Source organism: Pelmatolapia mariae, linkage group LG18, assembly GCF_036321145.2.
Source record: "Pelmatolapia mariae isolate MD_Pm_ZW linkage group LG18, Pm_UMD_F_2, whole genome shotgun sequence".
In the NCBI taxonomy this organism is placed as follows: domain Eukaryota; kingdom Metazoa; phylum Chordata; class Actinopteri; order Cichliformes; family Cichlidae; genus Pelmatolapia; species Pelmatolapia mariae.
The window spans coordinates 27543642-27615730 of NC_086243.1; the positions used below are offsets into that span (position 1 = coordinate 27543642).

Here is a 72089-nt window from a genome sequence, read left to right on the forward strand (position 1 = left end):
TGATTCATCTGTTTTAGAAAGTATTCTGTATATTTTGGAAAGTAATTTTGGGGTTTTAAGAGTAAGAAATTGAACCACACTTGATGGTGTTTGTAGTTCAACTTGACCAGGTTTAAATTTCTTTTTTACTATGGATTTAATTTGTTGATATTCTAAAAATCTTTTCTTGTTGAGCCCATATTGTGTAACTAATCTGTCAAATGGAATAAATTGTGTTCCTTCTAATATCTGGAAAGTTTATCATATTATTGTTTTGTAATATGTCAGGGTTGTTCCAGATAGGTGTACGTTTGCATGGGATTAATGAAGACTCTGTCAATTTTAGAAACTCCCACCGTGCTGTCAGAGAAGAGCTGATGTTGACGCTTTTGAAGCATTCATGTCGTTGGATGTTTGAGCTGATAAATGGTAGGTCTGAAATCTCTAGATTATTGCAAAGTGCTTGTTCTACATCTAGCCAAGGTTCGTCTAAGAAGGTATGTTTTAGCCATCCTGAGATAAATTGAAGCCTGTTGGCTAAGAAGTACTGCTGAAAGTTAGGTAGTTCTAATCCTCCTTTATCCTTGGTCTTTTGTAGTGTTTTTAAGCTTATACGTGGGGGTTTATCTTTCCAAAGGCATTTGGACATATATGAATCTAGAGATCTGAACCAATCTTGTGGCGATTTAGTTGGGGTCATTGAGAATAAATAATTTATTTTTGGTAAGACCATCATTTTTAAAGCGGCAACCCTTCCCATGAGTGATATGGGTAGACATTTCCATCTAGCCAGATCGCCTTCTACTTTCTTTAAAAGTGGGATATGGTTTAATTTAGTTAGATCTGCAAGCTTGGGAGAAACATTAATACCTAAATATTTTATATTTCCCGATTGCAGTGGTGTAGAAGAATTATGGAAGGAGCAATTAATCGGAAGGACTGTAGATTTTGACCAGTTAATTGAGTAAGCTGATATTCTTGCAAAAGAGTTTATCAATGCAATTACCCCAGAGAGATTGGTTTGTGAGTTTTGGAGAAAAAATAACACATCATCCGCATAAAGGCTGATTTTATGTTCCACGTTCTTCCATTTTATGCCCTTAATTACTGAATTCTGTCTAATTGCTGCTGCTAGTGGTTCAATAAAAATTGCAAACAGTGAAGGGGAGAGTGGGCATCCCTGCCTGGTGCCCCTCAGGAGACAGAAGCTGGAGGATGTCTGGTCATTTGTTTTGACACAAGCTGTTGGGGAATTGTATAATATTTTTAAACAGTTAATGAAAGAGGTTCCAAAACCAAATTTGTGTAAAGTTGCAAATAGAAATTTCCAGTTAACTCTGTCAAACGCTTTTTCTGCATCTAAAGAAAATATTGTAGTTTCAATGTTTTTACTGTATGAGTAGTCTATCAAATTAAGTAATCTACGTGTATTTGTTGATGAGTGCCTACCTTTTATGAAACTAGTTTGGTCAGGATGAATTAAGAGGGGAGTTATTTTCTCTAATCTCTTTGAGAGAGCTTTGCAGATTGTTTTAAGGTCTACATTTATAAGGGATATTGGACAATAGCTTGAGGGATATACAGGGTCTTTGCCTGGATTTAGCAGGAGATTAATGTTTGCAGAATTCATATTTGGTGGAAGTCTGCCCTTTTCTTTGATTTCCAACAACGTTCTGTAAAAAATTGGTGCTAGAATCGTCCAGAATTCTTTGTAGAATTCTACAGGGAAGCCGTCTGGACCTGGAGCCTTATTATTGGGCATAAGGCCCAATAATAAATTGGGGCAATGCAACAGTAAACCATTAAACAGGACTAGCTACATTGTCTCTTAGTTTTGTTTTGTTTTTTCTTCTCACATTAATTATATTAACTTATAAATAATATACATATATATTAACTTTTACACCTAACATTAAGGAGTTAATCTGTAGGTCAGGCCATATCAATTATTAATTATATATATAATCAGTTAAATGTTTAAATGGCATTGAAGACTACACAATCTGAGAAATTATGATATACCGCCATATTTATGAAATGTAACGGTCTTTTCCAGTTCTGTTTGGTTCTGTTTTACTAATATTAAGCACAGGCGTACAGATGAGTTTGTCCAGTAAAGAGGCTTTTGCACCTCTCAAATGGCTGAAGTCATGACAGATAGCATCTTTAACATGGTCAGCAGCTGGGAACATCATCTTAAATATGAGCAAGCCTCACTCCAGAGCATGTCCACTGCAATAGTAAATTAATCTGTAAACTTTAGAGACATGTTATTTTTGACTGAAAATAAAATATGTTTGATTTAATTTGAAGCTTTATTTGAACTTATAGACAGAAACCAGATTTAGTTTATTATCCTTACATGATTGTAGATTACTTTTGTTTAAAATACTAACAGCACTTTAATTTGTATTACTTAGGATTTTTATTTATTTAATTTTTAGTCTCATGGTCCTACTGAGTAATGTTAAAATACATTTGATTATTTTGAATACGTCATATGTGTCCTGGGTCATTATTTTAATTTTCTGTGGGATGAGACAACAGGGTGATAGTCACAGGTGAGCAGAATTGAGCAGGTGAGGAACTGGAGCCTAGAACAGGATGTTTGCCCACAGGAAGTGGAGAGTGAAATAATCGTTGACAGACGTGCAAAATAGTCCTACAATAGTCTAATAATGTATCAGAAGTGTGCTTGTCTCAGAAAGGAAACTGTGTAAAGTTTAAACTTTGAACAGTGTAGCTGTCGCAGTAAAATGTGTTTATTTGGGGTCACGTGACGTCAATGGCGGCGTAGCTGTGTTTCTCACCCGCTCCCGCAGCTTGGAATTTGTTTAGGCCTTTATATGTCTTACTTGGTTAAAGTCTCTGTTTATTTCGACTTTTAAACTGCGTACGATGCCAAGCACCCAGAAGAAGCTCAACCTCGGGTCAAAACCGGGCAAATCCGGAGAAAATCACCCTCCGCTCAGCGATCATGCTGCAGCGGTAATGGCGGAGGCCCAGTCGTCCCCATTCCTCGGCCAAATGGACGTCGACAAATTGGTGGAGAGGATATCGGCGGAGGTGCTGAGGGCTGTGGAGGCCTCCTTTGAGAAGAAGATTGACCCGGTTCTGAAAAGACTGGAAACATGCACAGCTAATATCTCTGCATTGGATGTTAAAATGAAGGAGGCAGAGAAACGCATATCAACGCAGGAAGATATTACTGCGGGATATGGCGCCAAGATTTCCGAAGTGGAGCTTAAGCTGGAGGCCGCTTTGGATAAGATTGATGACTTGGAGAACAGGAGCAGACGGTGTAACATACGTGTTATTGGGCTACCCGAAGGCAGTGAAGGTACCAACCCTGTGTCTTTTTTCAAAACGTGGTTACCGGAGTTGGTGGCTGTGTGTTTCAAGGGCGGCGCTGTTAAAATTGATCACTGCCACCGGGTGCTTGCACACCTCCCTACCAATGCCCAGCGGCCCCGCGCCGTCATTATAAAGCTCCACAACTTCCAGGATAAAGCACGGATCACGCAAGCGGCCAGGAAGAAGCGGTCCTTATTTCATAACAGTATTCCCATTATGATATTCGAGGACTTCTCCGCCGCTGTTCTGAAGAAACGCCAGGGATTCTACCACGTCAAACAACGCCTCAGGGAGATGGGTATCCCCTTCGCCATGATGTACCCGGCTGTCCTTAGGATCAAGATTGATGGCCAGGAGAAATCTTTTAGAACCCCAGAAGCAGTCTCAGCTTACCTGGATAACGTACCTCAAGGGGCGGGACCGCGCTCATCCTCAGTGGCTCCAGCGGACTGTTGATCTGTGCTCCTATCCCATACGTGAGGCATTCGCCAATCCCTCATCTCCTCCTTTCTTTTTACTTATTTTTTTCTGTTTATTATTGTTGTTATTTTTTTCTGTTTGTTTTCTTTTTTTTCTTTTCGGGTCTGCGCGGAGATAATACCCTTATACATATAGACTATTTTATTTAGCCATTTATAATCCGAATCCTTGTTTTAGCTGCGGGCGGGCAGCTATTTCATGTTACTGATTAAGAAAAGACTCGTACTCTGGTCCGGCATCTTTCTATGTCCAAGTTGGAAAGTTTGCTTGCGCCCCCTGCTGGGCGTTGGAGACCTTTGTCTGACCTCCATACTTACTGGTTTCTTGACGGTTCTGTTTCTTGTAAATAGTTTTTTGTTAATTGTTAGCAAAGCAGGACGTTTGTTTTTCTATGTGTATTTTACTTGCCACTGGTGTTGTAGAGCAGTGTTTGGGAGCCCTACATATCAGCTATGCTTTGGTCACCTGAGGTTGGTTCCATGCTTAATTCAAATATTGTATGATAAGTGATAATTCAGTTCTAAATGTTTGTTCCTGGAATGTAGGAGGTATACATAACCCTATTAAACGGAAAAAAATATTGAGTTTTCTTAAGAGGGAGAATGTCCATGTTGCCTTGTTGCAAGAAACTCACCTGTCTCCTCAGGAGCATCTAAAACTGAAACGTGATTGGGTTGGTCAAGTTTTTAGTTCCTCTTTTACGAGTAAGAGCCGCGGTGCAGCCATTTTAATACATAAACACCTACCGCTGACAGTTGACCAAACAATTTGTGATAAGTCTGGTAGATATGTTTCCTTAAAGGGCACCCTAGGTGGTCAGTCAGTGTCATTTCTGAATATTTACTTTCCACCAGTACAGTCTAACGACTTTACCTGGCAGACTCTTCACCCCAACGATAAAGAATTTACTTTTTTTTTCTGGTGTTCATAGAACAAGTAGTAGAATCGATCTCGTTTTCACCCCCAAACGAGCACTAGGAAACATTTTGAGATGTACAATAGGCGATATTATTATATCAGATCATGCGCCGGTTTTTGTTCAGCTAAGTGATCTAAATCCTGTCCCTCGGTCTCATAACTGGAGATTTAACAATTTTTTGATTCACGACCCAAAATTCGAAATATTTTTAAATGATCAGCTTGAACATTTTTTAAAGGTCAATGCAACCCCTGAAGTTTCTCCAGGCCTGCTTTGGGACACCCTGAAGGCTTACACCCGTGGGCTGATTATATCATATTCAGCAGGCCTGAAGCGGAAAAATCAGATGGAACAACGGAAATTAGAACTGGAATTGCACGAACTGCAAGCTAAACATAATGAATCACCTTCAGAGCAATTAAGGAATGAAATTCAGGTGGTTAAAACAGCTTTGGAGGCACTACTGACGAGAAAGGCTAAGAAATCTCTTTTCTTCATGAGGCAGAGGTTATATGAGTTTGCTAATAAACCTAACCGCTATCTGGCCAATCTTCTTCATAATAAGGGTGCTGGTTGTAATATCCCATGTGTTAGAGACTCATCTGGTTTACCTAAATATGACAATTTAATTATTAATGATACTTTTAAAACTTTTTATAAGCAGCTATATACCTCCCAGTTTAAATCAACATACGAACAAGGTATGCACCACTTCTTCTTAGGACTAAATTTACCTAAAGTTACTGAAATCCAAAGGGATGATTTATGTAAACCTATCACGCAAAGCGAAATTTTGAAAGTTATTCAGATGCTTCCAAATAACAAAGCCCCGGGTCCGGACGGGTTCACGGGGGAATTTTTTAAGAAATTCAGTAAGATTCTAACTTCCCCACTGTATAAGATGCTTCTGTCCTCTTTTGAGGCAGGCACTCTCCCCCCCTCCTTAATGGAGGCTAATATTTCGCTAATTTTGAAGAAGGGGAAACCTGATGAATGCGCTTCCTATCTGTTTTAAATCTTGATTTGAAGATACTTGCTAAGGTTCTAGCTATACGTCTTGAGCCAATACTACCTTAGATCGTTAAGAATGATCAAACTGGTTTTATACGGGGGCGGTATTCCACACATAGCGTGAGGCACCTACTTAACATTATTCAGCACTCATCTTTGTTTAACCCTGAGGCTCTAGTCATCTCACTTGATGCTGAAAAGGCCTTTGACCGTCTGGAATGGCCGTTTCTTCTTTTCACACTTCAAGAATTTGGTTTAGGTGACAACTTTGTTAAATGGATCCAGATCCTTTATACTTCTCCTCTTTCGGCAGTGATTACCAATGGTTATAAGTTGGGCAATTTCAGTATTGAACGTGGCAGTTGGCAGGGCTGTCCGCTGAGCCCTTTGTTATTCGCCCTAGCTATGGAACCCCTTGCCACAGCCATTTGGAAGGATGCAGCTATTGAAGGACTCTGTTTGAACAATTCTCAACATAAGATTTCACTTTATGCAGATGACGTTTTAATTTTTCTAAATTCTCCTGCTCACTCAATTCCTAGATTAGTTTCGTTAATCTCCCAATACGGCTCCTTCTCGGGCTACAAGATCAATTTTTCTAAAAGTGAGGCTATGCCCCTCTCTGTTCTAAATGAGGTTGATCCAAACATTTCTCAGCCTTTTCGTTGGTCTCCCTCCGGTTTCACTTATTTAGGAGTAAAGATTTCACCGAATCTAAAAGAAATGTATTGTCTGAACTACACCCCTCTAATTCAGACCATCAATCGCGATTTGGATAGGTGGTGCAGCCTCCCTCTGTCTCTCTTAGGTCGTATTCATCTGGTCAAGATGAATATCCTCCCTCGCCTCTTGTATTTATTCCAGATGTTACCGCTTGCTCTGTCCAAAAAAATTTTGTCAAAATTAAATGGTTCAATTATCTCTTTTATATGGCGTAAGAAAAGACCTAGATTGAGATACAGTTTTCTGTGTTTGCCTGTTCAGAAAGGCGGTCTTGCCGCTCCCTCCTTCCCACAATACCTCTTGGCTGCACAGTTTAAATTTCTTACAGAATGGTTTATGGACGATCCAGATTCCATTTACCTCAGCGCTGAGTCCACTTCTTTAAAGGGCATTCCGTTGCGGAACCTGTTATATATTTCCTCAGGTAAAGCCACAGTTCTAACACAAGATAATATGGTGTTAAAGAATATGCTCACTATTTGGTGCAAAGTCAGGTGCCTGGAAGGATATTATAATTGTTTCTCCCTCCTTACTCCTATTCATGAAAACCCTGACTTTTTACCTGGTCTTCGGGCTGGTTTTGCGGACTGGTCTCAAAAAGGGATTAATACAGTGGGTGATCTTGTTCATGAGAACTCTCTTCTTACTTTTAATCAACTGAAAAGCAAGTTTGGTCTGACCAATAAGGATTTTTTGAAGTACTTTCAGGTAAAGCACTATATTACTTCTAAATTGAAGGATTTTAATGGAGGGTTTGGTCTTTCTCCTATAGAATCACTCATGGTAAAAACTACCCAACTAAAATGTATCACTAAAAAGATTTATAACATTCTCTCTGATCTTAGAATGGATAACTCTAACAAAATCAAGGGCCAATGGGAATCAGACGTAGGCGCTATAGATGCTGAAGCTTGGGATGAGTTGTGTTGTCGTCCTTTTAAAGCCTTGGCATCTAATTCTATTTGGGAAAGGCAGTTTAAACTTATAAATAGGCTTTATATTACACCTGAGAAGAGGCACATGATGTTTCCAGCTTTGCCTAATCTCTGTAGCAAATGTCAGTCTGCTGTTGGTTCCTTTTTTCATTGTCTGTGGAGTTGTCCTGTTATTCTACAGTTTTGGAGATCACTCATAGATAAGCTATGTACTATATTTAATTGCCGACTGCATTTGGGTCCAAGGACTTGCTTGTTAGGACTAAATGATGAGCTACCTGTCGGCTTTCGCAGCAAAGATCTCCTTCACATACTGCTACACTACGCTCGAAAGTACATTATGGTACTGTGGATTTCTGATAAGGCTCCATCTGTCAACCTGTGGCTACAGTCTGTGATATGTACTGTGCCAATGGAAGCCTTCTCCACAGCACTTAAGGACAAACCTTTCCTTTTTTATCGCACATGGGACCCTTTTTTGGCCCATCTGGACACTCCTTCTGCTCATAGGTTAAAATCGGGCTTACGGGATTTAGCCTGGCAACAAAGGGACGATTGTTAACCTTTTTTCATTGTTTGTTACTATTGCTGTTGGGTTTTTCTTTCTACCTCCCACGTCCTGCTATACATGTAGATGCATCTTTGTCCTGTGTATGTATATGTTGGTGACTGCTGTTTTCCTGCTTTGCAATTAAAAGTTCAATAAAAAAAAAGTGTTTATTTGTTCTCAATTTGTGTGATGTTCAAAATTGGGTATTTAATCTAATTCCAATGTTGTATTGTTGCCACCTTCTGGTGGACTTGAGTATTGCGCTTTGAGGTGCTCACGCTTTGGACATACATTAAATTAAGGCGCACATGTCACCAGAGACTGAAGACTCAAACCAGAAAACAAGCCAACTTGTGGATAAGGAGCAAAAATGGGTAATATGGACTGCAAATGCTCTTGAATGTTTGGTAGAAAGGTGCTTGTTTGTGCATTTAATTTGTTTGTACTTTTTTAATATTTGGGTTGTAATTTTATTTTGCTGACACAATATCTGTGTTTTCATTGCTTATTCCACTGTAGTTTTCCATGGTGTTTGCTGGTCAAGAAGATATTTATTATTATATAATAAATATATAATCCTTATTATAAGGATTATAAGGATTTATTATATAAAAAGACTAGTGATCTGGCTCTCAAACTATAGCTCCCAATAACTGCATCAACAGAGATACTCAAACTACTCAAAACAACAAATTTTATGTTCACATTAAATTGTAAAACTTGATACATAGTAGAGCGTATTAACGCAGCTCTGCTACATCTGTAAATGATTTCCGGCACAGGTTCTTAAAACAGTCCAATCACATATGCTAATAGTTTTGAAAGTGCGTAAAAAAATACAGAGAAATCATTAAAATCTCAAATTAAAATCTAGTTTATTTTTGAAGAACTCTGACTTTTCATTTTGTAAGCTGATGGTTTCTGTACTTTTTCATATTCAAAGGTCGGATATTATGGATATTATTATTAAAGTTCATTGCTTGAGGTTTTCTTTTAAATCTTCACATATCCTTCTTTTTTCATGACTCTTTTTATCTTGATCCCCAGTTCGACATTCCCATAGCATAACAGCACTATTTTTGTCATGATCCTGTGTCGGTGACCCAGTGTTTTGTAGCTGTTTTATTTGTTTCTTGATTATTTGTTATTCAGGGTTGTCATTTGTAATGTTTTGGTTTCTGTCCTAGTATTTCTAGTTCTCAGGTTTTGTATTCTGTTCTGTGTCTCTGTGCCTGACCTGGTCCCAAGTCTGTGTGTTCCCTCCCTGTTGCAATGTCTGATGTCTTAGTGTTAAGCTCGTATCGGTGCCTACCTGTTGTATTTCCTGATTTACTTTGATATTCCCTGTCCTGTGTGTAGTGTATCTTGCTTGCCCTTGTCATCGTCAGCTCTGATTTCTCCCAGCTGTGTCTCCCTCCTGCCTCCCATTCCCTGATTGCTCCTGTGTGTTTTTAAGCCCTGTGCTTTCTTCTGGTTGTTACTGGTTGTCAGCAAGGTCATCCTGTGCTTCTCCCTGCATGTCATCCTGTGAGTTATGGTTTCAAATTTGTTAGATATTACCGGTTTAGGTTTTTTCTTCGTTTCTTTCCTTCCCATCTCTGCTCAGTCTGTGTATTCATCATGTGTAAATAAAACTCACTCATCGTATCTGAGCCAGTGCCTGCATTTGGGTCTCTCTCTCTCCACTTCACACCACTGCTGCCGCAGCCGTGACAATTATTACTTTAGGGCTGGTGTTCTTTGGGTTGTATGCCTCATCTTTCTCCAAACATAAGCAGTATCTCAAGAGCTTAGGTTTTGTCTCGCATGTGCTTCCTGCATTATTTTTCTCCAGGTGTCTTTAGCATACTTCAATCTGTCTCATCCACAGAAGTGACATTTCTTTTCTTTGTTTGTTTGCTTGTTTGGTTGCTTTTAGTTTCTTGTTTGCATTTTTTTCTAAGCTCATTTCCATTGCCTAGCGTGGTGTTTTCGACAGGGGAATGGAGACGGAACTTGGTTTTTAGTGGAACGTGTATTCAGCAGTAGTTAGCCATCCATTACATACCACAATACTTTCTCTCTTCCTCTCATCATTCTATCTCTATCAGTCACAGAGCCCCCTACTGGTAACTGAGTATATGTTCATATTCAGTCCCCCTGTAAAGCAACCCTTCACCATCTTAGCAGTGTATGTAAACATAACATCTCTCCTCATTCTCACAGAATTCTACTACCTCAGTATTAACTTACTTAGCATGGTAACATCAACTATTTGCACATAACATTATCAGTAGTAGATTTTGCAACCAGACAGCATTTTTAATAATGCTTGCTGAACCATATTTCACTTATAACACTTCTGGGTATTTGAACTATACATGTGAACTTAAAATACCCATCTTGCCATGGTGCCTAAATCGTCCTTTATAATGAATACTTGTACAGTTAAGGTTACTGTAGTAACTTAACCTTAAGTCACGAAAAACTTCACAAAATAAATCATAGTAAATCAATCATCTATTATACTTGGACCTCAGAACTAGCAGTATGGAACTTTACCATCCAACAGCTCAAGCGTGTTATTTTCCCACTTTTTTTTTTAAAACTTATTTAATTACATAATCCTTGGTCCAAGCTGGTAACTGTCTCGGTCTGTTAGGAACAGAAGGTCTTTTAGGAGTTTCTCTTGTGTTGTTTTCAACCTCTTTACCAGCATGCAATGGCTCAGCATTCTCTGCTCGGCAGAGTGAGAGACAGGCTGCATTCCATCTCTTTCCATCACTCAAGATGAAGGTGCTCAGTCCAGTGTGTTGCTGCACTGACAGTGGATCAGTGAACTCTCTCTCTCCCTTCCCCACACGGAAAGATTTACGTATCCGCACCCTGTCACCGACCACAAGCTTCGCCCCCTTCCTAGCATCAGTGAAGCATTTACTCCTGTGCTGCTGGTGAGAGACTCTGGCCCTGATTTGGTCATACTGTCCTGTGTCTTTGGGAAATGGCAGGACATTTAGCTTTGTTCTCATTGGTCTCCCTCTGAGAAGCTGAAACGGAGCTGCTCCAGTTGTTGCATGAGCTGTAGCACGGTAATTCTGTAGCATCTCCGTTACGGCGGGTTTCCATGGCTTCTGGGACACCTGTGCAGCTTGAACACAGTCATTCAGTACTCTGTTGAATCTTTCAACACACCCGTTCGCTTGAGGGTGGTACACACTTGTTCTAATGTGCTTGATGCCCCTTTCCTTCAGGAAATCAGCAAAGGCAGATGAAGTGAATTGTGGTCCATTATCCGTCGCAAGCTCACAAGGGTTTCCCTCCCGTGCAAAGACTGAAGATAAGAACCTAATAACAGTGTCTGTAGTAGCTGATGAAGTAAGGGCTACTTCTGTCCATTTGCTGAAGTAATTGACCAGTGTGATAGCAAACCTGCAGTCCTGTGGTCCACGGTCAAAGGGTCCAACAATGTCAACGGCCACATGCTGAAAGGGACCATCTGGAAACTGAACCGGCTGTAGGGGAGCAGGAGCAGTTTTGGCCATTTTGTCACACGCTTGACAGACTGAGCATGATGACAGAATTGCATGGACTTGAGTATCCATGGATGGCCACCAATAAAGCTCTCTGAGTCGCTGCTTTGTGCGAACTATACCCTGGTGGCCTTCGTGTGCGAGGCGTATCACCTTTTCTCGCAGGGACCTTGGGACCACCAGACGTGTCCCCCGGAAGACTAACAGTGATTCCACAGCAAGTTCATGTCGCACCAGGAAATACAGCTGCATCTCAGCTGGGAGAGACCTTTTCACCTTAGGCCAGCCTGAGTGGATAACCTGTCACAGCAGAGAAAGGTCAGGGCAGTCCTCACATTCAGCTTTAAAATCCGTCAACGGTGTCGCTGTCAAAAGAGGAGAAACTTCAGCTATCTCCAGGAGAAGGTCTTTTTCAGCATCAATGTCAGTGCTGGAGTACGTCAGGGGAACCCGTGAGAGGCAGTCTGCCATGACATTCTGAACACCAGGACGGTACTGCACATCGTACTGAAAACACATCAACCTTGCAGACCATCGTGCGATTCTCATGACCGCTCTGTTCATACCTTTGGTGCTGAGAAGGGTAGTAAGAGCTTGGTGGTCAGTACGAAGCGTGAATCTGCGGCCCATACATATGTACGCCATCTTTCCACCGCCCAGACACAGGCTAACGCCTCCTTTTCTGTGGTGGAGTACTTTCTTTCTGCAGGAGACAGAGTTCGAGAGGCGAACGCCACAACCTGCTCCACTTGATCTGGATGCAACTGTGTCAACACAGCTCATAGCCCGTGGTCTGATGCATCTGTGGTGATAAAAGCAGGTAAGTCAGGGTCATAGACGGCAAGAGCAGGACTTTTCAGAAGGAGTTTTTTCAGGTTACTGAAGCTCTCATGTGCTGCCTCGTTCCACTGGAGTTCAACCTTCATGTCTGTTTTCAGCAACTGTCGCAGTGGCTCCACCAGTGTAGCATAATCTGGAATAAATTTACTGAACCAGGATGTCAAACCCAGGAACGAGCGCAATGCAGCCATATCCTTTGGAGCAGGGGCCTCAGCAATAGCAGTAAGGTGATGTTGGCTTGGACGTAGGCCTTCCTTTGAGATTACATGGCCCAGGAATGTAATATGTGACTGGCAGAAGGAACTTTTCCCAGTGTTAATCTGCAGGCCGACGTCTCTGAGACATTGGAGAACAGCTTGCAGGCGTGTATCATGCACCTCCTTTGATGTTCCATAGACGATGATGTCATTCAAGTATTTGCGAACACCAGGCAGATCTTTCAGGACCGTTTACATCATTTTCTGGAAAGCCGACGGTGCTGATGCTAGGCCAAATGGAACACGTGTGAACTGGAACAGTCCCTCATGAGTGATGAAAGCAGTCAGCTTGCGGCTCTCCGGATGCAAAGGTAATTGGTGGTATGCTGAGCTCAGGTCAATCTGGCTGTAGTGAGTGGCACCCGCCAACTCAGAAAACAGATCCTCCGTATGAGGAAGAGGATGGCAGTCTGCGATGATACTCTTAATGGGTTCACGAAGGTCAACACGCAGTCTCAACTCCCTTTTGCACTTCCGTGCCACGACCAGAGGACTCACCCACTCAGCTGCATCGATCCTTTCAATTATGCCTGCTTTGAGCAAGCGAGAGAGTTCCACTGATTCCTCTGTACGTACACTTAAGGCAGGCGTCTTAGCTTTTGACGTACAGGCTGCACATTGTTGTTTACCTGTACTTTATGGATGAACCCTTTAACACATCCAAGTTGAGCTGGTGGAATAGGATCAACATTGTATACAGCAGACTTCCGGTTAGTAGAATCAGGCTCATCCGCAGTTTCATCCTGAATGCGGTCCACTTTGCCTCCGACGATGCAGACGTTCAGTGCTCTAATGAGGTCGAGGCCTAATAGCGGGGAACCAGCTTTGACAATGTGGAAGGAAGCAGGAACTTTTTCATTTTGTGCATGCAGCGCAACTGATGCGGGCAGACAACCCATCACAGCTAACTCATCTTTAGCATAAGTAACTAGCTTGACTTTAGGTCCCACCAGTGAATAGTCTGCAAAATACTGTCTGTAGATAGTTTCTGGCAAAATAGACACAGAAGCTCCAGTGTCTACTATCAGCTCTACCGTCTGAGAACCACCTTGTACAGTTTCAATGTCGACAGTGCAGGTAAGCTTATCTTGAATAGCTGCCATCATTTTAGCATCTTGCACGCACAGTACTGCCAATTCTGGAACCACTACTTCTCTCACTTCACTGACTGACGACTTACATACCTTGGCAAAATGTCCCTTTTTCCCCGCAGTTGTTGCATTTTGAAGAAGCAGCTGGACGGTTTTTATCATTAGCTTGTGAGAACCACACCTAATTCAATTCAATTCAATTTTATTTATGTAGCACCAAATCACAACAAAAGTCGCCTCAAGGGGCTTCATAGGTACAGAGAAAAACCCAACAATCATATGACCCCCTATGAGCAAGCACTTTGGTGACAGTGGGAAGGGAAAACTCCCTTTTAACAGGAAGAAACCTCCGGCAGAACCAGGCTCAGGGAGGGGCGGCCATCTACTGCGACCGGTTGGGGTGAGAGAAGGAAAACAGGATGAAAGACATGCTGTGGAAGAGAGACAGAGGTTAATAACAGATATGATTCAATGCAATATTAACACATAGTGAGTGAGAAGGTGACTGGAAAGGAAAAACTCAATGCATCATGGGTATTCCCAGCAGCCTACGTCTATTGCAGCATAACTAAGGGAGGATTCAGGGTCACCTGATCCAGCCCTAACTATATGCTTTAGCAAAAAGGAAAGTTTTAAGCCTAATCTTGAAAGTAGAGATAGTGTCTGTCTCCCGAATCCAAACTGGAAGCTGGTTCCACAGAAGAGGGGCCTGAAAACTGAAGACTCTCCCTCCCATTCTACTTTTAAATACTCTAGGAACAACAAGTAGGCCTGCAGAGCGAGAGCGAAGTGCTCTAATAGGGTGATATGGTACTACAAGGTCATTAAGATAAGATGGGGCCTGATTATTTAAGACCTTGTATGTGAGGAGCAGGATTTTGAATTCAATTCTGGATTTAACAGGAAGCCAATGAAGGGAAGCCAAAACAGCAGAAATATGCTCTCTCTTCTAGTCCCTGTCAGTACTCTTGCTGCAGCATTTTGGATCAGCTGAAGGCTTTTCAGCTACAGCTACTTTGGCTATAAATTAGGTAGTGAGTACACAGAAAGTGTGCTTCGGATGAAGCACGTGAAGATTATACTATGAAAAAGAATGTATTTAAAAGTTTTTAATTAAATTGCTAAGCAGATAAGCTACTCAGAAACACCACTGTGTTTGAGCAGGAACAGGAAGTGATGACACCTGAAGCACTTCTGCTGCTGCTGCTTTGAACCTCCCCGTTTGCGCTGGTCTGGAGTGCAGCCTTTAGCAGGGCGAGGTCCTCTCTTCTGGTGAGAGTGAGAATTTGCCGCGTCGACTGTCTGAACTGGCGTGGTCGGAAACGAGCCGGGTGTGGAGAGTAGAATAGCGTTTTTGACTGCTGCTTCCACCTGGCCGGCAATAGTTAGAGCCTTATCCAGTGTGAGATCGTCCTTCAGTAACAGTTTGTCTTTCACAGCGCTGAGATGAGCGTTGGAGATTAACTGATCTCTTATCATTTCACTTTCCATTTGTCCAAAGTTGCAAGATGAAGCTAACGCTCTCAGAGCCACCACATACTGAGAAACAGTCTCATCCGCTCGTTAAATACGCTGTCTGAATGTATGACGGCATGCCACGACATTCACTTTCGGAACAAAGTGCTTCTCCAGTGCGCTCATGGCGTCAGCATATGTATCATCTTGCTCCGGTAACGTGTAGAATAACCGCTGTCCCTCCGGGCCCAAGCAGTGTAGCAAAACAGCACGTTTCCTAGCATCCGGCCATGCGTCTCCCGTGGTATTGATTACTAGCACGTAATTGTTGAATATTTTCCGCCATGTAGTAAATGGAATCGGCGGCTCACCCACATGTGGAAGAAAAGATGGTGGACTCGGAACTGATGCACTCATCCTCGTCGCCAATTTGTGGTGTTTTCGACAGAAGAACGGAGACGGAGCTTGGTTTATAGTGGAACGTGTATTCAACAGTAGTTAGCCATCCATTACATACCACAATACTTTCTCTCTTCCTCTCATCATTCTATCTCTATCAGTCACAGAGCCCCCTACTGGTAACTGAGTATATGTTCATATTCAGTCCCCCTGTAAAGCAACCCTTCACCATCTTAGCAGTGTATGTAAACATAACACCTAGGTTACCCTGTTATAATTTATCTATTAGATTCCGCTTGTGTCTTCATCCCCTGTGTTTAAGTCTCCCACACCCTTCATGTGTTTCAGTAATGTAGTTGTCTCCCGTCTCCTCCTCCTGATTACATGTTTTCCCCGTGTGACCCATTCCTTCTGTAATGTGTGTTTCCCCCCCAGCCATCATGTTTTGTTTGTGCTTTCTTATGTCCATGTCTCATCTCCAGTCCCCTTTTCCCCTCTTTCTTTTTACAGTGTGCGTGCTCCCCATCTGTCAATCATGTTCACGTCTGTCTAGGTTTCCTGTGTTATTTTGACAGTCGCCTGTTTTCCATGTACAGTATGTTTAGTTTTGCTTTCCTTGTGGCATCAGGTTAGTTTGTATCAGCTGTGTTCCCATATGTTTCCTCTTCCCCTTGTCACCTCGTGGCGTCTGCTTTTCCCTCATGGCTCTCCTGTGTCCTCCCAGTATTTCCAAGGCCTCTCTAATGTTCCGCGTTTTGTCTTATTTGCTTAGTTTTCCAAGTTCAGGTGATCCTCTGTTTGGTTTGTGTATGCTTCTCCTATTGTGGTGTATCTGCCTTAATAATGGCACACTTTTAGTTATTTCCCGTTACAGTCTTTTATGGTCTGCATTTGGGTCCTCACATAAAAGATTCCACACGATCTGCCTCTGCATATGTTTGCCAGTATTTCTAGGGTCTTTAGACGCATCTCTCACTAGTTTTCCAGAGTTTTTTAAATCTTTTGCTGCCTACCTCTGTCAGGCTTGTTTGGTACTGTTTGGCTCTGGCTGAGTTTCTGAAAACATCTCATATTGAAACTTGGAAATGATGTGACTGATTGTGGACTTTTGGAGGACCAGGAAACGCTTGACCCGTTTCAATCCAGGGGGTCCATGTGGACATTATGGAGGACTATGAATACCTTGGAGTACACATAGACAATAAACTTGTCATGGTCTGTATATGCAATATGCAGGCTCACAGAGGCGGAAACTTAAATTCAAAGAACCTTAGCTTTATTGCTGGTGTGGCAGGATGAATGTTATGTCTTGGTTCAACCCACTTTCGGCCTGGCGCATTAGGGGGGCGCTAGTATAAATAGTGGCCATTTGAGCATTCCTGGATCGCTTACCTGTGATCTCCTTTTTGGTCACCTGACTTCCCTTGGTGTTGCAGAGATCATCTGCGGATTACCCTTCTGAAGCCTCCATCGTGGCTGGTAGGTGTTTACTCAGTGTAGTGTGTACATTACTTTACTTGGTGGTAAACCGATATTGTTTTTAGGTCGTAGCTGTAGAAGCCTCCTATGAGCCACTCCGTTCATGATTCGTGACGCTGTTTACTCGGAAGTGTGGGCCTTAGTGAGCGACCAGTAGCCTTACCGAAAGGTCGCTACAGCTTTTTTTTTACACTACGCTAACTGAAGTGCTGCTGCTTTGCTTTTACCGTCTGTTCCTGTTGCGAGGGTTCTTTTTCCTGCTGCTGCCATCCTTTTAAAGTGGATGTCAGCGTGGACAGTGGCCATATGCATGCCGGCTACGGGAGTCGGCTGGCGTGCACATTGATTGACTGGATGATTAACTTATAGTCGGGCAGACGGCAAGTTGGAGCAATACGGCGATTCCGTCTGCTCCAGATTTTAAAGTTTTATTTAGGTTGTATGTTTGTTTTGCTGTTTTGATTTTGTAGTTTGGGTTTTTGTTACGCCACTGGTGGGAGGCTCTTTTTCTAGCTGCGGACCACCAGTGTGGTCCTGCAGTTGGGTTATCCCCCAGTGCTGCATATTAGTTTTGTTGTAATATGTTATAATTTTCTTTTTTTTTCTTTTATTCAGATGCGGAGGGCCTGACGTGGAGGAGAATGGGGGTGCCTTGGTGGCGGGATCTTTTGAGTGTTACACACCTGTCTTTTTTTAGTTTATTAGTGTGAGTGGGTGATAGTCTGCTGCACCGTATGGGTGAGTTTTCTTTTCTGTTTTTTTTGAGTTGGTGCGTGGTATCCCGGCCCCTCCACTGGTAAGCCTCGGCTCTAAATGTTCTTTTTTTTAGAATGTTTGTATATTGATATTTATGATTGTGCTTTTATATGCTGTTTTAAATAATTATTAATAAATTGTTAAACTGTTTTATCATTGAACCTTGTCTCTGTACTGAGTATAATGAACCTAAGTGCCTTTTTGGTGATTAGTGTTACTTCTAGTATTCTCTGGGTGAAATTCCCAGGGTGGTGTTGTCTTTTAAACTGTGAAGAGTATTTTACTTTATCCTCACCTCGTGCTGCCACACTGGCAAAAATCAAAACAGAAACTAAACTGGAAAACTAGAAAACAGAACTTGGAACAGAACACACAGGCTAGTATGAGGGACAACGCGAGAACGAACGGGAACACACACAGACACTAAATACAGGTGGAGAACAGGGCAGAGGGCAAACACCTGGGAAACACAGCTGACACTAATAACAAAGGCGAGGTGAGGAGGAAGCAAAACAGAATACATTGACCTTCAAAGTAAAACAGGAAACAGACTGGCACAGAACTGAACCCATACTAACACTAGAAATCACAAACCACAATTAAATCATAAAATAATAATAACAATACACAAAACACTGGGTCACCGACCCAGGACGGTGACAAAACTGGACTGAGTTAAAAACACCACTGCACACTACAGGAAGGGCCAGAGTCGTCTCTATTATCTTAGGCGGCTGAGGTCTTTAAACATCTGTCGGACAGTGCGCAGGATTTTCTTTGCGTCTGTTATGGCCAGTGCTATCCTCTATGCTGCTGGATGCTGGGGTGGCAAGTTGAGGGTCGCATATGCCAACAGACTCGATAAACTGATCCGCAAGGCTGTAATTTTGTGGAAACAGCGCTGGACTCCTTTAGGGTGGTGTCTGAGAGGCGGATGTTGTCCAAGATAAGGGAAATGCTGGGTAATACCTCCATGATGTGCTGGCTAGTCACAGAAGCACGTTCAGTGAGAGACTGAGATTACCAAAAAGCCCCACTGAACAACACAGGAAATCATTCCTGCCAGTGGCCATCTCCTTGTACAACTCCTCCATCTGATACACTGTACACACTGCAGTAGTTACACCCTTTGCACGTGCTCTACAGTAAAATAACAAATGACGTAGTCTCACATGTTAGAGTTGAATGTTAATAATAAATATTTCACCTCTGTTGTTACGGTCCTGGGCCTGTGGCCCAGTGTCTTGATTTTGCATTGTTGTTTATTAGTCTGTTTTCGTTTTGGTTCGATGTTTATGACTATTGGGGTTTTGGTTTCTATTCTCTTGTTCCCCAGTCATGTCTCATGTCTCTCAGGTCCCTGTACCGCGTTCCCTCCGTTCTCTGTTGGTGTTGTCTCTGAGTTCAGTCCGTGGATTTCCTATTTTATTTTGAAGGTCCATGTCTCATGTCAGTGTTTCTAGTTTGACTTCCTCTGTCTCGTTAGGTCTGATTTCTCCCAGCTGTGTTGCCACCTGTTCCTCGTTCCCTCGTGTTCCTGCCTGTGTATTTACAGCGTGTGTTGTCCTTTGTTTAGCGTCGCGTCGTTAACGTCAGTTCCCCTTGCATGCTATGTCTTTCCTTTTAAGTTCACTTCCTTAGATTTCCCAGTTTAGTTTGATGTTGTTTTGTATTCCTCCCAAGCCTGCAATAAAGCAGAGTCCAGCGTTTGGGTCCTCTTCTCCTGCCTGCACACAGCGATCCATGACAGAGCGACGCAACCACAAAATTGACCTAGCAGACTCAGGTTTTGCCACTGAGGGGGAAATGCTCAAGCAGTTGTGGGATTTCTGCTGGAGTGTAATCCATGCTGCAGACAATCATAAGAGACTTATCCAGGTAGTGTTTTTTGACCATTTCTTGTCATCTACTACATTTACCGTCAGCTTACCGTCAGACATTAAAAGACTTAAGCACATAATAACGGATTTGAGGGCGAGGCTCTGTTTTGAACTATTTGGCATGGGCGGTCCGGGCAAGGTAAAATCAGTTGCCCTCCTGGAAGCCCTCACCTCTTGGTATTCTCGGCATCAGCGGCCTTTCCCGTCGTTGTTTATTGCCAAATCGTTGATCCTCCATTAAGGAAGAAACTGCACTCTCGCCATCTTCACCCCGCCACACTTCCACTCTCTCCTGAGGCGGCTGTTATGGGACCTGCAGCACAACTGTCGGCCCAGTCAGGACGGAGATTCTCCCCAGGGCTTCCCCAGACGCTGAGTTTGAGTCAGTTGCCACCTCTGGACCCCTGGAGAAAGTAGAGCCTGCTAGGTTTCTGCCATCAGTCCAGCCTGTAGTTCAGTCCTCTACTTCACCACCTGCTTCACTTCCACCTCTACCCTCAGCTCAGTTAGCTGCCCAGCAACCTTCAGCTCAGTTTTCAGGGTCACCTGCTTAGCAGCCACTAGCTCAGTTTCCAGTGTCACCTGCTTAGCAGCCACTAGCTCAGTTTCCAGTGTCACCTGCTTAGCAGCCACTAGCTCAGTTTCCAGTGTCACCTGCTCAGCAGCCACTAGCCCAGTTTCCAGTGTCCCCGCTACCTGTAGCCCAGTTAGCTGCCCGGCCTGTAGCTCAGTCGTCAACTCCACCACCGTTTTCACCTCAACCTCAGTCGCCCTCTGTTCAGTCTTCTGTGTCGCTGCAAGCTTAGTCCCCCGTTCAGTTGCCGCAAGCTCAGTCCCCCGTTCAGTTGCCGCAAGCTCAGTCCCCCGTTCAGTTGCCGCAAGCTCAGTCCCCCGTTCAGTTGCCGCAAGCTCAGTCCCCCGTTCAGTTGCCGCAAGCTCAGTCCCCCGTTCAGTTGCCGCAAGCTCAGTCCCCCGTTCAGTTGCCGCTAGCTCAGTCCCCCGTTCAGTTGCCGCTAGCTCAGTCTACCGTTCAGTTGCCGCTAGCTCAGTCTACCGTTCAGTTGCCGCTAGCTCAGTCTACCGTTCAGTTGCCGCTAGCTCAGTCTTCAGCGGGGCTGAAGACTGAGCTACAGGTAGCGGGGCTGATTGTGGTAGAGGTGTAATAGGTGGTGGAGTGGTAGACTGAGCTAGCAGCAACTGAACGGTAGACTGAGCTAGCGGCAACTGTCTTCAGTTCTGTTAGCAACTCAGCCATCATCACAACCAGCATCACTACAACCTTTATTACAGTCCATAGCTCAGTCAGTAGCTCTGTTAGTAGTTCAGTCATTAGCTTTGTCACCAGTTCAGGCTCCAGTGTTGTCACCCATCCAGTCAGCCACTCATCTACACCCTCAGCCAGGGGTCTCAATGCCTTCTGGCCCTTTATCAGCTCCTGCTGGAAGTTTGAGTGAGCCAATCCAGCACTTCGCGGCTCCCATGCCGCTGGCAGTCTCCGCTGGCAGTTCAGAAGAACTGTTTCAGCTGTCCGCCTCTGCTGGAGGGTCCGAGGGGCCCATCCAGTCATCTTCTGTGTGAGCTGGGGGTTCAGGAGAGCCCGGCCAGCATCAAGCCACGTCAGCTGGGGGTTCAGGAGAGCCCGGCCAGCATCAAGCCACGTCAGCTGGGGGTTCAGGAGAGCCCGGCCAGCATCAAGCCACGTCAGCTGGGGGTTCAGGAGAGCCCGGCCAGCATCAAGCCACGTCAGCTGGGGGTTCAGGAGAGCCCGGCCAGCATCAAGCCACGTCAGCTGGGGGTTCAGGAGAGCCCGGCCAGCATCATGCCTCGTTAGCTGGAGGGTCTGGTGAGCTCGGCCAGCATCACGCCTCACCAGCTGGGGGTCCTGGAGGACCCAGCCCACACATCCTCGTGTCCGCTGACAACTCTGGGGAGTCCGTTCAGCCACCCCCTGCAACTTCCATACGGTCACCTGCAGCGTCTGGTCCTTCAGCTGCTACGCTGCCTCGTCTGGTCCTGCCTCGTCTGGTCCTACGGTTGCTGCACCTCCATCTGGTTCGGCTCGGCCTGGGCCATCTCACCTTCACTGGCTACCTATCAGGCCTCTGGTTGGACGTCACCGCTGTCGAGGGCGACCTCCTGAATGAGGTCGTTGCTGCCACTGCCTTCCGCGTGGTCGGCCTCCAGATGTGCTCTGTCGCCACCACTGCCTTCCGCGTGGCCGGCCTCCAGATCTCCTTCGCCTGCGTCGCCACCGCTGCCGTCCACACGGTCGGCCTCCAGACTTGCTTCGTCCACGCCGCCGCTGCCTCCCACACAGTCGGCCCCCTGAACGGTTCTTGATTGGGCTCATGTGCTGTCCACCTCCAGGTCGACCCCCTGAACTGCTGTATGGAGTTTGTGCCGGCGACCTCCGGGTCAGCCTCCAGAACTGCCGTTGGACTTTGCCCCTGTGGATTCGTGGCTGACCCAGCTTGTGTGTTTTGTTCTGGACTCCTGTTGCTGGGATTTTCCAATGTTTTCTGCCTTGGACTCTGTTTTGGACTCGTGACGCCTGTTCTATTTTGGACTGCCCTTTGTGCTCCTGTGCCTTCTGTGAAGATTCTGTTTTGGATTTGTATTCCTCCCAACCTGCAATAAAGGAGAGTTTTGAGTTCACGTTTTGCCTCTGAGTCCAGCATTTGGGTCCTCTTCTCCTGCCTGCACACATGACATTTGTAATATTCTTGATAGTTATAATTTAGCAATTTGTATATATTAGTGCTATTTCTTTCATTTGTAAACGTTGTAATATATTGTATTATTTAATTAGTTTAGTCTGTTACTCTCGTGGAGCAACTGTAACCCATGTAATTTCCTGAGAAATTATTAAAGTATTCTGATTCTGTGCTGTATGACTCTCTTAGCTGAATTTCTTAACATCTCATATTGAAAGTTGGAAATGCTGTAATAACTTTGTATATCCATTTCTTGCTTAGTGATCTTCAACATTTCTTATTCTCAAGTCTAAATTGATTTCTTCTGTTTTTGTCTCAACTTAAGCTAATTAAGATCCCCATTAGCTACAGGAATACAGCAGGTATTCCACCTGGGATCCACAGATTTACTCTCTGAGATTACACTGCTTACAGAGACATAACCTTTCCTTTAGTATGTAAGGATTTAAATAATTAAATAAAGCTAATTTGTTTCGTGATTTTTTTTTTATATACAAATTGCAATTGTGCTCATTAAAAGTTGGCAATGTGTAATAAAGGTCAAATGCATCAATACAGTGCTATGGTTGAATTAAATTATTGAGACTGACATGTTGACAAACATACTTGCACATCATAACTAGTTAAAGTCAGGGGGATATTTTTCTGGGCCAAGGGAGTCTGAAAAGAATGTCCCAGACTGAGATAATAAGAAGAAAAGAACAGGCTGCAAATTGCTAGCTAATATTTAATACAACAAGGTTAGCGGGAAAGGTGTTTTTCTTTCTTTTTTCCATGAAAAGGAGCAGATAAGAGATGAGGTCATATGTGAATGAAGTGTGGGAGAAGATCCAGTCAGGGACGGCAGGATCGGCTGCGTCGTTTCCCAAAGAAGATCGGTCATAATAATAGTTTTTGTTGTGGTATAAAAATGTATTGCCCGCTTACAGGGTCATCCTTTTTGTTAAGCGCATTGTTGGTTCACATTGAGGTCCAGCATGCCGAAACTTGTAATTTCAACTGCTGAAATCAATTAAATCTTTTAAAAGATAGTCACTCTCATGTACTTTCTTAAGGAAAAAAAATAAACCCGTAACTAGTATGAAACACCTTTCTGCGCTTACCTTTGGTTGCTGTTTTAAGAAATTCATTGCTTCTTCAAAGTGGTCTCTGTGATGTTGTCACCCTTCTTATTGTACACCGCCATTGAGAGAACCACGAAGCCTTTGTTACCCAATAGACTGGGTCTTGCCTCAGATATGATGGTGGGAATATCAAACACAGCAGGAAAAGGACCTTTTCCTGGAAGAAAGGAAAAAGGTTCTTGTTAGCAGCAAAGGTTTAATTTCTGAGATGAAGGAAACAATGCTGATTTATAAGCTGGTTAATGTTAAATAAACTAAAATGAAGACAGAAAGCTTGGAGCCACCTCCAGTACCTGGAGGAGTGAAAAGGACTCCACGGATGTTCCCTTCATTGACAGGGATCCTGGTGGCCCCATCTCTCATCAGAAGCCTCTCATTTGTCATCTCTGCCATTAATCTGCCCTCCTCCTCATGCACAGAAAACTTCACCACCTGGGGGTTTATGGCATTTGTCTTTAGATATATTTTGTGCATAGTAAGTGGCCTCATGAAACACAGCAGACCCATGGGTTCTACTCCAATGTAGCTCCCACCTAGCGAGGGGTCTCTTTTCAGGTCGACCTCCCCATTGCCGTCAGCCTTGTAGGTGGCCGATTAGCCGAACACCATCTCCCTTGTCATCAGTTAATTTGGCTCTCATGTTGACAACCTGCATTGGCCTCAGCCCGGCCACCTTCACCTGAATGGGCTCATCAAACATACATTTGATGCTTGGCAGCAGCTTCAGTCTCACTTGAGAGGACATCTTTTCTGAAAAAGAGAAAAAGATTGGACTTTATGAATGTAACATAAAAACTCCCCTTACACAATTCTTTTTGTAAGAAGATTCAGAGACAGACTGATCCATATTACATATTGTTTTATGTTTTTAAACAAACAGAGGGACAGATAAAGACTCAAGGGTGCCATTACTACCATCCAGTGTTTAAAATAATCCACTGTCCCAGTTTGTGCTCAGTGTGCATTCTGCTCAGTGTGCTTTCTGTACTCCTAACAGACCAAAGAACGGTTGATAAAAATAATTTCTATTTCTGTTTAAAAAGGATATTTGGTAGTATTAAAACACTATGAAAATACCTCTCTATAAATTTTGGTAAAATGTACAAAAATTATCAAAAATAAATGTAATAATTTTGCAGAACAATTCTAGAACTGCAGGACATATTCTGTCCCACTCATGCGCGAAACACATGACATTCTTTTTAATACTTTACAACCTGCCTTATAGTGTACTTTCTAATCTCCAGTAATACATCACAGGGCTCGCAAAATCGCTAGTCCGACGTCCCGGGGCTAGCGATTTTTCCAGTCGGGCTACCAGAATCTATCCCTGCCCTGCCCGTCGGGCTATCATAGGAAGGAAAAATATATGTCAATGCTTTTGCATTCCTTCGGAAATGTAGCTGGGTAAATATGTCATTGGCATCGGTGAACCACTGTCAATATGTGACTAGGGCTGCTCAATTAATCGAATTTTAATCTAAATTACGATCTGGGCTTTCAACGATCATTAAAAGTGACTGAGCCGATTATTAGCACCTCCCTCGTGCTTTACTCTCGCGCTGCTCCGTGTGGCAAATCGAGCGCACCTCTCTGCGTTTCGAACACGCGGCACAACAATTAAGAGGAGCTAACAGAGGGAAGCTCGGAAAGCTAAGCAGAAGTTATTTGGAGAGGAGAGTGACTGCTGTTGGTTGAAAAGAGAGGTAAAAAAAAAAACCCTTCAGTGTTGTGGAAACATTATGGGTTCGCGGAGTCAGACGTGGATCAAGTAGACATAGTGTGTAAACTTTGGTGTCTTAGCTGCACCACAGAGCGACATGGCAAAGTTCACTAAACATAGATGTTTACATTTTATTTTTTATATTGCAAACATTTGCACTGTTATCAGTATTTGCACACTATTTTATACTATTTTTGACAATCTTTAAAGCCATTATTCAATACATTGTTATTGTTAAATAAATATCATCAAATAATCGAGATCTCAATTTCAGTGAAAATAATCGTGATTATCATTTTTGCCATAATCGAGCAGCCCTATATGTGACATATTGAAATCGCATTTGAATTTGCGCTTGTTTTTTGCTTTCACTTTGCAATCGCGCGAACTGTGTATAGAGAGCGACAGTACTGATTGGTGAGTGACGATAATTTGCGCACCAACTCCTCTGACATCGTCTTATCAATCGTTAGTTTACTATCAAACATGACAAGTGAAATCTCCTGCAGGAAGCTTAAACATGTGAGAGGTTGATCGCGCAGAGAATCGCTGAGCGTTATGTGAGTGCGTGTGTAAAGGCAGCAGGATATATATTTTAGTTCTGCTGAGCCAAATAAGACCGGTCAGGGTGAAGAAGTGACAGCCAAAGAAAAGCTTACCACAAAACGGAAAAGTTATGACAAATCAGACTATAAGGCAAAAAGAAAGTGCAGCTTTATGGTTTCATGGACAAAAGAATTTCTGTGGCTGGAATATGACAAGCTAAATAACCAGGGGTGCACATAAGTGGTCCGCAGGTGCGCATTCGCTGTCAAAATAAAATACGCGCACAAGATAAGAAGTTGCAACGCGTGTTTGCGTCCATAAGATTTTCTGGAGGAGGACAGACATTTGTTTAGAACTCTTAAAGATGTCGAAGAAGCTCCTTTGAGCAATTACTTTGGTGTTCCTCTACCTCCAAAGAAATGTCAGATGGAGTCCGAACCACAAAAGAAGCGCGTATTCTCGGAAAAGTGGTTGCAGGAGGTGAGCTGGCTTTAAACAAATGATGAATGCACAGAGATTTGGTGCAGAATGTGCCATGAAAATCCCACTCTAGCGGACAAAAACAGTGCCTTTCATATGGACGCAAACGCGCGTTGCAACTTCTTATCTGGTGCGCGTCTTTTATTTTGACAGCGAATGCGCACATGCGGACCACTTATGTGCACCCGTGTAAATAACATAATGTTCTGCCGGGTGTGTTGTTGGTTTCCCTCGATTTCTGAGTCGACAAGTGCCTTTGTTACTGGGACCAGTAATTTTAAGAAAGGCCCCCATTAGAACCCATGAGAAATGCAAGAAATGGATTATTGCTCAGTCTGCAAATAACATACTAAAAATCAACCTGAAAAATCTGTTTAGAACAGCCTACTATGTTGCAAAGAGTGAACTACCACTGGCAAAATTTAGCAGTCTTTGCAAACTTCAAAAAGCAAATGGCCTAGATCTTGGTTCCACTTGCCTCTTACCTGTGATTTCAGTGGAAATTTCAAATTCAGGATCTGACACAGACTGATTCCTGTTGTACAGTTCTTACAAGTTCATAGAAATTTCTGTTCAATTACAACCAAGTATTTGAGTTGATGATTGTAATTTTTATACAATATTGTAATTTGTGTTTCAACAATTTTTTGATTAATTTTTTGCTTCCGTTACAATATTATATTGTAACGGAAACAAAACATTAAAAAAAATTGCTCCCTTTTTTTATTCGGGCTACTTAAATTTATTTTGGGCTACCAAAAACTGAAGAGTCCCTGCCCGAAGGGCTACCAGGGATTTTGAAATTTTGCGAGCCCTGCATCATGTCATATAAAGTCATATATTTATAGTGGCTAACCTGTTAGAACTGCATGTCTTTAAAAGTTAAGAAAAAAAAAAACCAACCCAAAATGAAACAACAACAACAAAACACAGAAGCTCAGAAAAACAATAGAACTAGAGCTTGATTTTTTAAATTAACACAACTGAATTAAAGGCTTGAGCAATGTGTAACATGGTTGACTGTAAATAAATATATATTTAAATAAAAAAGACTACATATAAAAGAAATGGTAGATTTGTGAAGTTCAAATTTTGAATTACGAAAATTATCACTGTACTGTAACATGTACTTGCAAAATAGTTTTCCATATGTTTACATTGCTGTGTATCTGTGTGGACTGAAGCACGGATTTGTGAGCATTTTCATACGCATTTTTCAACCTTTCGAGACAAATTTATCTCCATAAATGTGCAACAGCCGAAAGAGAGTTTTACATGGATGGGTTTTTTTTTTTTTCTTAAAACCAAAACTCACCGAAGAGAATGAGTCTTGTGGTCGGTTTTGTTTCTCGAAGTACCCGTGATCGTGCGGACTTATGACAGACTTGAGTCGCAGTCCAAATATGTTTTAAATTCAAAATACCCTCAAAGTAAGCGAAGATCTTCGTTCTTCTGGTGACGACTTGTTTGGACTTCGCCTTAGCCAAGTATCCCAGAATGCATTTCAAACGAAATTCAGAACTGGAAGTAAAGTTCTGAAAAAACACTGTCTCTGGTGCACAAAATAGTGCGACGATTTCGGCGAGAATGTAGCAACATTAAATATCCGGAAAATTTATCAAAATATTACCTATTTGCAAAAGTTAAGCATAAGATATATAAATTTATTTTTAGGAAATATATATAAAATGGGTGACGTTTGCTTTACTGCAGTGGTTTATTCTTGAGAAAATCGGTTTTGCAGAGTTTAAGTCAGCCTGCAAAAAGTGGCTGATTTTATTTCACTTTAATGTATTGACATCGGTGTTTTTACCCACCACAGTCAAGCCAGCCGCCGCTTATCAACCGCTTAAACGTTCGTGCGCTTCTACACTGAGTTTTAGGGTAGTATGTAACATGTCGATCTGTTCGTGGATATCCTGAAAGCCGATGTCAAATCTGCTCCAGAAATGATCAAATTATATTTCAGCTGTTTTCAAAACAAACGGTCCGGTGTAAATTTGTAGATTATTTTAGAACATCTGACCTGATTGCTTTTGTTGAGTTAGCAGCATGATCCCTGAATACATGTACAAGAGTAACATAATATTTTTTAATATTATAGTTCATACAGCACATACATGTTACTGAAAGGTTACAAGTCTGTTGATTATTCAGTCATTGACTAATCATTCACCATAGTGAAGTTCTTTAACAACTGATTTCAATGTAAATTAATGAACAAGTCAGTCCACTGTTTGCTGCAGTCATCTGGAAAGACTGCAGCATAGTCACACTGACGGTCCCTTTAAAGTCGAGCATTTTGCAAGAATGAACTTTGCATGCCCTGGACTTTCAAACTATAGGCGGGTTCCTGATAAGTGGATACAAACAACTCAAAACGGTGAACTGTAATTGTCGCTTAACAGTAAAACTGGGTTGCAGTGTTTGTGAATGCAGCTTTATTGAAACTGTAAATGATGTCTGACAGAGGGCGCTCGAATAGAAGGTGTGAGAAGTTATTATAGAATATTACTGCTTACCTGTACTAAAAGAAAGGTAGATTGTCATGCAGTTTTACTTGGGTAAACACACACATTGGTTGTCAGGGTACAACGGGAATGCCTTGTATTAAAAAATGGCTATTCTTTGAGTTACCACGCCCCATCTTATCGTAAAAACCTCACAGCACCAAATCAATGGAGCCGGTAGAGTATTTCGCTCTTAGATTGCTGCTTAACTTGAGGTTCATAGGATATTTAAAAGTAGAAGGCAACGCTGGCTGGTGATGGAGATTGTTGGTCAGACCTAGAATCTGTGTGTTACACAGCTTTTTCCTGCCTTTTCTTTTATTCTTGAAGAGGAAGTTGTGCTTATTTTACCACTAGTTGACCTTTTAATGGTGGAAGGCTTACCAGCCACATTTGAAACACTGTCCTCTGGATTAACACAATCATCAACACCAATATTTTAAATGCAAATGTTCACAACCAGATAACCATTCACTCACTTCATAAATAAACTCATCATAACACATTGTTTTTGCTTTAAACGATGTTTCATGCTTTTCATTTTCATCATCTGGTAACACACAGATCAAAGAACCATGAATAGTTTTTGCTTCATTACACAAAACAACAAAATCATTAATTGAGGCTTGAACCATATAGATATAGATACTATTATCTATATCTAGTGATATACTTACAATATAGATATTATTTTCATATACTCTCTTTTAGATGATTAGCTTTATTTAATTTAGCTTTTCTATCACATTGCAGTCTCTCCAGTTTCTTTGCAAGTGCTTTAGCAGTTATTTTCTGCAGGTCGCTTTGCTCCATAGTAAAAATGTTTGAATTTGGATTTGGTAATGATTTGTGGAAGAACAGGATGTGCCTTTGGTTTTTTGTTAAACATTTGCAACTCTGGTATAGATAAATGTGATATGTTAACCTTGACACACTCCAATCCCTGCTATCCCTCCCTTTAATGTTTTGTTTTAATGTTCAGTTTCATGCAGTTTGGTAATTTAAATTTCTCTTACCAAAACCATAATAATTTCATTTTCTATTCTAGATTTTCTAGTGCTGTCAGCGTTAGTCTTGTTAAAATCACGTTAACGCCATAACCGCATTAACGCGGCAAATCTCCGTTAGCGAGTTAATGCGGATTGCCCCGTGCATGGGGCTGCATGGCGTCAACGCGTTAGTGCAGTTAGCTCGTTAACGCATTAGCGCCATACACTACACTACAATTGGGCCCAATAGATTTAATCTCATGATCTTACATGATGTTACTAAATTACCAAGCCTTAAACTTGAATATTATAGATGGATGGATTTCAATTAAAGGTTTTTTTTATGTTTAATGCAATTATTCCCTGGATTAGACAGTTTAATTCCTCGTTCTAGCCGTTTCAAAGCATGAACAACTATTTAAATGTTCAAGTTTCCACTTCATGTTAACGCTTAAATATTCTTTTACTCTCATTAAACCTAAATACATTCCTATAGAATGAGAAGATCAGGAGAGATGACCGAAACCAAGGACAGGAATGTACAGTCAAAAGGAATCAAAAAAGGAATCCCCTCTCTCCTGATAGGTGAACAAGACCCTGAGATACATAAACTCTTTCACTTCGGTCAGCAACTCATCCCTGACTCGGAGTGGCCGCTCCACTTTTTTCCAGCTGAGGAACATGGCCTCAGACTTGGGGGTGCTGATTCTCATAAAAATCCACCCTAGGGGGTCCTCCCACCAAAGACTGCCTCAGTGCCCAGACTCATCCCCTACTCTACTTCCTCTACAGAAGACTTGTTAGTGTGATTAAGGATGTCCTTGAAGTATAAACTGACAATGGTCTTTTGTCAGCCGAGGATCTTTACAGTCATGGTCGGCCTCCAGATCTGCTCCGTCTTTCTTCGCCAGCCTCCTGGTCAGCCCTCTTAACTGCTGTGTCTCTTCCGCTAGCCTCCTGAACTCTCACTTCTTTGTTTTGGAATGTTTTTTTTCTTAAATATGGTCCTTCTTTCCCTGTCAGTACTCTTACTGCAGCATTTTGGGTCACCTGAAGGTGTTTCAGGGAATTTTTACGACAACCTGATAATAATGAATTACAGTAGTTCTGCCTAGAAGTAATAATGCGTAAACTAGTTTTTCAACATCACTCTTAAATAGGATGTTTCTAATTTGAGAGATTTTGCGCAAATGAAAGAAAGCAGTCCTACATATTTGTAGTCAGAAGAGAGTCAGACACACGAAAAAAGCTCTAGTCAGAAATGCATAAGCAGAATAAAAAATCACTTTTTAAAAAAATGTAAGGTGCCTTAAAAAAGTATTCATGCCCCTTGAATTTTTGTAGATTTTGCTATATTAGAAGTATAAACCTCAATGGATTTAATTAGGATTTTATTTAATAAACCAAGAGAAAGTTGGGCATCATTAAGAAATGGAAGGTAAAAAAGAAAAGTGGCTTTCATTGCTTACATGTTAAAGAAGGTATTTCAAAATTCTTTACATTGCACTTTAAGTCTTCTACATGACACGTTAGCAACAGGCCAGTGTTTTGTTTTGTTTTTTATCTCAGAATGTTGTCTTAGAGAAAAGGAGAGATACTGCTTTCACTTTAGTACAGGGGTGGGTCCAGAAGGGGGCACACTTAATATTTTAAAAACTTTTTCTTGTCTTGATGCATGCTGAATAATCATGGTAATCATCCCAAAAGGTTGATTCTGTCCATCTGGACGTAACGTTTTCAGTGGGAGAAACGTTTCATCACTCATCCAAGTGACTTCTTCAGTCTCAGCTGACTGCAGGTTTCCCCAACCTTATAAACACTACATACTGTGCGTCCAGATAAACAGAATCATGTGATCAGGGCATGATCACATGCGCCCTAAGCTCTCTTGCAGTGACCCGAAGAAGGGCGGCAGGAAAATGGTTGGATGAGAGAAGTGATGTCCCAATCAGCTTGACAGTTCGGGAAAGTAAAAGTGATATAAATCTTAGATTATCTGCCACCACCTGGGAAGCAGACAGAACTTAGGCATCAGTTTCATAAGTATTGTATAAGTAACACTAAACATTTTATATTATATATATTTTTTAAAAGTGCTGCAAATATATATCACTGCTGGAAACATAATACAATGTCAAGTGACAAAAGACATGCATAAACAGAACAATTCTGTTTATCTGTACATTGTCTTTTCAGTGATTGAAACATTTCGACATTCATCCAAGTGACTTCTTCAGTCTCAGCTGTCTGCAGGTTTCCCCAGTGTTTTAAACAGTACATTTGCATAATGACTGAAACTAGCACCACTGAAGGAACAATGGGCTGCAAGGTCAGTTTCTTAATTCCCCATTGTGGCCAACTTGTACATGGAAGAAATGGAAAAGAGGGCTTTGTTATCCTACCCTGGAACACCACCAAGTCATTGCTGCTATATGGATGACACCTGGGTGAAAATTTAAATATCAGGATGTACACACAATTAAGTGATCACATTTTACTGCAGAATTTAAGAAATTCGTCCCCCCTTCTCCTCATTCTTTCCATCACCTTCGGGGAAACCATAATTTTCCTTACTTTCTTAACTTCAGTTATCATCTATAACATTATCTTGCTCAATATCTGCTACACAGACAGACCCCATATAAGAATGACGAATATTGGACTGATTTAGCCTCTTAACCTGCTTACAGCCTCATACCGTTTTCCATCTCTTGTGGCGCATCAGAGGTCAAACCACATTACGGATGTTACGGTTGTAGGCTAAAAAGTAACTTATGATCTCAGGCAGTGGCAGAGCTGTCTGCCAGAGCTGTAATTTGGCAGTGTGACATGGAACCACAGCTATGTTGACTTTGCTCCCAACAGCCTCGTTCTACATTTTTGACCAGAACATGGTGTGAAGAGTATCACTCACTGGATACTCTCAATCTCACGCAGCAGCTAAGGCTCATTTTAAAATTAATAATAATTTTTTTAAACTGAGTGTTTCTTCTTCACTCACCATGTGTTTTACACCACTCTGCATTTAATCATTAGCTACTATTAATCTCTGCCTCTCTTCCACAGCATGTCTTTTGTCTATCTTCCTTCCGTCACCCCAGCTGGTGTTGGATGGCCGCCCCTCCCTGAGCCTAGTTCTGCTGGAGGTTTCTTCCTGTTATAAAGGAGTTTTTCACAAATAAAACTTCTTCACAAATAAAATTTTAACCATTAGAGAAAAAATTAATCATTAAAAATCATCTCATAGATGTAACATTATCTACAGTTACTTTCAGTACCATTGATATTCACTTAGTCTTTTTCTCCAATTGATCTTTCTGAGTTAACTTCAGTAATTACTTCCTCCAAACCATCAACATGTCTTTTAGACCCCATTCCTACAAGACTCCCCAAAGAAGTCCTACCATTAATTAATGCTTCAATCTTAAATATGATCAACCTATCTCTAGTAATCGGCTATGTACCACAGGCCTTCAAGCTGGCTGTAGTTAAACCGTTACTTAAAAAGCCATCACGTTAGTGTGGGGTTGTTAGTTAGTTAGTGTGGGGTGGTTCGTGTTGCTCATGAAACTGATCAATGATCAGCTGATCGGCTTTTCTCCCTTCTTTTTTTATCGCCCACTTTGCGCCAGAAAGAGGAAACCAGCGGATGTCGCACTAAACAACAGCAGCACGTTTAAACTTGATAAGCTGTTGTTAGAATTTATCTAATATTACTTTCTAGTATCAGCTGATGTTTGCTGGAGCCACAGCTGTAAAAGCTGCTGGTCATCATGATATCGGTTTGGATATGTGGTGAGAGGGAAACATGATGATGAAACCAGGAGATGTCCTTACTGAATCATCAGAGCTGAACAGGTGATGGAGAAAAAGGTTTACCTTTTAGGTGACACGAATGAGTTGAAGGGAAGTTATGAACTGTTTCTGAGAGACAAATAACACCAGGATCCTTTTCTCTCTGAGCTGACAGCTGGTAACTGCGCAAGGGTGGATCTAGCAAAGTTTTGCCAGGGGTCCAGGTAGAGCATTAAATGGGAAAGGGGGGGCACAAAGAAATACTTTTCTTTCTTATTCTCATTTAAAATATCTAGCTTTTAATAAATAATTATCAGAATCTTACAGCCAAAGTGGTCATCTGATGTCAAATGTATAGAAATCATACATATATACAAAGAAGATAATATATGTACATCACTGTAGCAACAGCATTTGATTTTATTCAAAGGATTTATGGCTTTTCCTATAATACCTGGTGGGTCATCTCTAGTAAAAATGCCTGGGCCAATTTTCTTTCCAGCCCTACTTATATGACTGACATGATGTTTACTGTGAGTCTGGGGTTTTGGTTATACTGAACCTGCCTCGTGTTGTTTATCAGATATTCTCAGGAGAAGCGCCAGTGACAATAAAAAAAGGAAAAGGAAAAAACCCATCTGTCATGAAAAGGGCATGAAAATTTGAGAAATAGATGACCTGTAATTAACAAATGTGTTTTTCTAGCTTTTATTTTTTAAGGTACAAGTATATTCTTTATTGCGGTGCAATATGTGAATATATTATATTGAGGATGACGTCACCTGATCCATGTTTTTATTGCGATATCAGTTTATTGAGTCTGTTAGCATCAGTAACCCTCAATCTATTCCCCCAGCATGTAACAGCATAGAGGATTGCACAGTTGTTACGCGTTGTTTGGGGTGTTCTGCGTGTACACAAATAGCTTTTCATGAGGTACTTTCTGGATAGCAGGAATGGTATCTGGAGCAAAGTTCACATAGCAACATTGGCTCCATTAGAGTTAACCTCTAAGTAAAAGGGGACATGCTTGCCACACTGGCAAATACTATTATACTCATTTACCAGCACAGGTCAAATATTACAGGTCTGCCACTGACTGAAACTGTATTTAAGTTGACATTAAATCCAAAAGGTTAAATTCAAAAGAGAGATTATTTAAAAAAAAAAAAACATATCCAGCAGCTCTGCATTTGTTTGCAACTCAGGTTCTTATTGCAAAGGGATCAGTGGTAACTTTCTGTTTTGGTAAGCACTCCAGTTTGTCGTGGCTCTCTGCACACAAGTCTTTACAAAGCTTTTCCTGACGGCTTCCTGTTGAAGCCGTTAAATTAAAAAGTCTAGGTGTATTGTTTGGGGAGTGTCTGTGTTTGATAAAACCAGTTTAATCCGGGTGAATTATGGATGAGATGACTTTCTCAATTCTGATTGTTACTGCCTTGGTTATAATTTTCATATCTGTATTCATTAGTGATAGTGATCAATAACTAGATGTGACAGTGGGATCCCTGCAAGGTTTAAGAAGAACTGTGATAGCAGCTGTGTTTAAATCACAGGGAATAATACCAGTTTGTTTTATTCCTTGGATAAATTTTAAATATATTGGGCTGAGCATATCCCAGAAATGCTTATAGAACTCAGCCGGGAAGCCATCCAGCCCTGGCACTATATTGTTTGGCATAAGATATATTGCATGGTTAATTCTTTTTCTGTTAATGGAGCTTCTAGCTCTTATCTGTACATCTGTCAAATGTGGTAAATTTATATTATTAATATTAAACTTACTCCTTCAGTTTATAAATATCCTTACGATCCCCAGCCAAAATATCCCTAAATTTTTCTTAACCACTTACCCAATTCAGGGTAATTAAGGGGGCTGGAGACTATCCTGTCTGACATTTAGAGAGAGGCAGGGTACACCCCAGACAAGCCGCCAGTCCGTATTTAATTAGACAAAATAATTCCTGATATTAAAGCACAAAAAGACACAGAATCACATCTACAACCAATTTAGAGCACCATCTATCCCAAACTTCATGTTGCTTCGCTGTGGGGGGAAGATAGAGTACCTGGAGAGCACCTGTTGGAGATTATTACTAAGTGAACTGAATATAAATGTTGGGGAAAGGACATGGCCACTACCAGTAGTCCTGTGGGGGTGGTCTTTTATCTGTGATCTATTATTGAGTGTTTGTTGTGTGATCCTGGACCTGTTCTTGACCTTACCCCCTTCGTCCCAGAGCCCGTTTTATAAAAAAAAAATTAAAAAAAATATTATAACTGACCATGAAATTCAACAAAGCTAGTCACCTCAAAGTAACTTTGGCAAGAAGACGAATTAAACAGGAAGCCGGGAACAAAACCTGACATACTGTTAACTACCTCCAACAATAATCGGTACTGAGCAGCTCTGCGTTTGTTTGCATTTCAGGCTCTTATTGTGAAGGGATTGGTGATAACTTCCTGTTTTGATAAGCACTCGAATTTGTCGTGGCTCTCTGCACACTTTTTGCTGGTTTTCCAGTAGTGGTGGGAGATTTCGTGAGTGTATGCCTCCACATTTGGAAAGTTATGCGTCAGGCAAAGCTTTTGTTCTCAGGCTTAAGTCGTATGTATAATGTTTAAATGTTCTAACGAGTGAAGCTAAAGTCTTTACGAAGCTTTTTTTGTACTCTGTCTTCCGTGGACGCCCTTAATCCTCGACAAAAGTGTCGGTGGTGAGGCTTCAGGCTTTTACAGAAATGTAAAAATATTTGCTGCTCTTTTACCCTTGGTGGGGGGAAGAGAAGATTTTTAGCTAGCGCTAATGCTTCTGTAGTACTGTTACTGCAGGGTTAGGGAAGTAGGAAGGAAGGCATCAAAATAAAAGCGCACAGGACCCTTGAAACTTGACAGTTCTGTTGAGCCAAACAAAGCTGGAAGACGTATATCACATTGTCGTTTACATCCACTTTGGATGCTAGAGTTGGAGTGAAATACAATAGGACTCTTTAACTTTACCACAAGGCTAGTGTGTACTCTAAAAAGCTAAAGTTCACAGCACCTCTTAGAGTAATAAAAATAACGTGTGCAGTAGCACTATTTCGTTTATTTCTCTATAGGGCAAAGTCTAAACGTATAACTTAAAGGAAAGTTGCTGAAGACATGGCTTCCCAAGTCAGGCTGAGGCTGCTCCCGAGTGCCAGGTGTCTGTTTGATGAGCCCATTCAGGTGAAGGTGGCCGGGCTGAGGTCAAGGCAGGTGGTCTCCCTGAGAGCCAGCTCAACCGACGACAAGGGAACTGTGTTCAGCTCTGCGGCCACCTACAGAGCCGATGGCAGCGGGGAGATTGATGTGAAGAGAGACCCCTCACTCAGTGGGAGCTACGTTGGGGTTGAACCGATGGGTCTGCTTTGGTCGATGACACCGGACTCTTTGCATAAAAGACTTCAGAAGATAAATGCCCTTAATCCTTACATGGTAAAGTTCTCAGTGCACGAGGAGGCAGGTGAGGGCCGGATTCTGGCAGAGGCGACTAATGAGAGGATTCTAATGGGAGATGGGGTCATTCGGGTCCCCGTCAAAGAGGGGAACATTCGAGGAGTCCTGTTTACTCCTCCAGGTTTGTCAGTATCACTGTCACTGAGTTAGGTAAATTGATTTATAATTAGGGTGTTATTTGATGCAATTTGATGTTGTTAGTTTTGGACCCGGTTTTTATGCCCAATGATATTTGACCATCGTTTAGACAAAAATGTACATACTTGAAAATGTCCTAGTTACAGTTACTCATAAGTTTAGCTCCATACAAAAAATATGCTTGTTTTGCATGTATGTTTCATTCCAGGCAGGGGTCCCTTCCCAGCTGTGTTAGATTTGTACACTTTTGGTGGAGGTCTGTCAGAGAAAAGAGCCTCTCTGTTGGCAAGCAGAGGATTTTTGGTTCTGACTGTTGCCCTGTATGGCCACGATGACCTGCCTAAAAACGTTAAGGAGATCCACCTGGATTATTTGGAAGAAGCAGTCGAGTTTCTAAAAAAACAAACTAAGGTGAGTTCATTTATTCTGGAAGACTCATAGTTGTTGAAGACAACTTTGATGGCTGTTCATTGACATGTTTTTCCACAGGGTTCCAGTAAAAAAGTTGGTGTAATATCCCTTTCCAAAAGTGGAGATCTTGCCTTATCAGTTGCTTCTTACCTACCAGATGTTGAGGCCACAGTGTGGATCAATGGCTGCTCTGCCAATGTAGCTTTGCCTCTCTACTATAAGAAAAGACAAATACATTCTGCATTAATGTTTGATTTAAAGAAAGTGATTCCCACTGAGTCAGGGGCCTTCAACACCAAATACGTTTTAAACAATCCTCTGGCAGAGGAGAACAAGGGCAGCCTGATTCCCATTGAACGAGCCAAAGGATATTTCCTCTTTGTGGCCTCTGAGGGTGACCTTAACTGGGACAGCAAGGCTTACGTGGATGAGATGGTGGAGAGACTGAAGCGTCACAGGAAGGAGAAGTTTGAGAGTGTGTCATACCCTGGAGCTGGACACTACTTAGAGCCACCTTATGGACCCTACTGCCCTTCCAGCTTCCATGGGGTTTTAGGCAAGCCAGTCTTGTGGGGAGGTGAACCCAAGTCCCACGCAGCAGCTGAGGTCCACATGTGGAAGAAGATCCAAGATTTCCTCAGAAATCATCTGAGCTCTGATGCTGCACAGAATAGGGCCAAGTTATAGTTTCAAACTAGACAATGAATAACAAAAAGCAAAGTCACGACTGCCATAAAACTGTGTGATAATCATGTCTGACCTGTTAAATGTGTTGATTAATGATTCACTATTTTAAACATTTAAAGACTGTAATTTATCACAACAGGTAGAACAGGATCCTCTTTACCCTCAAGGTATAGCTATAATTTTGTGTTAATACGCCATAGTGTCATGTAAATGCTTGTAAGTTTTCTGTTTTCATCATTAAAGTTGGTAAAATTTGAAAAAGGTTTATTTGTATAAAACTTAAAAAGCGCATCCTGAATGCTTGACACGATGTAGATCCAGTCCTTCTGTCACACTGAGGTACTTTGATGTCACGAGACGATCCAGTTGTCACAGGGAGATGTTGCTGCAGACTTTGTCTCATGTCTATTAAAATTAAAGTTACTTTTCCTGCTGCACACACTAAAGTCAACTTATTAATTCATCAAAACCAAAAAGACAAGATGTATTGACTGCCGTTTAACTCTAGAATAAATGTTCTTAAGTGTTGATTTCTGATGTATTATTTAATGTAATGAAAGATTGTGATTTATCATAAACTAGCATCTGTGGCTCACAAATTACCTTGAGGCATACTGACACATCCCATCTGCACACAGCAAACTAGACAGACTGGTGCCTATTACCTGTACCTGCAACCTTACAAGCTAATGTTAACTGAATTTTGTTTTTCCTTAAAATTGTTGTTGCAACTGTTACAATAGACATTTGTATTCAAAGGCAAGGAGTTTGCTCTCGTGTTTGTTGTTCATGGTTTCTCAATGAACTCCCAAACCAGTGAAACATGCCTGTGTCTCTCTTAGTCCTTGTTCTACCAGACGACCCTCCAGAAAAGGAAGTTCTGCTAATAGGGGATTGTGAACTTGGTGTTTCCTCTCTAATATTACACAGTCTTTGCCTCCCATTATAAGACAGTTTGGGATGAACTATTGTGAAATGGTACTATATGAATGAAACAAGTGAGCCTGTCAGTCTTCACTACTGCCACAAGATGGCAGTATAAGCCTCTAAATAAACAGTCGTGCTCTGGCTAGTACTCCCAGGACACAGAAAGAAACAGAATCACATCTACAACCAATTTAGAGCACCATCTATCCCAACCTGCATGGTGCTGGACTGTGGGAGGAAGACCGAGTGTTGGAGATTACTGTTAAGTGAACAGAGTTTTGGGCAACATTACACTAAAGTCTTGAAAAAATATAATAACTCAACCATCAAACTAATCACCTCAAAGCAACTTTGGCAGAGCGGAAGAGAAATTTAAACAAGAAATGGGAAGTGGGGAACAAAACCTGATGTACTAGTAACTACCTCAAACTCATTTTTCACCTCTGAGATGGGAGATAACATGCTTGCTACAGTGCAGGGAGTTCATAAAGACTGCAGAACCTTCATCTGCCCGTTTGATTTATTAAGCAGCATTGTTGAAAAGCTCCTTCTCTATCTCTCCTGTTCTTTGTGTTTCTGTATCTGACTGCTCCCTTTCTGTCATTTCAGCTCAGCGGAGCTCACGTCAGCTTCTGGCCTTTGAAAGGCATTATACCTGCACTAAGGGATGTATGTTCTGTGGGAACTTGAGATTGAATTTATGCTTCTGTGTTTATGGGTAAATGATGATTAATTCATTTGTGTATTGCCATTCAAAATTTAAACTGCATGCAGATACCAGCAGATACCAGAACTGTAACTGAGATGTTAAAAGTATTTCACAAGTACAAGATATAAAACATAGAGGCTTTAGAGACAAGCAGAATAGGTGATCAGAGAAGTTAAGGCTGGGTTCTGAACACTATCCAATGTCCACTTGACATTAACTTGCTGTTGTTAATGCTGAGCTTTTTGTTTTGGCCCATTGTGGAGCCAAAACAAACAGGAGGCAGGGTCATGATTCTCCAAAAGACTTTATCAGGGGTGAAGTTTTCAGGACTCCGTGAAACCTCACTGAATACTAGAGTTAACTCAAAACAATCCATAAAAACTGCTGGGGTTGAATTCTTTGCTGTATAATTATATTGTTTTGGTGCTATTTAAAGAAGATTTAATCAAACTGAATGGAACTAAATAACATAGGATTTGAAGAGGTTAACCCTACTCTAGTCCAACATGTGTGCTTTTGTTTATGTCACAGGATATAGTTTCTTCAGAGATACTGCAAAAAGAAACTAGCAGCATGCCAGCAGGTTCTAGAAGTCCTGTATTTTGTTCCAAAACAGACCTCAAGTTTGGCTTTTTCAGTAGTTTCCTCCTAGCTAATCTTTGTTCTACTTGTGTCTAAAGATTTCCTGAGAGGTAGCCTCTTTCGTTTGTTTGTCTGAAAAGGTGATATATGAAAAAAGTGATAAGATAAAAGAAAAATCCAACAAGTTTTATTAAATGTCTTACTACTAAGTAGTAAGGTGGTCATCTCATAATACCAGAACAGCTTTAATGTTCAAGTCTGTTAATCTGCACTGGAGGGATGACATTCAACCATCGATTTTTCCCTCATTTGCCTGTGTGATGATGCAGGTTGAGATTCCTTTTTAACACATTGGCTGCAAAACTGGAATAAGTGTTCAGTTGAAATGAGACAACTGTCATGACCATAAGATATGATTGACATTATTTTCATATTTGCTGAAGCATTCAGTGACCTCTCATGCCTCCATTGGATGGACACATCCCGGAATAGGCAAGATCATTTGGAACAGCTTTATATTGATTTAAAGTTACCCTTTAATCCAACTGGATCCAAGCCATCCCTTCCACAACACAACAGAGCCACAGACTCCCCTCACTGTAAGGATCAAGGGTTGAGTTTTTTTTTTCCATACTCTGTCACATGTCTGTAAGTTCTTTTACATAAATTCAGATACATTACAAACTCTTTCTATTGTTTGTCTTTTTCAAGCTAAGTATCTGATGAACTCTGTGGAGGACTTCAGGGAACGAGTGGCCCCGATCTAAATGTCTTCTTAGCCATGAATTGTGAAAACAATATTATTATTAAAATGGTGAGACTTTTACAAGCTACACTTTCTTTGTGGTGCTAGAACCTCATGCACTATGAATGTTGTTGCTAAATGCTAAAAAGCTCTGGTGCTCTCTTCCTTTCTACACTCACATTTAAACTTATGAACTTCCGGTCACAAATTCACTTATCTGGTCCACTTCCTGAATCTGCTCACCACATTCAACTGTGACTTTTAACAGAGGTTGGGAAATACAATATAAATGCATCTAGCCAAGTGCACCCTAACCATAACTCTGCCTAAATCTCACTGCTTCAACTCTCAACAAACAGAAACAACACTGCCATCATGCTTCAGCTTGATGATTTGAATTTAGGCTTACAGGAATCCGCCTTTGCTTCTCTGATTGAGAGCAAATGCCAGAATGTGTTTGACAAGCCATCCATCATAATGCTGTGCTTTGTGATTGCGGCTGCGGGCACCTTGTGTACACCCGCTACAGCTGATGTATTTTTAATGAGTAATAATGACCAGAAAGCAGGAAACATGTCAAAGCTCCTGATACTGCAGTTCAGATTTTAAAGTGATAAGGTCCATTATATAGGACTGTACAAATGTCTTGAGTCATCCACATTTTTGCATATACAAACAAAAACAGAGTTTGTACAATTCTAATGAGTTTGAAAGTCAATATTTGGTATGACCACCTTTATTCTTCAATGTATCATGAACTCTCTTACCCAAGTTTTCTTATAATATATTTAAAATAAATTTCAGGACTAGTTTGAATGCGTCTTGAGAAGCATTCAAAGCTCTTCTCTGAATGTCGGTTGTCTTTTGTTTCATTCTTTATCAATTTGATCCCACACTGTTACAGTAATGTTCAGGTCTGCATTCTGGGGAGGCCAATTAATGACTGATACTGTTCAGTTGTATGTTTTTGAATCCAGGCATGCTTTTAATGCAATGGCAGTGTGTTTGGGATCATTGTCATGCTCAAAAATGAATATTGTTTGTTTTTTCATATCCTCAACACCACTGACTAAAATACAGCCCCAAACCATAACAGAGCCTCCACTGTGTTGTACTGATGGATTTAGACAATCACTGTTTCTCTCTCATGACTTCCTCTGTACGCATTGATGACTATTTAACTAAAAATGTCAAGTTTTATGTCTCCATAAGCCTGATTTTCAGTCCAGTTGTCATGTAATTTGGCATAATTCAGCCTTTTCTCCAGGTTTTCTTGTCAGCCACCCTTGCACTGACACCATTTCTGGTGGAATTTCTCTGATTTAGACACTAGTACATTGTTAAGCATCTGATTTTATTGTATTATTATTGATTTGACATTAAAAAAAATTGAATTTGGAAAACATATTCAAATTTCCATTTCTCTTCTCTTGGAATCAGCTGCAAAATCAGTTACACCTAAAAAATCTCACTGAATTAATTGAAAGTGATTTAAAGGATCTGGAGCAAGCTGGGGTATTTTGCCTGAATATTAATACCCCTGGTTTTTTTCCCTCTCACTCTCTCTCTGTCATCTGTCCCTTTCATTCTTCTGTGACGCTTCCTTGTGGGTCCACCTGTGAATGGACTTTCCTTTTCCTGTACTTTCTCTCTCATCATCTAATCACTTGTGGTATTTAATGAAGGACTGGAGCTGCTGCTTTCCCTTGGATTGATGTTAACATCATGTTGGTAATTTGTGATGCTGAGAATTCAGTGAATAGTTTAAAAGATCGGCTTATAAAGTTCAAAGTTTCATTGACACAAACAAGCTTTCGGTCAGATTAGCAGCTGATTTCTTTCTTTAAGAAGTCCCCCGTACAGTGACAATTACAAATAATACTGTCTGTTTCAGGTGTTCACCTTTTTCTTCCAACTGATTAAAAAACAGTAAGAACGAGAATGGTTTTGGGCCAAGCTGCTGATCTGGTGAACATTACAAGCCTGCCATGTCTGCACTGTGTATTATTAGGCCATGTTCATGTAGTCTGCACCATGTAATTATCTCAGCAGGCTGCTGACAAGAGGAGCCAAGATCTCTGTCCCATGTGGTGCAGATGTGTTTATTTTTAAGACTGTGATGTATCTTTAGGACTTTAGTAACAAAGGACAGAGACAAAGACTGTTTTAACGTCAGTTGAAGAAAACTTGAAAGCCAAAATTCTTCTTAAACTATTCTTACACTTTGCTCAATAATGCATCACATGATATCGGCTCCCCTTTCTTCACTGTTTTATGCTGCTAGCTGTGAGCTTCTTTTTATTTATTTAGTCCATCTGGAAGCCATAATGAGATATTATCCAGTGTTTGAACCGTTTCAAAGTGTTGATTGCACTTTAAAAGCACATTTACTGGGTTTACAACAATGAAATCACTCAAATTTGAAAGAAAGCTACAAATTTGAAGCAAGAGGAAATGTGTGAAATAATTTGAAAGGTCCACTCTGTTTCTAAACATAATGGTAAATGGTCTGTATTTGTATAGCGCTATGGACCCTAAAGCACTTCACACTACTTTCAGTCATCCACCCATTCACACACTGGTGATGGCAAGCTACATTGTAGCCACAGCTGCCCTGGGGCGCACTGACAGAGGCGAGGCTGCCGGACACTGGTGCCACCGGGCCCTCTGACCACCACCAGTAGGCAACGGGTGAAGTGTCTTCCCAAGGACACAACGACCAAGACTGTCGGAGCCGGGGCTCGAACCGGCAACCTTCCGATTACAAGACGAACTCTTGAGCCACGATCGCCCCCTAAATTATGTTATTAATAAATCTTGTTTATTAAAGGAAATCAGAATACCTATATTGATTGTATCTGTAAGAGGTCAGTAAATAAGTAGGTCATTTTTTTTTATTATTATTATTATTTTTTATCTGTAGCACATGTCTCATACTATAATTTTCTTATGAAACTGGCAAAACAATCAAAAACCACAATCTAAGAGCTGCCTTGCTCTTGGAGGTTTCACGGGAAACTAAATCCTAGCAATAGTGATTGCGATTTGATTAACTGCAATGACCGGTGTAGAAAATTCCTTATGGAGTTCTTGATTTTATCAACACACAAAGGAAAAAGTTGGGCTCCAAAGTCAAACAACTTTTGATTTACGCAAAAGAGCGCTTTTCTTTAGTCTTTGTCTCATTCCTTGCACAGTGCATCCAAAACAAGCAGAGCCACCATATCATCTCCTTTTAATTCATCTAAAAAGGACACGAGGAAACAGTGATTGTAGAAACATTTATTCAAATCCCTCTGCGGCCCTTGTGTTTGGCAGTGGTCCTCGGGCTCTTGCCAACATGCAGACAGCAAACGTGTTAGCCTGCCTTTGAAAACAGATGATCAAAGACTTCCACGTTTCTGGTAAAAGTATAACAATTACATGTTTATCCCACACATTTTGTGCTTTACATTGTTCCCAGTGAGACCTGAATAGGCAGAGACATCATGTCAGATTCTGTGTTGCAACACTACTGCATGGAAATCTGTATTTTCATAGTTTTTAAAGAAAAATACATTTAATATTAGGTATATGATACCGTACCATGTATATTTATGTAGATTTAAAAAATAGCCCCCTGGCTTAACAGTGCAGTGGTTACACTGCATCAAGAGGGAGCAATAGGTTAACATCATGGGTGTTACTGTTTCTGTTTTGAGAGTAATGCCTCCTGCAGGATTTGAAAAAAAAAAAAAGATAACTAATGAAAAGCTGAGATGTTCTATTAGGAATTTTCTGAGAGGCTTAAGTGGGCTTTTTATTGTTAGTGTGTTCAAAACCATTGTGAAATCCACTTGACTTTTTTTTTGGTTGCTCATTTTGTTCAAACAAAAGTAAATGAAGTCATCAAACAAAGGAAAAGAACAAACTAACACTACTCAATCAATACTTAAAACAATACACATTTGGTGTTGCACTTTCACAAGCTTGAGCAACATCCTAAAGCTTTTTTTCTTTTATTTTTGTGTCATCATTGTGGTTTAAGATGGAGTACAATAAAAACGCCATCTAAAAGGAGCTTTTAACATCATCTGTACACATGTAGAATTTAAAGACTTGCATATTTGCTTGTGCATATACTGTGCAGCAGTGGTGCTGCACATCATCATTGCAGAGATCAGTCCTGATGTGACCCAAATATCTAACTTTAGGCAACACATTTAAAACCTAAAGCTTCCTGAGTGTCAAGCAGAGTGGACCAGTGATTTGTACTGAATATCAAAGCAACAAGGTTCTGAGTCTCAACCCAGTTTGTGTGTGCATGGTCTTTGCCTTTCCGGCTTCTTCGGACAGCCCAAAAACATGCATGCAATTAGGTTAATTAGTCATGCTAAATTGACTGTAGGTGTGAATGTGAGTGTGAATGGATGTGTTGCCCTGTGAGAGATTGGCAACCTGTCCATGGTGGAACCCAGCTTTCCCTATGACAGGTGGCATAGGCTCCCCCCGCCCCCTGTGACCCTGAATTAGGTAAGTGGGAGTAAATGAAAAGATTTGTTTCCAATCCTTTGTAGTTAAGCAATCAATACTAAACTCTTTTTAGCGTTGATGTAATAAATAATAAACTTGAATTAAAACATGTTATTTCACTCTATCACTCATACTTAAAAATAACAATGAACCCCCCCCAGAAAACAGCCTGGTATAAGCAGTGTGTTAGCAAGAGGATGTAGTTATCACCCAATGCTTGCAAGCTTGGTAAGCAAACTATATCGATACAATATATTGGTGTAGCAAAGTAAATACTTGGACTTCATAGAATTGTAGCACAACGTTCTTGGGCTAGCTGATGATTTGCATTTTTAAATAATACCCAGTAAGTAAACTTACCCAGTTACGTGGCTGAGAGGTCCATTTCGGTGAGGCCTACTAAAACAGTACTGCTCTAGTTTCCACACACCTGTCACTGAATGTGGCTACATCCATTTGCACACAATTTAAATGGGTAAGTTATATAAAATTCCACCCTGCACGAAGCTGTTACAAGTAGAAAATTAACCATAGATACAAGAAACGGCTTTGGTCCAAGCTGTAAACAAGTGTATTCCTACTGCTGAGAATAACTCACTTTTTTGGATATAGCCTCAGGCACCCGTTAAAAGAATTGCAGTTTTTGGCATATTTTTCAGCCTCGGAGCACAAAAATCAGTTTACGTAAAGTTTACATCTACATCAGTATGAATTCAGCTTAAAGCCTTTTCATTTAGCTTGATATTGTGATTGAACTATAACTCTGATACTACTTTGAGATATCTACAGTGATTCTAGACCCTCACTTTCACCTTGTCAGTACATTTTTGCTGTTGTTATGATTAGTTACATATTCCCACCATCCATCTGTCACATCACAAGTAAAAGAAATAATGGGACATTAAGGCTTTTAGATGATTGTAAGTAACAGATCAACAGTGTGAAGCTTTATTTCACATTCAGATGTTAGTGCAGAAATGATCATGGATTACAAATTAGTAAAAGTGTTCAAATGTCTGGAGGTTTAGGTTGACCTTTTATGCAGTTTTGTGCTTTTCTTCCATGTCTTATTGCCATAAACTGTAACATTTGGTGGAATGATGTGATAACTTCATCTGCATACATTCTGTGCAAGAAAAATTACAAACTACATTCAAATAAAGCTGTTTGTGTGGACAAGATAACAAAAATCTGGTGACAGTTAAGAGATAAAAACTCAAGGGGAGAGAGAATACAGGGTTTATATCATATAATGAAGCTGAATAATCAGCTGTTTTGAATTTGTGTTGTTAAATAAATTTGGAAAGGGATAAAAATCCTCAGGGGCAGTAAGATACCAGAACCCTTACTTTTCACTTTTCCCTTATTTTGGCAGCTTTTGTGTTGCGAGTCAGTCACGAGCTTCTCACCTGTACAGTGAGGAGCTTCTCTGGAGTGCATCTCCTATAAAAATAAAACAGGACTTTGCTGAATAAGCAGACAGTGACTTAAGATGAATTTTTAAATGGATTATGAAGTAATCATTATCTTAATGGAAACATAAATTTCCAGAAAAATGTTGATATATTTTTTTTTCCTTTGCTAATTTGAGAAATCTCTTGAGTCCTTGAATCTATATAGAGCTGTCATGGTCTCAGAGTCTTAAGAGCTCATTTTGTCAAATGATTTATGTTCTCCCTGTGACCCTGGATTAGATAAGCAGAAGAAGATGGATGGATTCATGTTGTGTCACATTTCCTGTTTTATTTTGGTAATGGATATGCAATGTGTTTTGTGTTGAGCTAACTTCCCCTGTCTCATTATACTGTATCTATATTGTCTTCATGTTGTCTCAGTCTCCCCTTGTTCATTGTTGTGTTGTCCCTCTGTGACATATGCATAGTTTGCATTTGCAGGACTCTATAAATATCCCCATGCCTAGATTAGAAGCTACTGTTTTTACACAGACAGTATGATTAATAATGAACAGAAAACAAAACAAATCTCAAAAGTACACATACATAAGAAAAGAGGAAATTAAGCCCATGAATCCAAATGTGCTTCAGAATAAAAGAATGTAACAACAGTTGAACTCGTTTTTAACCCTGTAAAGCCCGAACCACGAAATAACTGCAAAATAGTTTTTGACACAGGTATTTTTTAAACTTTAGACCCATTAAAAAAATTAAATATCAATGTGCATGTATGAGTTTTAATTTTATTTTATTTGTTTACTTCAGCTGGCATCTTTGTGCAATTTATTGCTTGAAATTTTATTGTGTAATTTATTCAGATTTCTCAGGGGGAAAATTCACACTAATATTGTAGAAGTCTCAAAAAAGTCATAAAAACTAATGTATTAAATATGATAGACTTGGCATTTCAGCGTTATGGGAAATATTCACGTTAAGATACGCTTTAGATCTCTGGAGTAATTTCAGTGATTCAGTAAAGTTATAAGAGCCATTAGTGTCATTTGTTTAATCCATACAATTAACCAAAAATCCATAAACTTTAGGGATTTCAGTGTGTCATTAACTTTCAGTCCCCAACAACAATTTCCGTTTTCTCTTAAGGGAAAGTAACTTTTCAGCCACTTACACCCGCTTTTCAGTTATTCAGTTTCTGAAAAGTGAATAAATGATTTTGCCTGTCTGCCCCCTAGTGGTTGTGAGGAGTCATTATGCACACTTGCTTGGAATAAAAGCATTTAAATAATCTAAATACTAAATGTAAGCAAGTAAAGAACCCCTAACTATCCAAGTACTGCATATATATTCAAATATTATATTATATTTGAAAAGACGGATTACTTCCTGTTTGAAAAACATACACACAACCTGAAAAGACTGCAACTAGAGACAGAGATTAATATAATGTAAAATAAATCAAGACACATGACACACACATTCATTTTCAAATGCACAAATATCCATATTAAACACAGCTAAACATAGACACACCTTCTTTACTGCAGGGAGGCACCCCACCAATAGACCGGTACCTGGATATTATGGATATTATGGATATTACATACAGACAGACAGACAGACAGACAGACAGACAGACAGACAGACAGACAGACAGACACACACACACACACACACACACACACACACACACATACTTTTAATATCCTTTGCCTTTCTCTCAACCTTTCCTTGGGGATTCTTTTTGATTTTTGACTTCCTGTCACCACATTTATCTTTAAAAATACATTATTTTAAACAACTGGAAAGCCCAAACTGATCCAATCACAGATGTGAAACCAGAAGGAACTAATTAACAATATTAATTAACTGGAAATGATAATGAAACTAAAGGAACAAACAAATAAAATGGTGCTTTTTGCATCATCTGGAAGATTAAATTCATTAAAGAAAAATAAAAGCACTAAAACAAAAAAAAAACAAAAAAAATTATATATATATATATATATATATATATATATATCTGTATGCAAATAGTTGATTTGCTGGGGACTATTTTCAGTAGCAGATAGACACACATCTGGGGAGAATTTCCTTGAGCATGATAATGCAGCATGTGGGACTAAATAAAAATAAACAACCTATTTGTTTGTGCTTAGGATAATGTGACTGAGCTGCTCACTGATGTGTTTTAATCAGAGCCTGTGTCTCTGAGTTTAGAGACAACCACACCAGTTTTACGTATGTACCTCAATTATTTCAGTGGCATTTTCACTTTTCAGTGTCAAAATCCACTCATATGATTATCGCCTCTGACAGAAACAAACCATCCATGCTTGTTCTTAGTGTGTTTGACATTTAAAGGGTTTTCTGGAGGACGAGCTCATTAACCAAATGACATTATTAATAACTGATGGACGGATAGCCATGCCATTAGGTAATTTATCTCAGTAAAACATATCTGATGCTAATAATTCATGCAGTGTTCACAGCTGTTAATTTCATACATATGTACTAAACCTCAATTCTATCTTTTCTTGCCATTTTATTCCTTGTTGTTGCTGGTGCTGCTACCCAATTTGCCTACTGAGATCAGTAAAGTTTCATCTAATGTTATTTCTCAAACACACACAGCCCTGATGATAGCCATTTAAAATCCTTTTATCATTAAAAAAATCATCAGGCATTCAGATTATATGAGTCGACAATTACCTGAAATATGCACCCCTGCTGCTGGAAGGCACTTGGGTTAATAAAGGCTGATGTTCTTCGTATTGCAGATATGAGGTTTGGATCCATGAGGAGCAATAATGCTGTCTGCACAGGAACATTATGTGGACTGTTTCCCAACCAGGTTTGATAGGTGGAGCTTTAAAAGACTGGGGTGCACAGGAGACGCCAGAAAATGGGCATAATCTAATAATCTATGCTAACACATGGCCATCACCACACACTTGTTACCCCGGAGCTGCAGTTGATACTGCTGAGCCAAAATCCCTGAGCTATTTAAAGAATATGCAATGGACTTCACAGGTTTTAACAATGTGTTATGCACATGTCACATCGCAACTAGCTGCATCTTAAAATTTTGAGGGATTTTTATTTTTTTCCCTAGAAAACTCTGTTGTATCTATGTCTACAAAACATAGATACAAAACATAGATACAACAGTTGTTTTGTCTACAAAACAAAACAAATGTCAAGTTGTGCATCATCCAATACAGTCATTGGTATCAAAGCTACATTAAAGCTAGTAAAGCTAGATTCATGCTACAGCCGTTAAATCAGTCATTCCTAAAATGTGGGTCACAAAGGTACTCCAGGTGGTCCGCAGTAATAACAGATGTATAGTACATAGAGAAGTATGTACAGTTGCATATCTATATAAATTTATCTCTTTATATAAAAAGTTAAATAAAAGTGGAAATAGAAGGTTGTTAGTTTGTGATATTATTAATTACGCTGATCAAAATTTGCTGGCTTTTTATTAAAGTTTGTGTCCCAGTGACAGGTGTGTCACACTCAGGCCTTAATACTTTGCATATGACTGGATAGAATTAGCAATTTATAGCCAACAACGAATGTAGTTTATGTTTTTTGGATAAAACTTTCAAGGAAATACATCACTTTTTCTTGTATTTTAATTAAAGTGAATATTTAGGATTGGCTGGGCCTTGTGGGATTTTCTGGTTTTTAAGGGGCCGCAGCACTCTTGCCGTTGAGAATGACTGCTCTAAATGTTTACAGAGACTAAACCTACCCCAGCTGATGATGGCAAGGAAGCAAGTTACACCCAAGATGTTTCTGTTGAGTCTGTTGAAGTCTCAGACATGCTAACAACAACACTTACAGCCAATTAGCAATTACCTCTCGCTGGATCACCTGGAGATAAAAGCATGCAGGTCCAGGGAGAACAGGTTAATGCACCAGCCAATCAGATGATTTTAAACCTGAATGTTCTTGCTCTGAGACGAGAGTTCCAATCACTGCACCAGTGACACAGGATTGCATGTGTGAAAAAAAAACAACAGTGTGGCATATTTAACCACTGCTGAACTTTCTATGCTAGATTATCTTATGGTAGTCATGTGAAATTATTAGATAGTTACTGTAAACTGATTGAATGCTTTTCAGAAGAATGCCAATTAACAATTAAAAGAATTGTATCTTTGTTCCAGCTCGTTATTTGTCTGAAAAGATCAAAGATCATGCAGTAAAACAATATATCCTACATAGGCATACAGATGACCCCCCCCCCCCCCCCCCCACACACACACACACACACACACAGGGTCACACCCCAGGGTGGCTTTAACAGGAAAAGCCAATCAACACAACACTGGCATTTTCTTCTCCATCAGCCTTGTGTGCATATGTGTGTGTTTGTGAATGTTTGGGTGTAGACTGAGAGGTCTGGAAATAATTAAGATAAGGGCAGGGGGAGGCTGACAGACAAGAATCTCTTTGCTATATTTAGCTGAGTGAGGTATTCAGAGGCAAGTCACTTCTTCTGTTGAGGTGATTTTTTTTTTCTCTCTACCAGCTGTATCAACAACTGTACCTGAAGTGATTCAATACAGTTTCCATCATAGCACATAGGGAATACAGGTTCCCACAGACTCCTGCATTAAAAAAAAATGAGCAGATGAGATCAAACGTTACCCTCTGATACGACCTGAAGAGCTTAAAAAGTATCCCCAAAGCTTAAAGGTGTGTATTAATAGGGGCATCAGCTCTTTGATAGACAGCCACAGGGCCCTGCCAGTCTAACACACATTGCTGTGTGCTTAAACGTATTCTCATTTTATTTGTATGTTAAAAACATGGTAACTTTTGGCTTCTTTTGTGTAAAAAAGTGCATATATATTCTGAAAACATTTACAACAAAACCAGTGACCAACAGCCTGAAAAACAATTTCAAGGAGAAAGTTTCAATACTTGGGTTTTGTTTCTTGTGATCCTCTTATCCCTTTTGCATTCCTGTTTTTGCTTTAATTGTTGCACTTTATGTATTTTTTTCTTTATTCATTTGTATTAAATTATCGTTTTTGCCTCTCTGCTTTGCATTTGTGTCCTTCCTCCAGCTATTTTTGACAAATCTGTTCTATTTTATTTACTGAAAGGTTACTTGGCTTAACCACCATGTGTTATGGTAAGCCATAGATAATGTCATAGTGAAAAGCCCAAAAATGTAGCCCTCCTCCTCTGAAACATTTACACTCTACAAAACTGTGACTGGACCATTCAGGACTCTATGTTTAGCATGAATGTTCTTATATGATTGTTTTTGTTTTGTTTTTTAAAGAAGACATTTTATAGAGTAGGTAGAGTCTTTCATTATAACAGCCACATTGCCTCAGAAGGCTTAAATTCTCACCTCTAATTAAAAAACATTGATGTTGAACTGCACCGCAGTTGCTGCTGTCAGCCCTGGTGTCTCTTCCTCTCACTCTTTTAAACCTTAAAAGAGTAAGCCTGCAGCTGCTACGCTGAACACCAACACAGCTACTGTAAAATGCTCTGTGTAGTTCCATCCCAACAGTATTTTACTGAAACTTGGGCTAAAATGTTTAGCTGCTACATTTCCAGTCCAGTCTTCCTCCCTCTCCAAGTAGTTTGCTGCAGGCATGCTGAGTTCACTCCTGAGTGTCCCTATAAACTGTAGGGACTCTTTTCTACTTAATTCAGCACAATTCTGGTCTTTTTTAAAAAGAGGTTGCAGGTATTGTAAGACATCATTGCTATCAGATATTGTGCACAGCAAAGCGTGTCTGAGTCTGTTTTGAGGAGCAGATCAACATGGAAATGGCGCGCCTTGAGGCATCGTAACCGGCACATCGTAAAGACAGACAACTCCGCCTCAGCAGCGTTGAAACTAAATATAAAAGAAACTGAGTGAACAGGGAGAAGATGGAGTAAACAGAGAGAGGTTATGGAAAAGATGGGAAGACAAGAAGACAGGTAGAGCTTGAAGGAAGAAGGGGAAAACAGACAGAGGCAGAAAAAAAATGCAGACAGGCTGCAGCTCAACACCAAATCCAGGTAGAGTTCATGTGATTTCCATCTGGGAAGAAAACTGTTATAATTTTAGTGTCTCTACAGTATAAAGAACAATATGCAGAAACAATAATAGTTGCAGACATGAATTTTTACCAGCTAATGAATGAGAAAAAGGTCAGGACCTCTTTCCAAGGCCCATTACAGCCCTATATGTTTTTTTTTTTTAATTGGCTTTGAGAAACTGTTGTCAACACGGCCAGACAGAATTTAATTGCATGATAGGTTGCTGGATACATTTAATTTCATTGTTACTTCTGATTACTCAACTATATCCCCAAATTAATCTGTAAATTTGCAGCAAATTTGCAAAAAAAAAAAGAAAAAAAAAAAAAGGCCCACATACCTGTCTTTGCAATAGAGAAAGGTAGTGGGAAAACATTGAAAATAACTGCTGGAAAGAAGGTGAATATAGGAGATTTTCAATTTCCCAGTGAAAACATTAGTTTCCAGCCACACACTCACCTGGGAGCTGCAGGAAATGGGGAACGTTTCACATCAAGGCATGAGCCGAGAGTGGGGAATACAGCACAGGAAACGCGAAACTCAACCCCTTCCTGTCCAACTCTGAGTGTGTGTTAGTGTGTGCAAGTAAGGGAGAACAAGATTATATCATAACCATCACATTTTTGGGTCTTTGTGTGAATATACTGTATGACTACGACATACGTTTTAAACACATCTGTGCAAAAACAGAGTTCTTTTCTTTTTTTAATGTTTTCACCAAAACCTCTCATAAGAACCAACATGGTTGCACGCTCATATTTCATTCACCATTCACAAGGGCAACAGAGGCAGGTATAACGGGCCATTTAATCTACAGCACACAGCTGCATCTTTCTAATGACCTGGAGAGGGAGCTGTTCTGGTTGCAAAAGCCAACCTGCTTATGTAGAGTTGGATGGAAATACCCCCTTTGGTCCGGCACCATACATTAGTTTGCAAACTTTTCTGTCCGCTAATGGGCAAAAATATCAGTTTTTGCAGTTTTATTATTTAATTTTGTGTTATGAAACATTGCAATATTTTATAGGCACTGGTGAAGACTTTTATTGCCAATTTCTTTTAGGGTATGTTCCCTAATAAATACATGCAATGTAACTGGTGCATTTGGTAATTTTTTCCATCAATTACCATTTACCTCACCTGTTCTTTGGAGTCATCAAAGATTATACATTTCAAACAGGCTTCACGCACCTATAAATGTTTATAAAACCTCTGTGAGCCATCTGATCTTTTACACTGAGTAAGATCATATGGACTCATGAGGTTTCCATCCTAAGACAGCATTGTGCACATGTGCCAGTGTGAGAGCTGCAGGTATCACATGCCTGTAGGAAAGAAAAACATAGACATGTGGCTTTAATGTGGAGCAGGCCCGGAGCAGGGACCTCCATGCAGCCTGAGACCTTGAAAACACACCTCAGGATAGAAATCAGCATGGCACACACACATTCCTCCAGCCAGATATTTCAGATATGCATTGTGGTTTGACTTCAGCTCTTACCTGCAAGAGGCTGAGAAATGCAGCCAACAGTGCACAGGTCCTTTAATGATTTCAATATGGTTTCATTCCCACTCTTTGAGTAGATCTGACCAGGGAAAATTGTTTTTGCAGACCTTGTAGGGCAATGAACAGAAATTCAAACAATAAGAGCAGAATATCTAAAAGTCTACATCAAGATGCGCGATTGTGTGCTAACCCAACACTTTAAAATGAATACAAGGAATTATTTCCATCTGTTCATCCTGAGGAACACTAGGATGCATGTTTGAAAGAGAAATGTTTGTCTCTGTCCCAAGAGAGATCTGCAGTTTTTCCTTGTCTGATCAAAACAATGGAGCAGTTATTTAAGAAGTGACAGGACTCCATGGATGTCTGTGCTATGAAACATATGCAACAGGATTACAAGAGGAAGTTCTCTCTTGAATAGAAAAAAAAACTTTGATGAGACTGAGATTCTTCTGGGACAAGGATTCAACAAAATGATAACATGACAGCATCACATAGATCTGTCGGCTACACATCAATGATGGGAATCTCCTGTTCTGCTACATTCCGAGGTTGCTCTACTGGACTGAGATCTGGTAACTGTGAAAGCAATTTGAGTACATGGAACTCATCGTCATGTTTAAGGTCATGAAGGACATGATCAGCAGCAGTAATCATGTAGCCTGTGGTGTTTAACCTGTGCTCAGCTGGTACTAAGCTCAAAGACTGTGAGAAGATATTTCCCAAGAAAAAAAACAAAAAACAAAAAAACACAACCCCAAGAAATCACACTACTATGAACAGCACGAACTCTAATCCCACTGATAGCGAGGAAGGATCTATGCTTTCATGTTGATTACTCCAAATTCTGATCGTACCATCTGAACATTGCAATAGAATTCGAGATATATCAGACAAGGCCATTTTTTCCCCCAACTTTATCTTCTGTTGTCCAATTTTGGTGACCCCATGTGAATCGAGCTCCTAGTATCCTGTTCTTACAGGAGTGACACCTGGTCTTGTGTTGATGTACTCCATCTGTTTCAAGGTTCAACCTATTGTGCATTCAGAGACTCTCGTGCATAGCTTTTTTGTAATGAGTGGTTACTTAAGTTACTTTTCCTTCCTGATAGCTTAAAGCAGTGTGACCTTTCTCTTCTGACTTGTAGTATCAACAAAGCATTTTTGTCCAGTGAACTGCCACTCACTGGATATTTTCTTTTTCTGACTTCTTCAAATGCCAGCATATCTGCAGTTTCTGAAATACTCCGACTAGAGCTGAGTTGGTGGATGTGACAGATTGCTTATGGTCAAAGTAAAGTGAGATAATTCAGTAACAGGATGTTAAAAATAAATTGAATCTGCCACACAATAAGTTCATGTTGCACCTCAACATATAACAACTTGTGCATCACTTTGAAGTTAAAATGTTTGTGATGCAGTGCAACTGATCCATAATCATCAAGTGAGGAGAATATATTATTTATTAGTTTCCTGAACTAATATTTCTAAGTTAGAATTTAATGGAAGACACACTCCTTTATTTCATAGCTAATCAAAATGTAATTAGGTCAGTAAGGGCTACTACATCTAAAAGTTTAAGGATAAGCATTAGATTGTTTTGAGTCAGTTAGAGATGGTACAGCACCTACATGTATCTGACTGGCAAATGTGGAATATAACAAAAAGACACTGAGAATGGATATAGTTGTTGCTATAAGTACACAACACAAGGTTAGGCATTAATATATTAAGAATTGTGGTCCTCAACTGAATCTCCATACCATAATTTTAGTTTTGGTGTCCAGGAAACCAAGAAGTGTTGCATACACAGCGAGTTTCTTTTAAAAACCTTAGCTTAAAGGCATGCTACACTTGGAAAATACTAATAAAATGCTCCAGAAGGCTGGAATGACTGAATCATTTTTATGACCTGTGTCCCTTCAACAGCAAGGGACAAAGTGCTGCAGCACATTAAAAAATCCATATAAATCCATAAATCCATCCAAATATCCAGTGCAGTAGATGCTTTGACCCAGAAATAAGAGACATGGTCTTTTTCTACAGAAAGAAAAGTTTGTCCAATTTCCAGCAGGATTCGTTATATTCAGGGATTAAGTGTGATACAGCAATAAGTACATGCAGTCAATTACAAAATAATGACCAGAAAAAAGCTTCAAAAACTGAACAAGAACCAAAGTTTGATGAGTGGAAGTTGGCCGTAAGAAGTTTGTTACAAGTTTAGGATGCCATCAAGGAAAGGTCACTGTGACTAAAGGTGAGTGTGCCTCGTATAACGGGAACAACCTACACTTAACTTTTACAGCACGCGCTCACGCGCTCTGTCTTACCTCTTAAATTTTTCCTTGAGTCTTCAAAACATCTTCAGTCCAACCTTAATATGCATCTTTGCAGAGCTATAATTAAAAGTTTTCACATTGTAGAGTCTCATTCTTTGTTAGTTAGCAAATGAAGATCCAGTGGTGAAAAGTGCAGCTGCTAATGCCATTTTGCTGGCTGCAAAGACAGTTAATGAGGCACCTGTGCTCCTATAACATCTTAAATATTGACCTGAGAAGGTCACGATCACTCAGATTAGATTCTATGTGGTTTGATCCCTTTTAATCTAGCGACACACTGCCCCCTTAGCAGACAGACACTATCAATAGGGCAAATGATTATAATGTGACTGAGATGAACTTTGAACTCATCATTGGTCCAACAGGAATGACTGATTGATATCAGGTGTGGTTAACTGCACAGCGTTTGGGATTGTAGGATTTGATTAAAAGGGCATTTGTGAAATGTGTGTGTAAGAAGGAACAGGAAGCTACACGGTGGGACTGCATTCACCTTAGAAGGAGGGTGTCGTTCACAGCTGGTTAGGGCTGCTGGGAATGAAGGCAGATAATGAAGGGGTCAGTGTTCCTGTATTAGAATGGGAGGCTTGTTGCCTTGCTTAGTTAATGTAGGGCTCCGGGTAGTAATGCATATGGGGCGACGTTTTTAAAGTGAAACATGCTGAAATTAACAGCAACATTTTTCCACATTTAGCTCAAAACCTTACAAAAACATGGTTTTTTTGAGTAATTTTTTACATTATTTAGTAAAATATTTGTAACTTTTCATATTTAAAACAATATTAAATGTTAAATCTAAGTATTATATTTAAATCTAAATGTTAATTGTTAAATCTAAATGTTAAATGTTAAATCTAAATTTAAATATTTAGCTAACATGCAAATTTATTGTACGGCTCAACGGAAATACCAAAATAAAAGCTTAACAAAAACCTCCAGTGCAAAAGTGTGCCGGTAGTGGTCAGATTGTGTCTGCTCTCCAATGATGGTCACTTCTAACCGCCATGAGCTGCTTCACTTTTTGCCTACCAGCACGTCCAGCGATTTAGCTGAAAACATCAGAAGAGTCAGCCATCCAAAGGTTCAGCAGTAGTGCACTCTCAGCAGCTGCAGTCTCCACTTCACAATTGCTGCAGCACATGTCCAGCCAAATCGCATGGCTGGACATGCGATTTGGCAAATTGATTGCTAACATGAAATCAATTTGCATGTTGCATAAATATTTAGTTTCCTGTAACATTTAGATTTAACGTTTAACATTTAGATTTAACATTTAGCATTTAGATTTGAATATAATATTTAGATTTAACATTTAGATTTAAATATAATATTTAGATTTAACATTTAACATTTAGATTTAACATTTAAAATTGTTTTAAATATGAAAAGTTACAAATATTTTACTAAATGTTGTAAAGAATTACTTGAAAAAACATGTTTTTGTAAGGTTTTGAGCTAAATGTGGAAAAATGTTGCCGTTAATTTCAGCATGTTTCACTTTACAAACAGCGCCCCATAAATGCAAGATACCATCATCAATGCTCCTTACTAGGCCTCGTCTGCTGCTTCCAAAATGCTGTCCTTATGCATTAGCGCTTGACACTTTTTTATGTGGGAATTCATCTCTCTGACCATTTTTTAGTAATGTTAGAAAATGCTAAAAACCTGGGGGCGAGGTCTTGTATTTAAGCAGGCAGGCAACATGTCCATCCTCCCCAGCCGCTATCTAACGTCTCCAGTTTAAAGTAACAGTTGTGAAATAAAGTGTGTTATCATACACAAATTTCTTGTGACAGTGTTTTGTTTTCAGTTCTCTGACAGGTCGCTGATTGTTACATTATGTTTTTGGTTACAAAACCTCCCTACTATTAGTGTCCACCGTCCCCCAGTTTCTCCGCCAGATACTCCCTTTGCTCAGCATGTCCTGTTTAAAAAAACAAGCTGGTCGAGACTGGAATTCTTCACCGACTGACAAATGACACCTTTTTTTTTTTCTGTTAATGTGGTCTATGTTTAAAGCCTGTAAGAGATTCAGTTTGATAAAAACGTTCAACTCTGCTGCTCGAGTCCTCACTAAGACCAAAAAAGTGGACCACATCAGTCCAGCTCTGAGGACTTTACACTGGCTGCCTGTCCGTCAGAGGATAGACTTTAAAGTTCTGATGCTGGTCTATAAAGCTCTGAATGGTTTAGGACCAAAATACATCAGTGACCTCCTGACCCAGTATGAACCTTCCAGATCCCTCAGGTCATCTGGATCTGGTTTTTTATCAATTCCCAGAGTCAGAACCAGACACGGAGAAACTGCATTCAGCGTTTATGCTCCATATATCTGGAACAAACTCCCAGAAAGCCTCAGATCAGCTGAAACACTCAGTTTATTTAAATCCAGGTTGAAGACTCACCTGTTCTCAGCTGCATTTGAATAAAGCACCAAATCCACACTGTTTTACTTTTAAGCTTAAATTTTAAAACTTACTCTTTTTTTTCCATTTTAAATCATGCTTTTTATTTGTTTCTGTTTTTTAATGTCTCTGTAAAGCACTTTGAATCACCTTGCTGTTTAATTGTGCTATATAAATAAACTTGCCTTGCCTTCAGATACTCTGATTGCACCTCACTGTTTTTCCTGTGTTGGTTCAGCTAATGCTAGATTTTTTTTTACATTTGTATTTTTTAATAGCAGCGACCGAGCAGTTAAACTGTTAAATCTACCCTGTAAGACCGTTTCATACAGCTGTGTGAACACATCTTTTCAGGTATCTTGGCCGACTTTTTCACAATATACTCGCCCTATTATTTGCACATCTCATAGCTAGCTCTATAATAGTAGTAGACAGCTTTGGCAGTCTGTACAAAATAAGATACAGTTTAGCCAAACCTCCACAGTCTTATCGACCTGACAGCAGGGGAGAAATACCCAGCATGTGAGAAAGTGCAGTAATCATGAAGTCACCTCCGATTTTATTCTCAAGCTCTTGGAGTTTGACCAATCGTTTCTTCCTCTTTCCAGAAAGTACGGCATCAGGTGAACACATATGTTCAAGTCATCCGCTGACCTAACGTAGGTGTAAGGTTTCCTGCTGTTTGAAGCAAACACACACACACACTGAAGATTTCTCTCCATCCAGATGGAGATGATTAGTGTTTCTCCAGCCAGCAGGAAGTGAGCCATCATTTCAGGCTGACAGGTACATGGAAGGATCTCACCAGCTCTCTGCTCTGCCGTCCTGTTCGGACATCAGGTCTTTAATTCTTTACAGCATCCTGGCATTGACGCTGATCACATGGGTGATCAGCTGAAGGAGAACGGCTTGCTTTATGGAGTCATTTCTGAGAAGATAGGATGTAGTCCAGCTGAAACAGCCTTTTTTTAAACACATCTGAGCAGTTCACTCACAATTGCCAAGTTTTACATCCATCCAGATCCCCACATGCCAGTAAAACATAATCTTTTGCTGCTCTGTCAGTGAAGCAGTCAGGGATTATAGCCTAACTTTTCCACACATTGTTCCATCAGGACAATGGATTTAGTTCACATAACATCATAAATTAAAGATAGAACATGCCCAAATAGTAAAACTACAACACTGACACGCATGCAATTGCTGCAGGAAATATAGAGACATACAAGAAACTAAATGAACACTGGAAACAGATATCAGATACCTTTACCTTTTGTACAGATACTTCTTCACACAGATCCACGCTTTGCCTCTCACAGTCATGGTACACAGATTCTTACTTTTACCTTACTTTACTCTACATGTTTCCTACAGTATTGCAAACAGATGAATATATTTGGCCTTCAGTGTCATTAAATCCAGCACAGCCAATGAGCACCAGAGGATGAATCTCAATGATTCGGTCATTCATATTTTCTATGTACCTAAACTCCTCCTTTAGATATTTTGTTGTATTGATTTTATTAAGCTGTTTTTTACTTTTTGCTTTTGGGTCAATATATATTTTTATGTTATCTTATTATGGAAAATTAAAAAGTCATTAAAAAAGTCATTAAAAAATCTGGGCTTGAGTCTTATTTCGTACTTGACTGCTGTGTGGCTCCACTTCTTAGAAAGTCAAAGCATTCAGGTCCCGAGAACAAAATACAAATACAAATTAAGGTAACAAAATCACTCTGTAGAAGTGCTGAAGAGGAGCTTGTGTTAATACTGCTGTAAAAGTTACTTAACTGAATTAACATCACAATGACCAATGCAATTTGAATCAGGTATAGTTACTATGAAAGTAATTTAAGGCAATAATCAAAATACTGATTACATTTTTGGACATGCAGTTATAATACAGTAATATTCAGTCTCTCAAATAAATTTCAATTTATTTATCTAAAAGGAACAGACCATATTAATGGATATATATCAATGTAAATATGATGATTGGATGAAAAGCAATTCTTCAAAGGCAGTGCAAGAGTACAATGGCTTGGAGGAGGTTTTCCTTTGGCTAGACAGAATCCATGTAGTTTACCCGTTTTAATTTGCACCTCGTCTCATCTGCCAGTAACATTGCATTGCTCTAAGCAACCCGAGTCTGTAACGTGTCATTAAGTGTTTCAAACTGTTCAAATAAGCCCAGAAATGTCCTATACAGGCTTTAGGTTTGTCCTCAGGTTTGACATTTTATCAATCAGTCTTGCAGGGATTGCCAGTATTTCCTTGTAATATGATATTCAAACTCTTCTCAGATGTCATGAGGACAATATTGTTCATATTGTTTATAAGAGAAACCACATAAATCCTCAAAAGTTATCATATTTCATAAGTTACATTTCTTTGATAAAGGAACTAAAATAGTTACATTAGTAACTGCATGATTATTTTGACAGTTCAGGACACTCCTGACTGTTTGGGTCACTAGTTCAGTGTGTTTGTATTCTACAGAGTGAAGCTTAATTTAAAAAAAGGCAAATTAACTCACTGAGTACAATGTTATCATAACTTATATAGCGGAAGATATGAAGTAAAACATCAGTATTAATAACTCAGAGCTCATTTTTTAAACACAGCCAGTTGCTCACTTTGTAATGTAATGTTGAAATATAGGTTTATGAATCTAATCCATTCTCCTAAAAGCTCTTCTTCATGTAAATGAACTGATCTGCAGCAACATGTTGACACATATAATATTACTTCTGCAGTTTAGTTGTTGTTCTGTAATCATTAATTTTGTCACAGACACTCCTGTGGCCATTAGGCAATGTCATTAAGAGAAAAAATATAACAGAGCTGAACAGAAAGGAGAAAGAGGGAGAGGACATAGAAAAAAAATCATGAACAAGCAGAACGAGTAATTTAGCAAAGATGAGCAGTGGGTGCGTGTGTGTGTGTGTGTAGCGTAAACGCCAAATAATGTTCGTCACACCGGGTTAAGCAACTTCTAGCTTCCTTCCAAACATCTGACACCACAGATGGCTGAAAAAAACAGGTGGTGCACACACACACTCGCGCGCACATCCTCTTCAGGAGGTCACGGCTGTCTCTTTGTATTAATTTGCCCGTGAATGCCAGTGTAAGATACAATGAACCCAAGGCAGAAGATAGAAGTAAAAGAATGAAGTGGGCTGCTCCCTTCATTACAGTATGCTAATTAGAAACCAAACCATTTGCGTGAATTACCTCATTAATCTGCAAAATGGGAATCTCCACCCACAGTTTGTTTGGGCACTCGTGAGCTGTCAAGCGTGTGCACTTCTTCCTCACAGACACAGATTACCTTTTTTCCACTTCTGTGCTCACAAGACTCAAAGTGGCAAACTGACCAGCAAGAAAGCGGTCAGAAGGAGGAGATATTACAAATGTCTGCTGCAGACAACTGACGCAGGTGGAGGAGTGCTGGGTTATATGTATGAGTAGAGGACACAGGCTCTCAGTGTAGCTAACAATATTTTAAGGCACCATCAGCTTCATAACAATGTCACAGTGTTCACAGATGAAGATGCTGGTGTGAAAATCAAATATATACCCGACCCTTTAGTGGGACTGCTGCAGTGCTGCACAACACGTGATTAACTAAAACCACTGCCAGGAGAAGTGAATGACATTGATCATCTCATCATATGTGCTATATAAATGTTATATAAAATATAAATGTAAATGTTATATAAAATAAATTTATATATCTGCAGATTTAAGTTTCTACAAAGCACTTGTCTGCAAAATAAGCAGAAATGGGTTAAACATGTTTTAGCTACTCTCATTTCAGAAATACATAAGCTATCCCACACTCATGCAAATGCTGCTTTTGACCAAACATGTCTCATACGTGCAAGATTCGCTCCACATTCAGTGAGGTTATTACTTAAAAAATGTGAGAATTACATTTACAGCATGTAGGCCAGAATTGGACGAGCTAGTGTAACAGAGTTGTCTTTGGATGATGAGATAAAGGTGTTTTTCTGTTTCTGTGCTAAATCATTGTCCACAGTGCCAGAGGATTCAGCTCATAAATTAAATACATCCTCTGCCCAGACAGTGCTGACACCACATGCAACTGTGGTGGAAAACATGAGGTGTACTAGAGACTGAATAAAATCTGAAAACAAACATCAGCTTTCTGTTTTGCAGACCGAGAAACAGCCACATCATCAGCTGGAAATTCAGGAAAAAGGCTTTAAAATCATGAACCAAATCTTAACCAAAAAACACAGTGCCTTATTTCAGAGTTGTATAGCCTAACAGGCTGCCTATAGGGCAGGTCACTGCTGACCTTCAGGGTTTCCACATTATGATCACACTTTTCCTCCATTGTCACCACCAGACTGATGTTTTTGGCCTTCAGTCACCTGTCTTGTCAGGCATTTGATTAATTGTCATGAAATTCAGTGCAGATGAATAATCGACAACAAAGGATGAATCTCAATGATTTTGGTGAAATATATCATTAATCCTATAAAATATGTCACCTTTCATAAACTTAAAGGTAATTAGTTTATCCTTCTTCTCCGTCCCTTTCTTCTTCTTCTTCGACCATTCCCTTTAGGGGTTACCATCCATCTTGCTCTATCCCTAGCATCCTGCCTCTGTCACACCAACCCTCTGTCCCCCTTCACTACATTCATGAATCTTTCCTGTGGTCTTCCTCTTGTCTTCCTGCCCGGCAGCTCCATCTTCAAAACCTTTCAAAAATTAAAAATTCTGTGTTCACATTGTCATTGTAAGCTTGTTACCATGACAATGACAGCATTTAGCTGCACTGCAATCATGATTTTAGACTAAGGTTGAGAGCAATTTCCTATGCCAAAATTAATTGTTATATATGATAATATAATCCCTCAAAAAACAAACGAACTAAGTCTTAAAGAGATCTGATTTGAGTCTCAAATTCAGGGCAGGATTTGAAAAGCTGCTAGTGTAACTGAATTGGGTGTGTAGAAAAAAAGTCTTCTGTTTAAAAGCTGATTATGTTTATGTCTTCTATTTCTCTACAAAATACAACTAAACACAGAAAATAAAGTTCTTCAAATTTTTAATGATATGCCAATTTTAGTTAGAACTAAAAAGAAAATTACACAAGTGCTTGTAGCATGCACACATTTCTAACTGTGACTCACTGGGCCTCATCTCAGGATCATAGAGCAGCTAAAGCATTAATGTGATTGTTAACTTGTGGTAACAGTCAGCTATGGACTCCAGTGAAGCAAGTGAAAGAGCCAACTATTGCCTGTGAACCAGCACCTGTTATAAAAGTAACACAAGCGTACTTCCAGCTCGCAGTGTCCACTGTGTAAAGAAATGACAGTTAATGGGATCGGTTGAGGTGAAATCTGTGGAGGAGGTGAATTAAAATGTTCAGATATGACTACAAAGAGTCACAGGAAGGTTTATCTGATACGGGACTGATGGTTCCACTCTGTGAATGGGTGGGTGGGGGAAATTTTCTTCTTTGTGGTCACAGGGAACATTGCACCTGTAAAGAGAAAAGTGAATTCCATTAAATATCACATTTTGGATGTAAATGTCAAACAGTCACAAAAGTGAAACTGATAAGATTTTGACTTTAACAACAGGATGCTGATCCAAAGCAGACCTCTCAATCCTCAGTGAACTTTTTCAGAAACACAAGCTTTTGGAGTCGATTTAGAAAGTCTGAAAACCCATAATTAGATTTAAACAGGCTATGATAACAATTTAATTTAATAAATTGGCTTTACTGATTTTAGTTAATTAAATAAACTAAATCCAAATTTTCAAGTAAACACTTTAATTAACCAAAATGAAAATGCACTGAATGACTGAATGAACTAACTGGGGTAAAATACAGCATACTGGAAAATACTTTTGTCAAGTCTGTTAATACAAACAGCCTGAAGAAGAGATGACTGTGTTTAATAGCACCGGGGTTTCCGACGAAGTGTCAAGTCATTACAGTAAGTTGTTGTGTTGAATGTGTTTTTCTAAACTGCTGAAATGTGACAAATACCACACATATCGTAATAATGAAAGCTAAAATGAATTCTGAAACCAAACCAAAACTAAACTGAAATGAAAATGAAATTTAAAAGTAAATTGTAATATTAAAAAGAAGTACTGGAAAATATAACACTATAAAAACCTTGCAGAGATAACATGGAAGAGCAGCAAACTCTGTGTGTTTCACTGCAATCATGACACTGACTTCTTTTCATTAAAAAATTACAATTTTCTCATTTACCCACCGGCACCTACACATTTACACATCGCTGTCCCTTATAATGCTAAAGTCACATGTAACATTTTTGGTTTTGCGAAGGCCCGGTTTCCCTTTTCACCACACTCTGAATGACTAAAATGGCTGACCCAATCCTAGCCATGGTTCTTTTATGACTCTGTTTTTTTTTCTGTCCTGTAAGCCATCATTTGCCTATTTCATTAAAAATGCCAGTGTGAGACGAGCCTCTTAAAAGCCCCCAAAGTGCAATTATCTGCAAATTAAATATGCTGTCATGCTATTATCACAGCCATTTCTTCTGCCTCTCTGCATCTCCATTCATAATTTAATCCTTTATGCACTTCCCCTGTTCTAGGTGTTGCCAGCGCTCCTGGCAAGGTAGACAGAAAAGGGCAAAAAAAAAAAAAAAAGCCAGGAGACATCCTGCAGGCCCGGAGATGGTGTCTGGCAATATTTTGGGTTAATTATGAGTTAAAGAGGTTGTTGGTCTTCTGGTGCTGTTTACATGTGGGTCAAGACTGAAACTAAAGAAAAAAGCTTGATGAAACAGAACACAAAGAGCAAAGGAGGACTTCCAAGCATTACTGTCTTTCCAGCTGAACTTTATAGAATTATTTCTCTACAACCAGACAGCATCACCTTACATTTTATTAGCATTTCACTAGCTGGGCCCACATCCTCATTTTAGGTTTGACAGCGTTTTAGTAGGGAAAGGTGAATGCATGGACATGAAATGAGCTGCAGTTTGGGGAAGGCCTCGAAGGGGACTGGCGACGGCTCCCGCGCCTGGCAGATGCCCGTGTACTAAATAGAAGTGAAGAAGTTAAAGAACTGAAAACAAGGAGGGAGGGAGGGAGGGTGGGGCACGTAAACAAGAATGAACAGCTTGCAGAACTGGGGGAACCTATGTAGATGACAACCGGAAGGAGTGTGTTTGGAGGCGTGGTCCCGCTCCTGAAATTCTGATGCATAATCTCCAATTGTCTTTTCAGCTATTATATGAGCCTACAAAGTGTACCTACCTGGCAGCCATAACTGCAGAGGCCAAATACAGTGCTAAACAATTTGGGTCCACGGTGATTTGTCCCTGGGGTAAAACTATTTAGAAGACAGTGCTTTCTGTGCCACTCCAGTGACAGTATTGTTCTTATTCATATCGTCATATACTCAGTCATATTTTCAACTTTGTTGTATTCTTATTAAACACTTTATTACGACAGACGACTAGAAAGCACTATATTTCCAATTAAATGTAAGCAAATAAATAATATTAGAGATGCAAATTTGGATTGTTCTTGTTGTAAACCACACATTTACATCCATTTGCAATGTTTCTGTCTTCTGAGTTACATCTTCAGGGAGTGTTCATGTGACTTTATCAGTAAGAAGCTCATTTCCAAACTTATTCTGAAATATGACTGCACTGTGTCCACATGTAGAAGACTGTGTGTTAGAGCATTTATAAGGCTGACTGCAGTTCTGTAGGACAGCGGTCCCCAACCTTTTTTCCGCCACAGACCGGTTTATGCCGGACAATATTTTCACGGACCGGCCTTTAATGTGTCGCGGATAAATACAACAAAATAAAACCAGTACCGGTACCAAAAAAAGAAGATTTATTCATAGCACACAGTAAAAGACCCAGGGAAACTGAGTTTGCAATAAAAACGATAAAAAAATAACGATAAAAACCCTGAAACCATAAATTTCACACCCGAGCCTCAACTCTCGTGGCCCGGTACCAAACGACTCATGGACTGGTACCGGTCTGTGGCCCGGGGGTTGGGGACCACTGCTAACATCTGATCTTGCTCTTTTTACATTAAGTGAAATTCTTTTTTTGTTTTTTTGTTTTTTGTTGTTGTTGTTTTTTAATCTAAAACAAGTTCTGTGTGTTTAAGATTCAGTTTCCTGTATTTTGCCTCAGTGTGTGTGCACTAATGAACCACTGGAGAGCACTTCACTAGTAGAGCGAAAACTCTGCAAACACAGAGGACTTCCTCAAAGCTCCTGGTGAAAGATTCACTAAGAGCTCCTCATGACCACTTTTGAATTTGAATTCTACTTCATAATAAATCTTTTGAATACTTATTTTACTCGGAAGTGCAGAAAATCAACACAACAGAGAACCTTGCGTCAGGGTCAGCTTTTATAGTTAGCTTCCTCTGCATTTTAGATCTGGAGTCATGTTCCAGATTATTTTCTGAAAGTAAATCATCTGCAGTCATGCAGAACAGTAAGAGTTCATCACACACTGCTGGTGCTTTCACCCACTTTGAATGAGACCCGGAAGATTAAAGTGCTGTTCTAAAGTTGAGAGGAGCTGGAGAGGTTGAGGGTAGTGTGTGTGTGTGTGTGTGTGTGTGTGTGTGTGTGTGTGTGGGGGGGGGGTAAGTGGTTTGAATATTAAAGTCAGCTTTTATCACATCACGCTACATACCTGTCTGATGTGTGAGATATGAAGCCCCTTTCACTGACTATCAAGTGTCAGAATGAATTTTGGGCTGAGTGGAGAAAACACAGCGAGTCAGTTTGATCTCGACAAAGTGCAATTAGTGTCAAAACAGTGAGGAGTGGAGGCTAGATGGCTTCTGCTGATCTGAGGGTGATGGCAGGGCGAAGCTGAGAGCAGGGGGGTGTTACCTCTGTGCTGATGAATCGTGCTCAGTGGATTCAAATACAGCAATTTAAGTGTGTTTACAGGTACCTATCAAGATCTAATGGGTGGAGGTAATGGAAATGACCCAAGCTGACTCTCTGTTGGTGAAAGCAATGTCAAAACTGTCTTAGCTTCTCTGTTTGTACTGACAGATATAAACACTTCCTTTATAGAGCTGTATTTCTTCTATAACAGTCTTGGACAAGTTGTGCGTTATTTTGTGACATTTTAGCTTTCAGCATATAATTCATCGCCATGTTTGTTTGTCATCTTAACAGCACGTCACTGTGGATCAATGACAGCTCGTCCCACACTTCATTCCAGACTGAATTATCTCAAGAACTATGAGATAGACTTTCATGAGATTTAGTGTAAACATTAATTGCTCCTTAATATTGTTCCCTGTGACTCATAGCAACATGATCAGCTGACATGGAAGAAAAGATTATTTACATTGACAATATGTTTGAATATGCAAATTATGTATTGTCCATTTTGAGTTAGCTTCCATACATTTTCAGAACAATAGATGATTAGCAAACTTTGCTGTGTCTGATGAGTCTCGATTTCTGCTGTGACATTCGTGCTAATGTCAGAATTTGGCATAAACAACGTGACAGAATGGATTCCTCCTGCCTTGTATCAATGATTCAGACTGGTGCCTGGTGGTGGTGTGATGGTGTGGGGGGATGTATTCTTGGCACACTTTGGGCCCCTTGGTACCAACTGAGCATTGTTTAAATGCCACAGCCTACCTCGGTATTGTTGGTGACCATGTCCTTCCCTTTATGACCACAGTGTACCATCTTCTGATGACTGCCTCCAACTCAAATACACTCTCCAGCCACCAGATCTCAATCCAGTAGAGCACCTTTCAAGCTATCGTGTCTATACAGACCAAAATCTCTGAGAAATGCTTCTTTGCCAGAAATAAGTAAATCTATTCTAAAGGCAAAAAGGCCCCAACTGGTGAAGAGCACCTAATGAGTGAGCTAGTGAGTTAAACATGTGTATTGTAAATAGTCATTCAAATTAATAAAAAGGAAAAAAAGTGCAAAAATTTAACAGATATCACCATAAACAATCCTCAGTTAGTAACACAGTTGCATTAACCTGTAGCTGAATAATTTGTTAACATCTAGGTAGAAAGTGAGACTGAAAAGATGACTGGATTTTTTTTTCACAATTCAGATTTGTAGAAAAAATCTAATCATTGACATTAGACTAAAACTAAGCCATAAAAGATTACAGGCACTTGATGTTTATTCATCTTGCAACAAGTGAGGTTACACCGGTGAAGTCAGCTAGTAATTCGATTTACTGCATCAATAATAAATCAGGATGTTCTTTCCTTTCTTTGAACCCTTTCCTTTCCTTCCAGTAAATGTGAAAGTGTGACAAGCAGAAAGTCTGACTTTCATCTTCAATAATATCAAGTGGGATGAGTCACAGAGTGTGTCTGAGCAGTGACTTATCTGCTCAGACACTGAGCGCTGCTTTCTGTACCGTCATAGACTGGGGCAGAGGCAGGGTGAGATCATTGCTGGGACCCTAAGGGATGACTTTGGAATAATATATTAACCTCCTGAATTCTGGGAGAAAAAATTAAAAGGAATTCATCGGTGATAAAAGAACAAATACACAGAAGCACAAACAAATGTACAAAAAAATAATAATTTAATGTGTCAGTGAAACGTGAAGAACCAAAGTCAGGGTAAAGATGTCACAGCTGTAATTCATTTCTATGGAAATTTCATAGATATGAGTGCATTTCACCAGAGTAAGTGGTTTAATTTGACACAGTTTTCATGCCTGTGTGCAAAGAGTATTTCATCTTCCCACGCATATGCCCACCGAGCTTATACTCAGTGTTAATGCAAGCTACTGCAGTGCAGCTGCGGCAAAAGGTCTAACATAGGGTGTGATTAAAATGCTGGCACAGGTGCCTTTGTGTACATTCATTGATATGGGACATTGCGCATTTGGACTCGGTAAAGACTTTACAATTAGATTGAAAATCACACAGCAAAGCGTTGACAGTGTGCTTTGCATAGCACACTGGGAAACAGCTGGAAAATAGAGCCCCCCCCCCCAAAAAAAAAAAAATCACTGTTATTAAGTGTTAAGGTTCCAAAGCGTTTTGTCAGGTGTAAAAGGTCATCAATCTGTTTGAACACATGAGTGGTTTTTCTTGTTTGTTTCACTTTTATTCATCAAATAGTCCTTTTTTGGACATTCTATACTTTATTAAATAGCACACCTGGTTGGCTGGGGCTTTTTTGTTTCCTCTGGGTGCTTCTGACTCTGAAGACATGCACATTAAGGTTAATTACTGATCCTAAATTAGCTGTAAATCTGGATGTGAATTTGACTGACTGTCTGGCTCTCTTAGTTAGCTCTGTGATGGACTGACAACCTGTCCAGATGTGCCCCATTTCTCTCCCAGTATCAACTTGGTTAATTTCTAAACCGCCTGTAACACAACACCTCATTGGACAAGTGGTTAAAAATGGATGACAGATGGAAATTAATATATAATTCGCTTGCAATTAAAAGATTAATATCGTTCTAAACAATGACAACAAAGTTTTTTAACTTTTTGGCATTTTATTTTTATGGTGTCTTATAGTCATATGATAGCAGCATGCAGATTGGGGGGATGCAGCAGAACGAGAATCTTGCTAGCTCTAAAATAAGTGGGAGGAGTTGACCTCTAAACCAGGAGGATGGTGGGCAATGACTGGCCATTAGTTGAAGGACATTGCGGTTCATGGTTGAAACATCCAATTAAGGCTGGAAACCACCTGATGATATCTTCACCTGGTTGAAAACTACAGTCACAAGCAAAGTTTTTGTGTTTCCTGTCTTCATAATCATTTTTAGATTTGGACTACATGCATCATTGTTTATTTCCCACTTGGTCACTTCCTGTTTTATTTTGAAAGATTCTTGTGTGTCTTACCACAGTTTTACTTGTTGCTGCTTTATTCCCTTGCTTCAGTAGTTTCAGCTGTATTTGATTCATTCATTCACTTGTTGCCTGTTCGCACCTGTGTCTCCGTTAACTCCTGCTTGTGGTCTGTGGTTGTTTCAGATCAGATTCCTTTTCTTACGTTTAACGTTTCTACTTTATTTCCAAATAACAGTCAAATAAAGGCTCACATTTTATTATATCACCTGGGTTGTTCTCCTGACTCCCTAGCAGGATGTTTTTCCATTGATCAGAACATCAGAATTTATCTGTACAATGACAGCTTGTACCACTGACTGTGATCTATTGAGTTTTTTTTTTATATTGATTTTTCTAAACACATGGTTTGTGCATGTAGGCTTTTTTTTTTATTATTTATTGGTAATGTGTTTTTCTACATAGATAGAGAAGCTTTCTAGGGTCAACTGTAAATATCTTATGAAAATGGGTGAAATGGTGAGATGATTATAACAAATGTAAAGAATTGAAAGTGATTATTTCTGAGCTGAAGGACTTTTAGAGTGCAACATCCCTGTTAATAAGGTTAATGCAACCTGTGACAAGGGGCTGGATGGTAAACCTGATAATTATAGAGAGACAGAGAAAGTGTAGAGGAGCTTAGGTTTCCTTGCACAAAGCTCAAAATGGCCACTTTCATAATAGGGTGGGCAGGACATTCAGCAAGAGCCTTTTGCTCCATATGGAGTCAGAAGGGCTTAATCACATGATTTCCATGTGTCCAGAGATGCGTGCTACAATAAATGAGGTCAGCCTCCAGGTAT

At 40.1% G+C, this 72089-nt stretch overlaps 1 protein-coding gene and 1 pseudogene across 2 annotated transcripts; one reads left to right on the plus strand and one right to left on the minus strand.

Moving 5' to 3' along the window:
• Positions 1–23326: 23326 nt before the first annotated feature.
• On the minus strand, positions 23327–24200 carry LOC134616176 (acyl-coenzyme A thioesterase 1-like; annotated as a pseudogene).
• Positions 24201–35971: 11771 nt separating this feature from the next.
• LOC134616772 (acyl-coenzyme A thioesterase 5-like) lies at positions 35972–38961 on the plus strand. 2 transcript variants are annotated; one of them, XM_063461769.1, is made up of 4 exons: positions 35972–36039; positions 36600–37099; positions 37325–37527; positions 37606–38961. In XM_063461769.1, the coding sequence occupies exons 2-4, from the start codon at positions 36643–36645 to the stop codon at positions 38212–38214; spliced, it is 1269 nt and encodes a 422-aa protein (XP_063317839.1). In that variant the 5' UTR covers positions 35972–36039; positions 36600–36642; the 3' UTR covers positions 38215–38961. The 2 variants fall into 2 exon arrangements, with proteins under 2 accessions (XP_063317839.1, XP_063317838.1); XM_063461768.1 differs by having other exon boundaries at positions 35978–37099.
• The last annotated feature ends 33128 nt before the right edge of the window (positions 38962–72089 follow it).

Bases quoted from the DNA above. Each gene is read 5' to 3' on its own strand.
- LOC134616772 (XM_063461769.1), top strand. From the start codon at position 36,643: ATGGCTTCCCAAGTCAGGCTGAGGCTGCTCCCGAGTGCCAGGTGTCTG. The intron at 37,100-37,324 runs GTTTGTCAGTAT...GTTTCATTCCAG, and splicing joins AGTCCTGTTTACTCCTCCAG to GCAGGGGTCCCTTCCCAGCT. The intron at 37,528-37,605 runs GTGAGTTCATTT...GTTTTTCCACAG, and splicing joins TTCTAAAAAAACAAACTAAG to GGTTCCAGTAAAAAAGTTGG.